General features: G+C 35.9%; 1 protein-coding gene across 1 annotated transcript; it reads left to right on the top strand.

The window, feature by feature from the left end:
* The first annotated feature begins 9,637 nt into the window (after positions 1-9,637).
* On the top strand, positions 9,638-32,528 carry PI15 (peptidase inhibitor 15). Its single transcript, XM_060128300.1, has 5 exons — positions 9,638-9,910; positions 27,818-27,936; positions 28,806-28,938; positions 29,060-29,175; positions 32,393-32,528. Exons 1-5 carry the CDS (start codon positions 9,638-9,640, stop codon positions 32,526-32,528), a joined length of 777 nt encoding a protein of 258 aa, XP_059984283.1.
* Positions 32,529-72,089: the final 39,561 nt, after the last annotated feature.

The raw sequence follows: 72,089 nt of genomic DNA on the forward strand, positions 1-72,089 counted from the left end.
TGGCAATGGATTTAGTAGTGGTCAGAGACTTTTTAAGATCATTGTATAAACCCTATTTGTTATTTAATACATATTAATTTATCACAAGGTGGTTAAGATATGTGACTGTTATTTTTTGTTTTATTTTTAAATTTTAATTTAATTTAATTTTTTATACAGCAGGTTCTTATTAGTCATCAATTTTATACACATCAGTGTATACATATCAACCCCAATCGCCCAATTCAGCACAGCAACCCCACTACTCCCCCCATGGCTTTCCCCCCATACATTTGTTCTCTACATCTGTGTCTCAATTTCTGCCCAGCAAACCACTTCATTTGTACCATTTTTCTAGGTTCCACATATATGCGTTAATATACGATATTTCTTTTTCTCTTTCTGACTTACTTCACTCTGGAAGACAGTCTCTAGATCCATCCACATCTCAACAAATGACCCAATTTCGTTCCTTTCTATGGCTGAGTAATATTCCATTGTATATATGTACCACATCTTTTTTATCCATTTGTCTGTCGATGGGCATTTAGGTTGCTTCCATGACCTGGCTATTGTAAACACTGCTGCAATGAACATTGGGATTCATGTGTCGTTTTGAATAATGGTTTTCCCAGGGTATATGCCCAGTAGTGGGATTGCTGGATTATATCGTAAATCTATTTTTAGTTTTTTAAGGAATGTCCATACTGTTCTCCATAGTGGCTGTATCAATTTACATTCTCACCAACAGTGCAAGAGGGTTCCCTTTTCTCCACACCCTCTCCAGCATTTCTTGTTTGTAGATTTTCTGATGATGCCTATTCTAACTGGTGTGAGGTGATACCTCATTATCATTTTGATTTGCATTTCTCTAATAATTAGTGATGTTGAGCAGCTTTTCATGTGCTTCTTGGCCATCTGTATGTCTTCTTTGGAGAAGTTTCTATTTAGGTCTTCTGCGCAATTTTGGATTGGGTTGTTTGTTTTTTTAATATTGAGCTGCATGAGCTGTTTATATATATTGGAGATTAATCATTTCTCCATTGATACATTTGCAAATACTTTCTCCCATTTTTAGGGTTGTCTTTTCTTCTTGTTTATGGTTTCCTTTGCTGTGCAAAAGCTTTGAAGTTTCATTAAGTCCCATTTGTTTATTTTTGTTTTTATTTCCATTACTCTAGGAGGTGGATAAAGAAAGATCTTGCTGTGATTTATGTCAAAGAGTGTTCTTCCTGTGTTTTCCTCTAAGAGTTTTATAGTGTCCAGTCTTACATTTAGGTCTCTAATCATTTTGAGATTGTTTTTGTGTATGGTGTTAGGGAGTGTTCTAATTTCATTCTTTTACATGTAGCTGTCCAGTTTTCCCAGCACCACTTATTGAAGAGACTGTCTTTTTTCCATTGTATACCCTTGGCTCCTTTGTCATAGATTAGTTGACCATAGGTGCGTGGGTTTATCTCTGGGCTTTCTATCTTGTTCCATTGATCTATGGTTCTGTTTTTGTGCCAGTACCATATTGTTTTGATTACTGTAGCTTTGTAGTATACTCTGAAATCAGGGAGTCTGATTCCTCCAGCTCCATTTTTTTCCCTCAAGACTGCTTTGGCTATTTGGGGTCTTTTTTGTCTCCGTACAAATTTTAAGATGATTTGTCCTAGTTCTGTAAAAAATGCCATTGGTAATTTGATAGGGATTGCACTGAATCTGTAGATTGCTTTGGGTAGTATAGTCATTTTCACAATGTTGATTCTTCCAATGCAAGAACATGCTATATCTTTCCATCTGTTTATAACATCTTTAATTTTTTTCATCAGTGTCTTGCAGTTTTTTGCATACAGGTCTTTTGTCTCCTTAGGTAGGTTTATTCCTACGTATTGTATTCTTTTTTTGTTGCAATGGTAAACAAGAGTGTTTCCTTAATTTCTCTATCAGATTTTTCATCATTAGTGTATAGGAATGCAAGAGATTTCTGTGCATTAATTTTGTATCCTGCAACTTTACCAAATTCATTGATTATCTCTATTAGTTTTCTGGTGGCATCTTTAGGATTCTCTATGTAAAGTATCATGTCATCTGCAAACCGTGACAGTATTACTTCTTCTTTACTAATTTGTATTCCTTTTATTTCTTTTTCTTCTCTGATTGCCATGACTAGGACTTCCAAAACTATGTTGAATAATAGTGGTGAGCATGGATATCCTTGTCTTGTTCCTGATCTTAGAGGAAATGCTTTCAGTTTTTCACCACTGAGAATGATGTTTGCTGTGGGTTTTTCGTATATGGCCTTTATTATGTTGAGGTAGGATTCCTCTATGCCCACTTTCTGGAGAGTTTTTATAATAAATGGGTGTTGAATTTTGTCAAAAGCTTTTTCTGCATCGATTGAGATGATCATATGGTTTTTCTTCTTCAATTTGTTAATATGGTGTATCACACAGATTGATTTGGGTATATTGGACAATCCTTGCATCCCTGGGATAAGTCCCACTTGATCGTGGTGTATGATCCTTTTAATGTGTTGTTGGATTCTGTTTGCTAGTATTTTGTTGAGGATTTCTGCATCTATATTCATCAGTGATATTGGTCTGTAATCTGTTTTTGTAGAATCTTTGTCTGGTTTTGGTATCAGGGTGATGGTGGCCTCATAGAATGAGTTTGGGAGTTTTCCTTCCTCTGCAGATTTCTGGAAGAATTTGAGAAGATTGGCTCTCCTCTAAATGTTTGATAGAATTCACCTGTGAAGCCACCTGGTCCTGTAATTTTGTTTGTTGGAAGATTTTTAATCACACTTTCAATTTCATTACTTGTGATTGGTCTGTTCATATTTTCTATTTCTTCCTGGTGCAGTCTTCAAAGGTTATCCCTTTCTAAAAATTTGTCTGTTTCTTCCAGGTTGTCCATTTCATTGGCATAGAGTTGCTTGTAGTAGTCTCATAGGATGCTTTGTATTTCTGGGGTTTCTGTTCTAACTTCTCCTTTTTCATTTCTAATTTTATTGATTTGAGTCCTCTCCCCATTTTTCTTGATGAATCTGGCTAATGGTTTATCAATTTTGTTTATCTTCTCAAAGAACCAGCTTTTATTTTTATTGATCTTTGCTAGTGTTTTCTTTGTTTCTATTTCATTTATTTCTGCTCTGATCTTTATGATTTCTTTCCTTCTGCTAACTTTGGGGGTTTTTTGTTCTTCTTTCTCTAGTTCCTTTAGGTGTAAGGTTAGATGGTTTATTTGAGATTTTTCTCGTTTCTTGAGGTAGGCTTGTATAGCTATAAACTTCCCTCTTAGAACTGCTTTTGCTGCATCCCATAGGTTTTGGATCATCGTGTTTTCATTGTCATTTGTCTCTAGGTATTTTTTGATTTCCTCTTTGATGTCTTCAGTGATCTCTTGGATATTTAGTAACGTATATTTTAGCCTTCATGTGTTTTCGTTTTTTACATTTTTTTCCCTGTAATTCATTTCTAATCTCATAGTGTTGTGGTCAAAAAAGATGCTTGGTATGATTTCAATTTTCTTAAATTTACTGAGGCTTGACTTGTGACCCAAAATGTGATCTATCCTGGAGAATGTTCCGTGCGCACTTGAGAAGAAAGTGTAATCTGCTGTTTTTGGATGGAATGTAGTAAAAATACCAATTAAATCTATCTGGTCTATTGTGTCATTCAAAGCTTCTGTTTCCCTATTTATTTTCATTTTGGATGATCTGTCCATTGGTGTAAGTGAGGTGTTAATGTCCCCCACTATTGTTGTGTTACTATCAATTTCCTCTTTTACAGCTACTAGCAGTTGCCTTATGTATTGAGGTGCTCTATGTTGGGTGCATATATATTTATAATTGTTTTATCTTCTTCTTGGATTATCCCTTGATCATTATGTAGTGTTCTTCTTTGTCTCTTGTAACATTCTTTATTTTAAAGTCTATTTTATCTGATATGAGTATTGCTACTCCAGGTTTCTTTTGATTTCCATTTGCATGGAATATCTTTTTCCATCCCCTCACTTTCAGTCTGCATGTGTCCCTAGGTCTGAAGTGGGTCTCTTGTAGACAGCATATATATAGGTCTCGTTTTTGTATCCATTCAGCAAGCCTGCGTCTTTTGGTTGGAGCATTTAATCCATTCACGTTTAAGGTAATTATCAATATGTATGTTCCTATGACCATTTCCTTAATTGTTTTGGGTTTGTTTCTGTACGTCCTTTTCTTCTCTTGTGTATACCACTTAGAGAAGTTCCTTTAGCATTTGTTGTAGAGCTGGTTTGGCGGTGCTGAATTCTCTTAGCTTTTGCTTGTCTGTAAAGCTTTTGATTTCTCCATCGAATCTGAAGGAGATCTTTGCCGGGTAGAGTAATCTTGGTTGTAGATTCTTCCTTTTCATCACTTTAAGTATATCATGCCACTCCCTTCTGGCTTGTAGAGTTTCTGCTGAGAAATCAGCTGTTAACCTTGTGGGAGTTCCCTTGTATGTTATTTGTTGTTTTTCCCTTGCTGCTTTCAATAATTTTTCTATGTCTTTAATTTTTGCCTATTTGATTACTATGTGTCTCAGCATGTTTCTCCTTTGGTTTATCCTGTATGGGACTCTCTGAGCTTCCTGGACTTCGGTGGCTATTTTCTTTCCCATGATAGGGAAGTTTTCGACTATAATCTCTTCAAATATTTTCTCAGGTCCTTTCTCTCTTCTCTTTCTGGGACCCCTATAACGTGAATGTTGTTGCGTTTAATGTTGTCCCAGAGGTCTCTTAGGCTGTCTTCATTTCTTTTCATTCTTTTTTCTTTATTCTGTTCCACAGCAGTGAATTCCACCACTCTGTCTTCCAGGTCACTTATCTGTTCTTCTGCCTCGGTTCTTCTGCTATTGATTTCTTCTAGTGTAGTTTTCATTTCAGTTATTGTATTGTTCATCTCTGTTTGTTCTTGAATTCTTCTAGGTCTTTGTTAAACATTTCTTGCATCTTCTCGATGTTTGCCTCCATTCTTTTTCTGAGGTCCTGGATCATCTTCACTATCATTATTCTGAATTCTTTTTTCTGGAGGATTGCCTATCTCCACTTCATTTAGTTGTTTTTTCTGGGGTTTTATCTTGTTCCTTCATCTGGTACATAGCCCTCTGCCTTTTCATCTTGTCTATCTTTCTGTGAATGTGGTTTTTGCTGAGCTCTTTGTTGGGACCAATGGCAGACTCTGGGAGGGCTCACGCCAAGGAGTACTTCCCAGAACTTCTGCCACCTGTGTCCTTGTCCTTACGGTGAGACACAGCCACCCCCGGCTTCTGCAGTAGACTCTCCAACACTAGCAGGTAGGTCTGGTTCAGTCTCCCATGGGGTCACTGTTCCTTCCTCTGGGTCCCAATGCGCACACTAGTTTGTGTGTGCCCTCCAAGAGTGGAGTCTCTTTTTCCCCCAATCCTGTAGAAGTTCTGCAATCAAATCCCACTAGGCTTCAAAGTCTGATTCTCTAGCTATTCCTCCTCCCGTTTCCAGACCCACAGGTTGGGAAGCCTGACGTGGGCTCAGAAACTTCACTCCAGTGGGTGGACTTCTGTGGTATAAGTGTTCTCCAGTTTGTGAGTCACCCACCCAGCAGTTATGGGATTTGATTTTAGTGTGATTGTGCCCATCCTACCATCTCATTGTGGCTTCTCCTTTGTCTTTGGAGGTTGGGCATCTTTTTTGGTGAGTTCCAGTGTCTTCCTGTCAATGATTGTCCAGCAGATAGTTGTGATTCTGGTGTTCTCACAAAAGGGAGTGAGAGCACACCCTTCTACTCCACCATCTTGGTTCAGGTGGCTGAGTGTGTGTGACAGTGTTTTCTGTTGTGCCATATAAATAGAAATTATAACTTTCTTCTGTCATTTCCAGGACAGAAACCCAAATTATCCATTGCTTATTGTTTCTCACCTTGCTTCGTACATCCACAGCTTGGCCAAACCTGTGGATTTTTATGCCTGAAATGTCTTGCCAATTTCTCCCCTCTTTTAAACATTTTTATGACTGCTTAAAGTTAATTCCACAATCTTTTCCTAGTATTACTCTAGTGCCTCTCCTGTCATTCATTATCAACATTGCCTTTTGTTACCTTCCTAAAAAGTGAACTGAATCATTTCACTCATTTTCGTGTAACTCTTTCTTTGTTCTCCATTGATTAGAAATGTTTTAGACTAAAACCATATGTGTATCTGTATCCACACACAAACACTCACAGTACCTTTGCTTAAGCAGTTGTGCCATTCTGGGATACATAATATATCTGATTTCAATTTTAAAATTGCAACCATTTTCTCACAGGTTTCAAGGTATACAATAGTTGCTGCCAATTGTTTATATATTTCTTCTCAGTAATATAACTGCATTTCCTTTCTGTCCATGTTGGCAAGCATTCCCCTAAATGTTTCTATACACATCAATGTTCTTTTTCAAGAAGAGATCTCATAAAGAACCACCTCATTGTTAGTTGTTCATTAGTAGTTCTTTTACTGACAACTTGGATGTATGCCTCTTAATTTTGTAAGTATTTTAAAATTAAAATGACTTCCAAAGCATTTAAAATACTTCTTCTGGCAATAATGTCTGCTTGGAAGCAGAATTCTTAACTCTCCTCCCACAGGTCTTTTCTTTTATGATTCCATACCCTTGGGGGTTTTCCTAATAGTCTGAAATTCCACACTATAATTCATGTTTGTTGAAAGACATCTGAAATCATTGACATGCCTCAGGGTCTCAGGATTAAGTAACTATCATCTCTGTCCTCATGTAATTGGGCATGCTTAGGTCCATCTCAGAAATTCCTTCTTTCTCTTTTTCCTCCTCCATCCCTCCACTTTCTCGTAGAGGAAATCCATTTATGGTTCAGACAAGTTTCTCGAGGGACACATTTTCATCCCTGTGGAAGTACCTCAAGTCAAACTTCAATAGATGAACAATATCTCTTTGTATACACGACAAAGAGGTAACCGTGAAAGCAATGGTTGATTTTTATGAGATTCTAAGCAAGAACTCAGCCACCCTGGAGAAAGAAAGATTCATGTCTGCTGCTTAGGCATTAAAAGTCCTTTAGTCTCCTGTATGCTAGACAGCTATAAGAGATATGTTGAAAAGTATAGGCTAATCAGTGCTGGCACTATTTCTCAAAAGGTCTTGGATCTTTGAGTTGGATGGCCCACAGAGAATATGTCATCTAATCTTCTATTCGATTCAGGAATCTCTGACACAGCATCCTTCAGATCCATTCAATGTGCCATGAGTCCTTTCTGAAGGGGTGAGACCCTAGCTGGACAGCTCCAGTTGTTAAACATAGGCAGCTGTGAGCAGCCACGTGCATTCCCTGAAGCTGCTCTGATGTTTCATAATACTCATGCTCACCTTCTGTGCTCCTATTAGATGTTCTTGCCTTTTCAATTTAACAGTGTTCATTAATTCCTATTTACAGCTTTCAGTATTGCACCTTGAGCCCTTCTCAAATTACTCGAAATTAGTTAGGAACTTAAGGCTCATGAAAGTATAGCAAAACCTGAACTTTGGCACGTTATCAACATCAAAGAATGCATCTCCACACTGAACTTTGAAATTCAGTGGCACTTTCAGTTTCAAACACTGTCCTGCTCTCATAAGGAATTTGATGAAGAATAGAATACACACCTTTTCCCTCCCATTTTTAGATGCACCAGTGAAGAGCTAAACTATGTGCATCAGGCCACACATACTGCTAGAGACACGACTGGGAATATAGCCCAGGAAACTTGGCTCCCAGCCTGGTGTGCTTCTTACCACATGATCATCCTTTCTGACAAATATAAATCCACATAGTACTCCTCCTGCTGAAACATGCAGGAGGCAACACACAATGACCAACTAGACTAGTCAGTGTACGTTACGCAAGTTTAACTGAATAATGTGTAGTTTCTAAGATTCCTGTTGCCACAGACTGGGAATATCCCACATTTTGTTAAAGTTCTCATGACACAGGGTATTTGTGAGGGTCCTTTTGTTACAAATTGCCCTAATAGTCACATTCTTGGCTCTTGTCTTGCCAGACACAGGTTTTGCTCCAATGGCATCTTTCTAGGAAGGCACTTCTGACGGTTGACAGCTGCAGCTGCTGCTGTGACATTCTTCATCGCCTCGGAGCTGTGCCCTCCAATATGCTTCCTGAGAGGCTGGGCTACTCTTTGCTTAAAATTTCAACTCTATGCTTCTAAACCTGAAACAGATGTTATCTTGGCTGCTGTCATTTGTCATAAGCTTCTCTATTTGCATTCTATACAAGGCAGGTAAAAGGCAGGTAATTTGCTGCCTCTCTGTAGAGAAAGGAAAAAAAGGAGAGAGAGTGAAACAAGAGAAAGAGATAAAGAGAGACTAAATATGAAAATTAGAGGAATAAAGCCACATGGAGACAGAAAGTGCAACCACTTGAGCATCTATTATCCCAATATCATATGCTATAGTTTGACTACTACTGATTTGCTTGGCATCTCTTTTGAATCATATTTGTGGCCACCCAGATTAACTATGTGAGCTGATCTTTTGAGTTAATATCAGCTTGCTCTTTTCAGCTCCCATGTCATTTACTGTCTTAAAAAAAAAAATGTACTGCTTGTTACTCAACCTTCTGTGTTTTCAAAAACTCACAGTCCCTTTTTTTTTCTCCTTTTTTTGTATGGGAACCAGGAACTAGAAGGCATTAAATGAGGAAAATTAACCAGTCACAGAAAAGGTGGAAGCTCAGAGCAAAAAGGGTTTGTCTTTTATGGTTTGTACTTTGTAAGCTGTGGGTGTGACTCAATTTCCTCACCACCCACATAAAAAGGTTGCCACCCAATCACTGTTTTTTCTATCCAAAACCCCTCCCCTTTGATTTTGGCTAAGAGAGACCCTAAGAAAGACTGCCCTTTCTGGACGTTGCAGACTGTGACATATAAAAGCTGTTAGCTGCTCCTGTAGCCAGCAGCACTCAAACCTTGCAGAGTTTTGCTCTGAGAGTTTGTAATAAGACACACTCCTCTTACAAGAGTTCATGCTACAACCTAGCAAAGAACTTTAAATTTTTGGAAGAATACTATATTCATTTTGGCATTGTGCAGAGGTAAGCTATTTAGCTCAACAAGTTTATTTTGCATGCATTGCTTTTAAAGTAGCTCACATTTTTATTTTTTTAGAAATGAGATTGGATTATTATAACTTTTTTTTTTCTATCTGTTCTATTACTTGGTGTCCATATATGTCTGGGGGACATTATCTGCACATTCTCTGTTATTACCTGTGATGCATTTTTCCTTTTCACTCTCAAGATGAATTTCAATTCCTAAAGATTTCCCTCTGAAAATAAATATGCAGTAATGCATTCTGTGGCTCAGGCGTTTGGGGTAAATGGCTCACATTCATTTTAGGGTTAGTAGCCATGCTGTTTATTTTTCTCTAGCTATAGGAAGTTCCTCTTAGGGGACTGCTTCATAACACCAAGTAAAATGTATAGAGACCACTACAGGTTGTCTTCTAGGCTTGAGTTCAGCATTTGCTTGGATTTTTTGAAGAAAGTCAAGTCAAGCAATGATTTTGTAAATTCATACCCTCTGGCCCTATTTTTTTTTTCCTTTCATAGACCCTAACTCTACCTTTCTGCTTTAAGGCAAACTCTGTGGCCTCTCCCTCTCCACCTCTCAAAATGATAGCAATCTCTGCCATCAGCAGTGCACTCCTGCTCTCCCTTCTCTGTGAAGCAAGTGCCGTCATCTTACTCAATTCCACTGACTCATCCCCGCCAACCAATAATTTCACTGATATTGAAGCAGCTCTAAAAGCACAACTAGATTCTGCGGACATCCCCAAAGCCAGGCGGAAGCGCTACATTTCGCAGAATGACATGATCGCCATTCTTGATTATCATAACCAAGTTCGGGGCAAAGTGTTCCCACCAGCAGCAAACATGGAATATATGGTAAGAGAACCTTGTTTTCTTTGAATTCTGAGTGAGGACGCTTTACTTAAATTGTACATTAGGAGAATCTAAAGAATTCATATGTTAAGGGATATGGGGTTTTTTACACCTTTTAACTTAAGGAATGTTCTTAAGTGCCTGGTAAACTTAAGTACTGTTCCATCATATAATTAAAAGGGAGGAAAGGGATCTAATATTTTTGTGTGAGTTCCATAACCATTAATGAATCAGGTCTTATATAAGAAAGAGGTAAAGAGTGGGGTGTGATGACTGATCACATTTGGAAGGTCCACTTAAAAAAAAATTCACATGGAACTTTTTCTGTGCTTTGTTTATCTAATAGTCATATTTATCAGCTAAAATATTTTTTGAAAATGATTTTTTTAAATTATACGTTTCATGTGCATGAATTATTCTCTGGATAGGTATCTCTTCCCTTTCTTGGACAAAGCTCTTCCTGACACTAATCTATTTGTATTCTCAGAGAACATGCTGACTTTTTCCTTCTTGTGATTTAATGCTTTGTCGTTCAGATAACAGTGAAGTCAGCACATTTGCACACTGTTCCAACTTGCCATGAACACATTCTTTGCTCTCTCTTAAAAATAAAAAATAGGCTCTCTGTGTTTAAATCATTTTACTTGGAAAGTTTTTTTAAAAAGTTGGTATTAAAAGGATAGATGTCTTTTTAAAGTTTCTTTGTTTTTGGTTTTGAATTTATACAAGGTTATGGTTTAACTTCCAGCACCTTCCAAGAGCACAGCTTGGAGCCTGTTTAAGGCAATGAAGACCACCAGTATGGTATTTCTAAGTTGGGGTGGGTATGGCAGTACCACTAACAACACTCTGTAAGTGCTGACCTAAAATTTGGGGGTTTCTGTCAGATTCTAAATGTATCTATTTTATTTAAATAAGCTTTTAAAGTTTGACTAATTGTAGAAATTAGTGTCACAGAAAAATACAGACTTGCCAAATGTAAGAGAGTCATGGTTCATAGAAGTACAATTTAGACTCTATGAAAATGCATTTTTCTAGGATTTTTAAATGAAAGTGGAAAAGAAGATGTCATCAGTCCTGGTGTATGAGGGGCAATATAGTCTCATGATTAAGAATATGTAGTCTGGAATCTAAATGTTTGGGTTCAAACCCCAGTCCTGGAATATAAGCTGAGTGAATTCATTAACCTAATTGTGTTTTATTTTCATCATCTCTAATATGAGGATAAAGGTAGTATCTGCCATATGGGGTTGTTATGAGGAATGTATGGAGTTGAGAACTAGAACAATTAGACCAGAGCCTACAGAAAAATAATGTTCAATAAACATTAGTTTTTATGGGTTTCTGTGAGCTTACTGTGAAAGTGCCCAGTGAAAACCTGTTCAAGATCTAAAAATAGGAACAATTACTCACATTGAACAGGTGTTTCTAGAAGGTGATGCCCAGGTATAGAAAGGAGAGGAACAAACATGTTTTCAAACATCATGCATTATGAGAGAAATATGCATAAGATTCTATGTGAGCTCAAAAAGGTATGCTATCCAGACTGCAGGTTTAGGGAATACTTTCTGGCGGCAATCACATAGCTATGCAGACTAAGGCAAGGATCAAGACAAATGAACCGGCTTTGGAGAGGACTTCATGTGGGGTGAAATCCTAACTCTGCTGTGTACTTTGTGGCCTTGTGCAAGTTACTTAATATGCATAAGACTCTACTTCCTTCTCTGTGAAATGGGAACAATAATTTATATGATAACCAATCAATATATAATGCAATTTATTATTTCAATAATATTGAGGGAAGAGGGATCATCATGAATAATATGTGGGGTACAACACAGTAGAAATATATTTTAAAAAGCCACATTTTTCTAGTTATACTTTTCCCCACTGATCAAGAATTAATTCATTCCACATGCATTTATTAAATTGTTTCTATGTGCCAAGGACTTGGCTAATTGTTTCCACAGATGATCTCATTTGATAGCTCAGTCTCCCTGTGAGGTTAAGATTTCGATCCTCATTTTACCAATGAAATCACTTAGACACAAAGAAGTTAATGACTAAGTGAAGGTGGTTTGGATAATGAATGGTATCATTGGAATTAGAGTTAAGGTCTGTGTAATTTCAAAGCCTATGCTTGTATTGGGGAGCATCTTTTCATTCTCTAGACCGAGCAAATACTACATTGGGGGAAACTGCTGGAGATGTCAGGATATCACTGTTTCCTTCTTTGCAATGCCAGCTGAAATCATATAGTTTTCATATTCTATTTGTCATTCCTTTCTTATTATTTGCTTTTCAAATATGGGAGCTACTACATAATAATTTATTTTGTAAGAACCAGATACAGTGCTTGTTATATAGTAAATGCTTTATAAATCCTTCTTCACTTAGTAAAGTTAACGAGAAACAGCAGTCAGAATATTAAGCTCTATAAAGTAACACTGTCTCAAATTATCATGTAAATACTGCATACACTTCATCACACATGTATCTATTCACTTAATATTTATGGAGCATTTACTATATGTTAGGTACTATTCTAAGCACCTAGGATAAATTCATGAATAAAATAGACAGTCCTTGGCCTCCTGGGTGGGCAATCAGGCAATAAACAAGATAAATAAATTACATAGTATGTTAGAAGGTGATAAGGTTATGAAGAAAAATAAAGCAGGTTGAGGCTGGGACATTTAATAGTGTGGTCAGAGAAGGGCTCCCTGAGATGTCCTGGAGGAAGGTGAGGCAGTAAGCCACACTGACAGATGAGGGAAGACCATTCCAGACAGAGGGAAGAGAGTGGGCAAACTCCCTGAGGTGGGGGGAGAGGAACAGATTACTTCAGTTAGAAAAATGTGCTCAATTTAGTGAAATCCTGTCTCTGTGAGTAAATTGACTAACTGAAATAATTGGATCCCTCATGCAGACTCAGAGAAACTTTGAGAGAAATAAAATCTAACAGGTCAGAGCAGGAATGTCAGTGACTTTAACCTCCAGGCCAGGTGAAAAATACAGATCTCAGTTGAACACTGTTACTTTTATTTTAATTTGTTTAACATTGCTTTGGACTGTGAACAATTCGAAAGTGAGTTCAATTCCTAACTTCAAATATGGACCTCAAAAGCTTAGGACACTTACCTCAGTATGGCTACCAGCCCTGTGTTCAAACTGTCCCCATCAGTGGGTGATATCACTATGGGAGCCTCATAGAAAATGGTCTTCAGCTCAGGGCTCTTTCTATTTTTTTTTAATTAATTCTTATTGGAGTACGGTTGCTTTACAATGTTGTGTTAGCCTCCACTGCACAACAAAATGAAGCAGCCATGCACATACAGATATCCCCTCCCTTTTGGACTTCCCTCCCATTTAGGTCACCACAGTGCATTAGGTAGAGTTCCCTGTGCTATATGGTATGTTCCCATCAGTTGTCTATTTTATACATAGTATCAATAATATATATGTATCAATCCCAGTCTCCCAATTCCTCCCACCCCACCCCTTTCCCCCTTGGTATCAGGGCTGTTTCTAATTGCATCAGCCTGATTTGCAATCCCCTTCATTCACAACTTTACTCTCTGAGCCTCTTCCCATGCCATTTCCTCACCTTCTCATGTCTCCTCCTTAACTTATTCCAATATTTATAATCCTACCCTTCAAGTTTTATGTAAGAATGTTGTGTCCTTCACTGATGTTTCTTACATTCACAGTCATATTTGATTTCTCCTTCTTTTGAACCACTGTAGCCTATTATGTTTATCACACTGCTCTTATTAAAATCAGACTCAATTTACAGTTATTTGTATATTTCTTGCAATCTTCCTAATTTTAAGCTTTCAGGGTGCTCAGTCTATGTTTATTCACCTTTGTATAACTATTTTCTTGGGAAATTTCTTGTGTATAGACAGTAATCAACCATTATTTGGTGAATTTGAAATCCCTATGAATTGTTACATGTTTATAACTTGAATCAATTTTGATATTATTATTTATATTTAAAGTTCGCTTATCATTTATAATAACATTTTATCCTGTGCACCTAAAATATGAAAGAAGTTTTTCAAAGTTCTAAAAAGCAAAAAGCCCCTTAAAATTAAATGATTTTATCCTCTTTAAGTACTTGGTTATGCTAGTGTATGCTTGAGTAAATTAAGTGGACACAATTTGAACACTAGAGTGTTGACATTCATATTTTAGTGTATAATATCTTCTTTGGGTATACTGGCCATGATTTTCCAAACACTGTATCCTTTCAAAAAATAATAATATAGATAGAGCTTAAGATATGCAAGTCAAACTCTTGGCTTCTGTTCTACGATTAGTTTTTTGACAAATTTCCATAGCTCCTTGGACACCAGCTGTTTTTCATTCTTCCTAAGGGCAACTTAAACCGTGACTCTAAACCACAGACCACACTAGTTTCTTAGAATAAGAATCATTCCCTAAAAGAATGAAATTACAAGACTCATACATGGAGTAAAATTTGTAAGATATTTCTTGAATTTAAGGCAATTGAATAAATTAATTTAAAAAATTTGAAGTCCTTCTGTAAGAGGATGAGATCCAAAGATAACAGAAATCTTTGTATTTAAACTGTAAACAAAACAGGAAAAACAAGCAGGAAAAAAAAAACCTTAGGCACATAATTCAGTATAAGACGCTGCTGTGTAAGACTGATGTAATAAAAGAGTACAGACCAAAATACCATGGAGAAATAAAAGAAAGAAGAGGTAATCTCTAGTTGGCAAAATCATGGAAGGCTGCTTAGAGGAAGGGTATATGAGATAGATGCTCAGGAAAGGGTAGGATTGGATGTTATAGTAGGTAAAGCAATGAATGAACAAAATCGCCAGGAGAGAAAAAGCATAACACATTCGCCATGTTTTCAAGGATTTTGAGAAAAGATTGAGGATCACTTAATACAAGAGCCATTAGGGAGGCCACAGAGGTTTTAGAGCAGGGTCAGAGGTGCATATGAGAAAGATGGCACTATCAATTGATGGAGTTTAGATTGGCTGTGAAGGTGACCCAAGAGGTGGCAACCACTGAATCAGCAGGGCCTTTTTTTTTTTTTTTTTTGCCATACGCGGGCCTCTCCCTGTTGTGGCCTCTCCTGTTGCGGAGCACAGGTTCAGCGGCCACGGCTCACGGGCCCAGCCGCTCCGCGGCATGTGGGATCTTCCCGGACCGGGGCATGAACCCGCGTCCCCTGCATCGGCAGGCAGACTCTCAACCACTGTGCCACCAGGGAAGCCCAACAGGGCCATTCTTTTAGTCAAAGGTGAGGAGGAACTGGACACCTATACCTACCACAGTGACAGGTATGAACAGTTAATGGAAGTAGTTCATGAGAACACATGGTAGCCATCTTCATAAATGGTAGAGAATGATGGAAAGACAGGTAGGGGACAGTGTGAAGATAATGATAGATATGAACTGAACAACTTAAAAGTGAAAAAAAAATGTGTAATGTAATTTCAAGAAGCCAAAATAGCTGTATTGATAATATGCCCTATTTCATTTGTTTGGTGCCTGCAAATATTATTTGCAGAGCTAAGGGAATCAGTCTCCTATACTCTTCTGGAAAAGAGAAAAATACTAGTTACCAAGTCACAGCAGGTAGTAAAGTTACAGAAAGCATGACTCAAATGAATGAATGGAGAATAGATTAATCCGTCCTCAGAAATAGCCAGTAAAGTATTTGCCTACAGTAATTTATGTCTTGAGAATAAGGAAAAATTTGGATTTTGTTTATTTGGGCTTTGTGTGTAAGAGAATGTAGATAGTGTAAAAGACGTTTTTTTTAAAATTATTCATAGTTGACAAAACACTTGTGATGTCTATCCTTATCGTTGTTTTAAATGAAACCATATACTGGACCAGATGGCACCTTTCCTCTCATTTGGGAAGGATAACTCAATTTTCTTCTTATGAGAAATTTGATGTGTCTAACTTAAATTTTTTCAATGAATGCTTTTATGACCACTAGAAAGCCTCCTGAGAACATTGCCAGCCAGCAGGGAACTGAGAAAGATTGCTGACAGGAAGGCATTTCTCCAGCTCATTTGGAACTCCACATTCCTGTTCTCCTACATGTAGAACCTTTTAAGTGTCTTGGCTTCAAATGGAGACTGGGCACATTTTGTATGAATTTTCTTCCAAGGTGCATGTTGCATAGTATTAGTTACTTAGTATTGCTTATATATGAATGTTTAGCTCTCCACTTATGGAGCCAGCTGAAAGTAAGGACATTTTGTTTATGATTGTTTTGAGTACAGGCTCTAAGATGTGCAAATGTAAAAACATTAACATGATATGATTCAGAACCTCACCATCAGTTGGTAGAAGGAAGAGCTTTGAATCACACATAGGCTACATATATATCGACCATATTTCCTAGTATTCAACACTGCTTTTTTGGTGGCAAATTATATTTGACCATATGCAATGGTACAGAAAATTTTATTATATTCCTGCTGACTATTTATAGAACCTAGCATCATATCTGTCCCACAGAGAACACTCAGTAACAATCTATGGAACAACTGAATGAAGTCTTTTAACCTTTGCTGGGCATTCCATGTAAAGAGCACATGGCTATGGTGCTCAGGTGGGCAGGGGTCACTCAGTATTCAATCACTCATTCCACAGTATTTATTCCTGTGCCTGGCATTGTGCTGAGGGGTTCAGCAGGGAGCAAAAAGACATTTCTTGATAGAAAGTACTGTGAATGGACGAGTAAGTGGGCAAAGCAGTGAGCTGTGTGCTAAAGTAGAATAAATACAGGTGCTGTGGGATCCCATGGGGCATATCTGGCCCAGACTTGGACTGGGGGTAGAGACGCAAGGAAGGCTTCCAAAAGGAAATGATTTCAGATATTAAATATGAAAAATAAATAAAAGTTATACAGGCAGGAGTTGGAAAGAGGGAATCTGTGGTAGGTGGGGAAGGGTGTTTTGGGAAGGTGCATGGTACCTTGAAGGCATAGATGAAATTCAGTGTGGCTTGGATGTAGAGGATAAAAGAAAAAGTGATGTTTGATGAGGCTGGGAAGGCAAGCAGAAACTTGTTTGAGTTTTATTCTAAGATTAAGGGAAGTGGTTGAAGGTTTTAAGTTGTGTAATTAATTTGCCTTCAGAAGGGTCATTCTGGCTACGGGTTGAGAAAGGGATTGGAGACAGGCAGAAGTAACGGCACAGTCAAGAGACGGTTATAATAGCCTGGGCGAGAGATAATTGAAGCCTCAATGACATTTAAGGACATAGGGATGTGACAAAATGAATTTGGGGATCAAATCAGTATGTGTAAGTGATTTATATGAAGAAGTGGCATAAGGATTTATATGATGGAGAAGCCAAGGAGGATGCCTCCATCTTTGACTAGGACAATTGGGCTTCCCTGAGTTGGAGAACACAAAATAAAGTGCAGGTTTCTGGTAGTCATTAAGTAGCTGAAGGTTTATCATCCAGGGTACACATCTACAGAGATTGAAAAAAGTAGCTAGTGTGTGGGAGGGAACATTCTTCCAATACAAAGAATTTTGGTTGGGAATATTTTGGTAATCAGAATGGACCACTTTACATAATGGGGGTAGGGTAGTGTCATGGAGACAGCATGGATGCATGATTTTATGTCTGGGAATCTACTCAAGAATTTTTGCAAGAAAGTTTCATGTATCTTTTAAGAATATATATATATATTTTTTAGAATCAGTGCTGAGACTTAAGTTAACATGACTCCAAATCTATTTCAGGGGGCTAGATAGCACCAGGTCCATCTAGTCTTCTGACACACTCAGGATAAGGTTTTTCTGGAAACTAATCAAAGGACTTCAGAAAAATCGAAGTTGACTAGTCTGGCTGGTGTCCTGAATTTAGTATATCTGAAAACCATTTAATAGTCAGTCAATGGCCATTAAATGGTTATGAACTTGAGATGTTTAATTGTCTATGAGAATTTCTGAAGAATGGCTTGGAAAGAAGGCAGGGAAGATAAAGACTAACAGCTTAAAATGGTCAAGAGAAATGTTTGGCATAAAATACATCATGGACTGAGGTTTGGAGGGGTATGATTTGAATGTTCCCAGTCTATGTTACCCATAGAGTCTAAAATCAGGTACCAAGCATTTTTTTGACACAAATATGGAAGAATGCTGCCAAAGTTGTGTGTTTAGACTAAACTTCATGACTCTTAAAATTTCACATCACATACTCCAAACTGAAAGAGTCCAGGAATGTTGCTTAAGGGCACAATATTTTTTTACCCTACAAAGTGCATCAAATTCACATTTCATAATTTCATTAAATATGAACATTCTACCAAATCTGTCTCTGCATTCCAGTGAGATCATGTTTTCAGCAAGCAGTAGGTAGGCGGAAAGGCATTTGAATTCTTCTAAGTGGGCAACAGCAAGGTACGGGGTTTGCATGTGTCTCACAAGATAGTTTAACAATCGAGAAGTCAGTTTTTAGCTGATTGTAACACTGAGTTGGTGAAAAAAATTAACCACACATGAAAATGTCTTCTTGGCATATAACTACAGTATTAAATGATAGCTGGTGGGTATTAATTTCCCGGGAAAGGAGAACTGTTGCTAGAATCTATCAACAAATGGTCTTTAAATTTAAAGATAAAACATATGTTAAAGAGGGATTTAAGGAGGGGAATTAATAGGTTTTAAAACTTCTGAAATGTTCTCTAATTTTTATCTTCCACTGTCTGATGTTATGTTGCCAAGAAGCAAGGTCCTTGTTATCTATACACAGTTCTGTTTCTGATTAGTTTGTTGCTTCAGGGTTTATGTTTTCACTTTCTCTGATTGCCTGCTAAGTTGAGATTAAAGCTTGATTGTGTCTCAAACTTCAGGCTGCCAGATAAGGTGATCAAAAGTGCACCTCTCATTACCTCTCACTTTAGGCATCTTTCTAGTTCACAGACACCACCACTCTTCCAGTGCCTGATCTTCCAATAATAATAGCGTTTACCATTCTGTACACCCTGCCGTGCTAGAGCTGTGCTAAATTCTCTTCAATCACTATCTTGCCTAACCTTCACAACAGTCTCGTGAGATGGGGACAGTTTTCCTCATTTAGAGACAGGAAATTTGAAGTTTGGAGAGCGTAAGTTGCTTCCCCCAGGTCCCAGAGTAAGTAAATCAAAATGATGAGAAAGCAGTTCTGTATGACAACAGAGCCCATGCTTTGAAAGACTACAATACACACTCCCCTCCATGAGTTCATCTCCTGCTCTTGAGCCCGCTCCACATGCATTTTTATCTGAGGACATCGCTGAATATTAGAAAGTGTTTCTTCATATGGAATCAAATCTTGCTTCCTGTACTCTTTCTAACCTTGGCAACCACATAGGAAAACTCTGTATTACGATAGTGTTTCAAGCCTTTGAAGCCTGTGAGCATCTATGCCTTAAACCTTTGTCCCCCAGTCTCCCAGCTCTTTCTAAGCCTCCAGCCCTTTTGTGTGAAATACCTGTACACACCACCTCTTGCAACCAGAGTATGGCCAGCGTAAGGAAGGTGGCATGAAGATATTTGCTTTCTGAAAATCTTGGAAAAGGTAAGAAGTTGTGCCATTAAGGGAATGGAAAATCAAGTCCCTCCCCACCCCCCATGCTACCTCTTACATTACACATACACACAGGAATAAATTCACTATTTATTTGGTAGTGCGTTAATTGCCTGTCTCTTTCCTAAACTGTAAAGCAGAGTCTATGTCAGTCTTGCTGACTGTTGAATTCCCAGTACCCAATACTGTGCAGCCCTCCCAATAAGTGGTCAATTACTAGCTGCCTAGATTAACGAATTATCTAGGATTCTATTGGTTGATCTGGAAATTTGCATTTCTTGCATTTTCCATTGTTGATAACAAAACAGCAGTCCCCAGCTGGTAAGTTTGGTGTAAGGAGATTTGGGGCCAAGACAGTTCCAGGGTCACTCTTTCTTGCCACCATCCTTGTGTATTAAGATCACACATCTACATAAGCGTAATGGTGACAATGATACCTCCCATCAGAGTTCATAAACTGTAGGCCCATTAACCATTCCAATTAGTAGTCATGTTTAATTTGCTCTGCAAGTGTTGAACTGTAGAGAATTTTACATTTAAAAGGCTATTTGGCAACATGTAGAAGTGGATACATTTCACATATACATCAGGATTTCTAGATTATCCTGAAAAGTTTTAAGGTTTAGAGACATTGTGCCCACTTCCTGCTTGTCAGCAATTGTTTAAAAAGGAAGAGCCTCTTTGGGTGGGGAAAAATTCACTCATTTCCAAGTCTCTCTCTCTCTCTCTCTCTCTCTCTCTTTCATATAACTGTCCGGATGTCATGCAGCAGTTGCATTTTGTCATCTTACACCCAATACTCATTTTCATTACTAGACCAACCCCCAACCCAATCAGTTGAGTTTGATTATATTTAAATAGCACTTTGGTATTTTCAAAGCACTTGACTGAGGTATAGATTGAGCCATGCATAGATTAAAGCACTGAAATTTTTTTTCCTTTATTTCCTAATCACCAATCCTGTTTAAATAATCTTACCTCAAATTCTGAATATTTTTCTTTTATCCATGCCTTCCTTAATTTATATATTAAGGCTTTATATGTAGGAAACACTCCCTCAGCTAGGAGTCTTTTTCAATAATCCAGATAACAAATGATGGTGGCTTCACTCAAGGTGGTGGTAATAATAGTGATGATCAGTGGGTATATTCTGGATAGACAGGATTTTGATGGCAGGATCGACAAGATTTGCTGATAGAGCATATAATGATTATTAAGCAAAGAAAGAGTAAAGATGGCTATGGACTCTCTGGCTTGAGCAACTACAAAAGCAATTGGTAAACTTTTTCTGTAAAGGACCAGATGGCAAATACGTTTAGCTTTGCAGACCTTGTGGTCCGTGCTGCCACTGTAACACAGAAACAGCTATAGATAACATATAAGTAGGCAATGGGATAGATCTGGTGACCCCTGAACCAGAAGAAAAAGGGTAATGTCATCCACTGATGGGAGGAAGACTGTAGGAGTAGCTGGTTAGAGGGTAGGGAGTGGCGGTAGGGTTGTGAATACTGGAACTCAATTTTGGACTTGTTAAGTAGAGGTTTAAAGTGGATAGGTGGATAAATCAGTCTGGAATTCAGTGGAGAGGTCTATAGATATAATTTGGAAGAGTACCACCAGCTTATAAATAGTATTTCAATGTGTGAGACTGGATGTGGTTACCTAGGCAGTGAATTGATGAAACAGAAGAGAGAGAGGGAGAGAGAGAGAGACAGACAGACAGACAGACAGAGACGTGGCTTCAGCCCTGGGAACCCTCCAGCATGCACAGGTTAGGGAGATGAGGAAGAATCAGCAAACATATGGAAGAAAACAAGGCAGCAGCCAGAGAAAAACAAGGCAAGGGTGAGGTCATGAAACCAGGGGGTGGAAGTGGGTCCAGGAGGAGCAAGTGGTCAGGCATTCTAAAAGCTGCTGATAGAACAAATAACATGGTGACCAGGAAATGACCATTTATGATATTGATGTGAGCAATTTGGGTAGAGTGGAGGTAGCGGGGGGAACCTGCCTGGGGTGGGCTCAAGAGTAGAAGAAAAACTGAAAATTCTCTGTTAAGACAACACTCAAATTTCATTTTAAAAGGAAGAAGAGGAATGGTGCATTGGAAGACGAAGATGAAAAGGGGTCAAGAGAAGTCCTTTTGTGTTTGTTTTTAAGAATTTTATGCTGCTGGCAATGATCCAGTTCAGAATACCTCTAAAAAAAAAGTATACTTTTACATCTTGTTTTCATAGAAATTTACCTTTCCCACCTACATAAAAGGTAGCACTCATCCTACCTGAGGAAAGTCTTCACTATTTTCATTTAAACATTTAAAAAATGCTTAGGACCCCACGTTGATACTTTGTGGTATAATGTGGTCCCATATTTATGGTCATTTTTGAGGCTTGAGGGAATTTTTTTTAAATCAAGTTCCTTAACTAGTTCTTTTTAAAAGTATAATTGGTTTAATATCATTTAATTAATCCAATTATCGCCCCCAATTTCCCATGGGAAATCCTTTTCTCTTCCTGTGCCGCACCCCCCCCCCCCAGTCTTACCAAAGCCCATTCTTCCCTCCTGTCTGGTTTAACACTGGGTCATATATTCAGCTCTCAGTTTCCTTTATTGGCACTTCACAAGCATTTCCACTGAAAGGGAATAAACCCCAATTTCAAAACAAAACCACAACCATGCCCATGAAGTGTTTTTTAAAAGCTTCTGGCAGCCCTCAGGGAAAATAATTTTGTCATCACTTAGTATCTTTTTAATGGCTCTTTCTCACTTCTATAAGTCAGCACTGCTTTCCCAATCTAACCCAGAAAAAGAACAAAGAGCCCCAGCTGAGTTATTTTTAAAAGCCAAAAACTTGTCTATCTAAACTGCCTTTACTTTTTATCTAAATATATGAGAAATGACCACATGTCAGTCCAAGAAAATAAGTGTCTATACGACGTGCCATACTGTTTCCAATGTCATTGCTATCAGAGTATCCATGACAATAACCAATTTAGAAATGTGTCTTCAAAAACTCAGTGTGATAACTTTATTTTTTAGTATTTTATGTCTTTGAAGATGGTTTCCACGTGCAGAACAGATTTTTTAAGAGGTCATTTTCAAATTTAATATTTCTTGTTCTCCTCTAATTTAGCTTCATTTACATATATTTTTGTTCTATTCAGAAATCTAGCAAGTTTGGCAATCACATTTGTTTAATGTTTGTTACTACTTACAAATCTAATTAATTTAAATTTTAAGCTGCATTTATAGATTTAACATATTTGACCTTTAGTACTTCAACTGGCTTATTGAAAATAATTTCCATATATTTAAATGTCTTAAAAGCCTAAGCAACACAGTGACTCTTAAGTTCTAAATTTTGCAATACTGTTTAAAAATTGTAACAAGATTTTCTTAAAATTTTTAACTTAAAACCACAAATATAAATAATTATTGATATATTTTATGTTGAAATTACAAGGCTAACGTATTGCTTTAATAACGTGTTGCCATATTCTCTGAACCACTATAAATATTAATAACATCAAATATGTACAGGTTCGTTACCTAGAAATATTTATCCTTTTTAACACCTTATATTTAATTCTTTCAAACACGTCTACCTTTAATTCTTATGTTTGGAATTAAAAGATGTTACCCACTTGAAACAAAACAGTATGTCATATCAAACAATGTTGGGGATATATTCTCAAGTAATTTTCAGGGTTGCCTTTCAGTTGGTCTACATTTCTTATTGTCCGGAGATAGTGACTGGGGTTTAAGAAGGCAGTTTCGGATGTCCCAGTGCCCACTGTGTTGTGGGTAACAAAACTTAAGGAAATGGCTGATAAAACCACCTCATCTTTGGGCTGGATCATATCACTCTCTAATTCTTCAATTTACGGAAGTCAGTGATTTTCTCCCATGCTGAGACATTCTTTGACTCAATTTTGTATTTCTTTGGCTTAACCTCTGAAGACCTCTGGACTTGAGGTCTTTTCATTCTTTTCATATGCCTCCTATCTCTTGGAGCCACACTCTTCTAGCTATTGAAATGACATCAGTTTGAATTCTGGATGCTTCTCATGGCTTAATCAGACTATGTGGTTTCCACAGACAAGGTGCTAAATTTGTTGATAAGCAGAGTAGTTCATGGTAAACATTTTAGTCCAGAGCTAAATCAATCAGTTTACAAGCTGACCAACTAAATGGCTCGTAACAGCAAAGAATGGAAGAAAATGCCATGGATATATAGGCTTCTGCGCGCTCTGACACCGTTTTAAGCCATCTTCACTTTGTGAGTTATCTAATCATAATATCTAACTTCTACTAGCTCCTGTAAATGTTTTTTTGTCTCCATGCATCATTTTCTTAATTTTTGCCTAATTTTTAGAAGGCATGATATTTTAAGTGTTCACAACTCAGTTATCTGTGAAAGTATTTTATCCATTTAGAGGGACAAGAACTAGAAATACAGAATTTGAGGCTAGCTGCATAAAAGCTGAATAAATATAAGGTGTTTAGCTTTTCTAACAAATGATCATAATATGTTGCATATTTGCTAGTCATTCCATAGAATGTTAAGTAAGTACACACCTGTGACCTTTTTTCTTTTGCTGTATTTGTAGGGTATGATACTAAACTTATTTCAAATAAATATCACGGGTGTTCAGCAAAATTCAGCAGATAGATTATCCACCAAGCATCCAGAAATGTATATATTAGTCAAATGCTTAGGTGATTACAACTTCATTCCCTAAATTTGTATAAGTTGTTAGAATTCTTTCACATGGTTAAACTGGCAACATTCATCACAATTTAGAGCTTCTGGATAAGAAAGAAGCTATCCTTATTTGCTGTTTTCAACCCTGAAAGACCTCTCATCATATTAATAGATTGAAATACCACTGTGGATTAAAGGGATACATCACTCACCCATATTCTCCTGGGAGTTGTAACCAGTGGAGAAAGACGGAGACAGCAAATACAGTAGATATGCAATTCGTAAATTTCAGAGCAGGATCTTCCCCTCTTTACAGGATGGGTGTGAGTCCTGCCTGGGGACAAACAGGCAAGAAAGAGCACAGGATTTTCTGACTTCTTCTGCAGTAGGCATCAGAGAGACAGTTGGTATGTCTCCCATGGGAAGGCAAAATGATCCCACTCTCTGTGTGGGACCCGGCCAGTGCTGCCAGGGTCTCCAGCATCTTCCTTCAGGGACAGGCAGAAATCCCTCCCATCAGTTTCCTAAAAGCAAACATGAAGAGATGAAAAAAAGTGGTCATCTCTCCTCCCTCACAACTATCATCTCAAAAATTTTAATTATGATATCTGTACATAGAAACACCTAAAAATGTAGGCAACGGTAATGCTAAATACATGGTCTTCCTATCAAAATCCTTTATAATAATTTAAAAATGGTGCTCATGTAAGATATTTTTCAGGCATGAACTCTTTGGTTTATCTCTTTGACATACACAATACGTTTTAAGTATATGAGTAAGCATATAGAATTATATATGCTAAGTTACCTTAAATTTGTTAACTGCCTTAAATATTTTAAATTATTTTGTGAAGAATCTAGGTTTCCTCTTTCTGTGGTATGGAAAAGGCTAGAACTGAACAAGTCACAGGTCAATATAACAGATCTTCCTGATTCTGATGCTGGAGTTACTCAGGGATACTAAATCATGAAATGCTGAAGAGGAAAGGGACCCTAGAGATGAGTTAACTGGGAGACAGAATAATTAACATGTCCTCAGTCACAGATGATCTTAGCAGTAGGCTTAGGGTTAGAATACAGGATATTTTATTTTCTTTTTCAGTATTATTTGTGCCATGCAGTGCTGATATTTCAGAACAAGACTATAAGAAAGACTGTTTTTAGAAAGATTATATAAAAACACAGAAAAGCCGTGTTTTTAGCAGTTACTGTTCTGAGTGCACACCACTTCAATACGTTAATAATATTTAGATGTATTTTTTTCCCCAAGTGACTACAGTTAGCTCAGAGACATAATTTGTTGATGCTATTCCGTCTAAAATTCATTTGTGATCTAATGGTAATATTTTGCATTTTGGTGAACTGAAATCCATATTTTATAAATCCATATTTCATTAAAAATATCAGAAGAATAAATACCAGATGAATCCATTATTAGCCAAACAAAATGCTTTTAAAAGTTAATTTCCATTCTAGAATACCATGATTTTCATTGCAAATTTATTTTGGTTCACTGATATTTCTGCACAGAATTTTTACAAACAAAAGGAGAGGTTTGAAGTAATAATTCATAAAACATATCAAATGATTATTTTACAGAGCTAAGTGTGAAAGAATAATACAAAGTATTTTTTATAACTGTAAAAAAGCATGATATCAATTCAAAGGAGAAGACAAATACATAAAGAGACACTAACTTTTAAAATATTATAGAATATTTTCCATTTATATACTGTATTTAACACTGATTACTTAATTATTAAAAGGGTATTATGTAATGTTTTGCCACATTTAATTAATCCACAAAATGGGCAGATTATATTCTGGATAATTAAGGAAAGTGTATTTTATTATAGCTTTTTGAATGATCTTTCTTTTTACACAGACAGTGGAGATATGGCCACTGTCACCATAGAATTACTCCAGATCCTTTCTTGATAATTCTGATTTCATGTAATTTTGTGAGTGAATTTATTTTAATGTAATTCTAGATAGATTTATGTAAGATGACTTTGTTTTTCTAATTTAAGACAACTTCTAAGTGGCTAACAAATCTTTTTTCAGGGTGGGTGCCATGGCCTTCTAGGGTAAAAATGTCTCTGAAGGGTTCATCAATTTTTTTTCCTATTTTATTTCAAAGTTACTAAATTAATTTCCTTTCACTTAAATACACTGTTACATTAAGTAAATCTATGTTTCTAGCTCATAACAATTAAAAGTTCTAATATTATTATTACTATCAAATATTCAAATGATATAAAGTATCATTTATATCATATTATAATTTAATATAGTTTGACACTTAAAAGTTGGAATAAATGCAAATCAAAATCACAATGAGACATCATCTCACACCTGTTAGAATGACTATTGTCAAAAAGTCAAGAAATAACAAGTGTTGGTGAGGATGTGGGGAAAAGGGAACCTTGGGCACTGTTGGTGGGAATGTAAATTGGTGCAGCCACTATGGAAAACAGTATAGAGTATCCTCAAAAAATTAAAACAGAACTACCATATGATATAGCAATTCCACTTCTGGGTATTAGTCTGGAAATTAAAATACTAACTCAAAAAGATACCTTCACCCCAATGTTCATAACAGCACTATTTACAATAGCCAAGATATGGAAGCAGCCTAATTGTCCATCAACAAATAAGTAGATAAATGGAATATTATTCAGCCATAATAAACAAGGAAATCTTGCCATTTGTGACAACATGCATGGAACTTAAGGGCATTATGGTAAGTGAAATAAGTCAGAAAGAGACAAATAACTTATGATCTCATATATACGTGGAATCTAAAAACAACAACAAAAACAATACTGAACTCAGAGATCTAGAGAGCAGATAGGTGGCTGCCAGAGGTTGGGGGGTGGGGTGTGTGAAATATGTGAAGGTGGTTAAAAGGTACAGACTTTCAGTTATAAAATAAATCCTGAGGATGTAATATACAGCATGGTGACTGTAGTTAATAATACTGTATTGTACATTTGAGTGCTGCTAAGAGAATACATCTTAAAAGTTCTCTTCACAAGAAAGGAAATTTGTAACTGTGTGTGGTGACGGATGTTAACTAGACTTATTGTGGTGATCATTTCACAATATATATGTTCATAAAAATCATTAAGTTGTACACCTGAAACTAATATTGTTATATATCAATTATATCTCAATTAAAAAGTTGGATTATGAGACATTGTTAATTTTGGTACATTGATTTGAATAAATTTGATCTCATTAATTTTTAAGATATATCAATAGCATGGCTGCTTTTTGCTGTGAATAAACTCCAGGGAAATCAATTGACTTTGGTGGATTCAAACTTCAGTGGTCAATATGAGGTATCTCCAAGTTACATCTGGATACGATATTTTTGTTAACCTATCCTTTACCAAAATTTATGTCTGGACTTTGGGTCTAGATGGCCCTGTAAAAACAATAAAGATTTCTGAGGAATAACAATATTGCACTGTAGAACTTTGAATAACAATGGTCTAAATTTGCTTTCTTCTAGTCAGGAAGCAGAATTGAAAGAACTTAGGAAATAGTACTGCCATTTCTTTTCTCTTTTTGTTTGTTACTAGCAAACCCAGTAAAGCTGAAGGTTTTTTTTCACTTTCACAGGTCTGGGATGAAAATCTTGCAAAATCTGCAGAGGCTTGGGCAGCTACTTGCATTTGGGACCATGGGCCTTCTTACTTATTGAGATTTTTGGGTCAAAATCTATCTGTACGAACGGGAAGGTAGGAAGTAGTTTCACTGATACTGTTTATCCATGCAACTTTATTGCTTATGGACTCCAAGGGTTAGTGACACCAATTTCAAGTAATATCTGCAAGAGGGCTCACTATGTGTCAGGCACTGATGCTTGGCCTATGACTGTTTTAGATGTCTTCAAGGATTATTTAATTTTTTAAAAGGGCCTAGAAAAACCAGTTTTCCCTTTCACCCTTGGAACGCCCTCCCTTAGCCTGTATTCTACCCTTATCTCACAGAATCTTTGAAAGGATCAGGCTGTATCCTGTATCCTATCTCTTCTACTTCAGAAAAATCCCTTCATGGTGGCAGAAGCCATTATTGTGTATGCAACCTTCCCATGTTTGCATATACCTGTACCTGTGTGTGTTGTACAAATTCAATATATTTACACATATATGTATATATAAATAGGCACACGTATGTATATGCAAGTATATGCAACAATGGATAAAGCTGTTCCCAGTAATAGGATAATTTTTCTACCACTGTGGAATGTCATCATCCAATATTCCAAAGACTCATTCTCTTCCACATAGGGGAGGAAAATCAGGTGGTAAAACAAGATAAAGATGATAATTCCTGAAAGATTTGCATTTCTCTTTTTGAAACAACCAGACACATACTTAGACAAATACAGGATCACTTGCTCCAGTCCTGGGCATTTTCATGTTTGGCTCTACTTGGAGGAATAGAGGATTCTACTAGGTGATGATGGTAATTGTGAGGGGTGGGTATGTTCTTGATTTATCATGAATAATCTGCAAAAGGACCAATTAACTTATAATTTAATGTGAGTCCACTATATATTGCCACTACTGTACTCTAAGTTCTCATTGTGTTTCTTGATATCTAGATATCGCTCTATTCTCCAGTTGGTCAAGCCATGGTATGATGAAGTGAAAGATTATGCTTTTCCGTATCCCCAGGATTGCAATCCCAGATGTCCTATGAGATGTTTTGGCCCCATGTGCACACATTATACACAGGTTATTTTAATTGTTTTGTTCATTTTTGATTCATACTTTTAAAAAATGCTCTTACTATTTTGGTGAACATGAATTTTCTTAGCTCCAACTTCAATAACAGTATATCGATTTACTTTCTCAGATGGTTTGGGCCACTTCCAATCGAATAGGATGTGCAATTCATACTTGTCAAAACATGAATGTTTGGGGAGCTGTATGGCGCCGTGCAGTTTATTTGGTATGCAACTATGCCCCAAAGTAAGTATCCAGTTGGATTCTACTTCTTGGAATCTTTAATGATGGTAAATATCTTCAGTCTGATAGATATTTTTAACAGGTAAATAATATGAGTAAGACTTAACTAACAAGCACTAATCCTCAAATCTTCCATCTTCTTGTATACCTGAAAAGTTATAAGCTGAAAGGTTTCTTTTCACAAGGATTCTAGATTAAAATTGCAGGCAAGACTATTTGTGATTTGGAGAGTCACTAAATTCTCCTTACCATCTTTCTTTAGGCATGGTAATTATAAAATAAACATACGCTTTTAGGCTTTTGATAGCTATATAAAAGGCATCAGGAAAGGATCTTCTAGGGAATTTATCAACACCACAGTATTCTCATCAATCAGTACTAGAATGTTGGCTTAGCTTTTTCACTAGGAAAGCAAAACAAGCCCTTCTTCTTTCTTTTAAGAGTAAAATTACAATCACAGTTTACTTTTTCCATAGATGGTTAAGGAGGCATTCAGAATCAGAAGGGAAAATTTAAATGCCATGACTTCTTTTTAATGAAAGCTTTGCCGTGATTTCAATTTCAGTACAAAAAATATTCAGTAATTTCTTCTTATGGCGTACATAAAAAGGTATTGTGAAAATTGATCAAAGATTATAAAATAGGCTCACATTTATGAACATTCTTTATAATATGAGGATAAATAAGCATTTGTTAACATCTGATAAAATGCCTTTTTGATAACAATGACTCTTCGGATAAAATGTTCCAGTATTTATACATGAGTCTGTTCTCATTTGGAATAAATACTAAAATGTACAAAGGATTTATGACACTCCTGGTGTCTTCCAAAGTAAGTCCCAAACAAAGATTTTCTCCAGCTTTGCCAGTATGGGGAGGGAATGAGAAAATGTTTCACAAATAACTGCATTACTCATTTATATGGTAGTATGCCAGTGGCAGTGTTTTTGCAAAGTTAGAAAAATAGCAATTTTCCCGATGGTCCCCTCTCCACAGTTATTAGAATAGTAAGATTTGGAAAGTAAAATGTGGCTGCATTATGATAAGCATTAAAACTGCATTTGTTTGATATTTTCAGTTTTATACTGTATATTTTCCCATTAAGACTTTAACCCTTCTTTCTGACATAAATAGGCCAAGTAGTACTCAAATAGTGAAAGAGGTTTTTTTATAACATTCATTTAACTATTCTGTTTTTGGCCAATGATTGGAATTTTGTAATACTATTGATGAGATGTCTGATTGTTTTATAAGTCTGAGAGTTTAAGCTATTGTGTTAGTATGCTATATTTGCTGTGATAGAGAACCATTCTTCTGAAACCTAGGCAATGAAGAAAGTTTTAAAATCCTGACTGATAGTTGACTATGTTTCTTCCAATCCCAGTATGAATTTATCTCAAGTATAACTGTTTTTCAGGGGCAAAATAAAACAGAGAAGGAAAGGGGTTGGGGAGGGGGGAGACAGAGACAGAGACAGAGATAGAGAGAGAGAGAGAGAGAGAAATGAGAGCATGAGAATGAATTGAATTAGATGAAATAGAATAAAAATTAGAAGGAAAAATAGTATGTTTATCAACTGACTGATCTACTACTGAATACAATTATCTTCCATTCGTATAAAAGTTTGTAATATAATATATAATAATTTTTATATAATAAAATTGTATTTCTAAGTTAACATTACCAAAAATATGTGCTGTGTAATTTCTAAAAGCTACGTAGAATAAGTTGAAAAATATGAAATTAAAATACCACAGGCTGGGATCATATATTTTTATAGGTTTGGGTAAAGATATAGAGGGAAATAAGATTATGACTATAGAATGGGAGAGATTAGGATAAAGGAGTGAGCTGCACTCTTGAGGGATGGACCTCCTTGAATGTTCATAAGCAAACATGTAACATTACCAAAATTATGCTTGAGGAAGCTTCTCTGGAAGGCAGGGTGTAGAATAAGCTAGATAGAGGTGGGCAGCCTTGTAATCTCATCTCATTTTGTAATATGAATAATCAGCATATTTTTCATTTTACAGACAACTTTTCCTTTACAGATATTTTATAGATAAAAACGTGACTTTTCAACTGACTGAATAAGGATATGTTCATGTCTGGTAGATGCACTGTATGAGTCACCTGCTTGGTCTTATTTAGGTCTCAAAGATGAGACCCACTTGTTTCATATTTTAGCCTTTACACTGTTGTCTTATCTTCAACCTTGACTTTTTACTATCTACAACCAAATTTTCTCCTGACCATTCAATTTCCTTCACATCACTGGCTGTATAGTACTGTAGTCACTAATCACCATGCTACTGAGAATACATTCATTGCCTCCTTCCTCACAGCTAAAAGAGCTTAATAACATAAGGCATTGTGGCTGTTTTTAACTATCCTAAATGGTGAATTTGGTGTACCACTATAATCATGGCCATAATTACAGATGAAGAAAAATATTGATAACACATAATAATTCAGTTAAATAGGTTCAGCATTATCAAAAAACTAATAGTATTACTAAAAATTATAACTATGAGTTTACATATGGGAAAATATTTTGGAATCACCTTTAATGGCTGCTTCTGTGAGCCATTATTCTCTTACTGAGTTTTCCGTTATCTCATCTTATGAATACTGAGAATCTAAACTATTTTTTCAACTTGAGGAAGAAATCCTTTGAACACTTAAAACCTATTTTTTATGCTTGTAACAACTTCTTGCTCATTTCACCGTTTCTAAGCATCCCAGAATTACATGTATATATCTTTATATATATAATGGACATGTATATATCTATATCTGTATATACTTTACTATCTTTATAATAATATTAGCATGAGTTTTTTAAGAAGTAAGTTTAAGTGGACACAGCCCATGTGCTCTAGAAGGCTGCTGCAGGAACGAGGCAGCTGTGGTGAGTGGATAGAGCATCAAGCCTGGTGTCGGATGACTAATAATGTCACCATGCATTGTAGTGCCTCACTTCTTATCTGTAAATTAACATAATATTAATTTACTCAGAAAGAAAACATTTTAAAAGTAAGATATACAGAACAAGTTACTGTAGAAATAAGAAATGGTTATAACTTTTAGTGCTTTTCTAAAACGACAGACTTCTAAAAATATCATCACATGTCAACACGTGATCTTGTGCTTAAGGACAATCAGATTTTAAAGAATGGGCAAGTAGCACTAATGCTCTCTTTTTCTTTTTTTTTTCAAGGGGCAACTGGATTGGAGAAGCACCATATAAAGTAGGGGTACCATGTTCAGCTTGCCCTCCCAGTTACGGGGGGTCTTGTACTGACAATCTTTGTTTTGCAGGAGTAACGTCAAACTACCTATACTGGTTTAAATAAGCTTGTCTTTTCCTCCAGGAAATATAATGGTTTCTGGGAATCATAGGCATATATATATATTGAGTTTTGCACATATTATACATATTTTACCATAATCTTGTTTTCCTTTTATTATTCATTGTATAAATTAGTGTTTGTCTATTATGTTTGTTTAATCCTTGGAGGTAAACAAAGCATCCATTTCTGTTTTCTGACCTCTAAGCCTAAATTAAAATATTGTGTATGTAGTATTGACATAGTTGATGCATCCAATTCCAAAACTTGTTTTCCAAAGGAATTATGTTCTTAAGGAATAGAATATATATTTGGCCTATAATGTATGTGTGTGTATATACACACACACAGCTGATATAACACATAGATAATAATATGATTTTGTAGTTAACTAGAGGGAAATTTTAAAAAATCCTATTCTAAAATGTATGTGAGGTGGTGGGCCATCTTCAGCACCCACTTCTATAGTGCCCCAAAAGTGATAATTTGCAAAATAACACTCAGTAATATCTGGATATAATAATTTAATTAAGCAACCACAGATTTCATTCTGGAGATATTTTATCTTACTTGGGTTCACCAAAAGATACTCTTGACTTATGTAAGGTTCAAATCATGCCTTTTGCTTAATCTCTTTTATTGAATCTTGTGTTCAGTGGTTACGATGGGCAAGGCACTCTGATAGTTATGTTCTGATCATGCAAAGATAATATGATTCCTGACTTCAAGAAGCTCACAAAAATATTCAGGAAATAATGCCACCTAATTATATTGCTGTAAAATTATTATTTTTTAACAGATTTATTTTCCATGTAATTTTGAGGAAGTGAGTGCAACAATGTTCACATGTAGGTGGAATAGGTGATAGGCCACACTGTGTAATATGTAAGGCTTCTGATTAGCATGAAAATGTAGCTATAGCGTCTGGAACTAAATGAGGCAGGGAAAAATTAACAACTGCCTAGGGATTACTGGGTGAGAGTAAATAGTTGTGATTTTGGAAGGCAGAAAGCAAGACCTAAGTAAACTGAGAAGGTCCAAGAGAAATGAGCTTCAGGTATGAAGCTTCAGGTATGAGCTTCAGGTATGAGCTTCAGGTATGAAAAGTCACAGGTAACCACCTTTTAACCACCTTCACATATTTCACATATTTCGCAGAAATAGGGTTACTGCACACACACACACACACACACACACAGACAGGTGGAGAGCTTCTGAAGGGCATATACTGAAGGTCTAGTGTAACTTGAAGCCTTTCAGCAGGAGGTGAGGGATGTCAGAAAGAAACATTGTAGGTGTCAAGGATACCTCCAGCTCTCCATTGCTTTGCCCATCCTTACTTGGTGAGAATCAATCTAATCACCATGGTCCTTGAGCATCATGTGCAAGTTCCCATGTGCACACCACAGACAGTTATGATTTTGTTAAAGGGGCCTCTTCAGATGATTTTCTAAGGACTAATTTCTAAATTTTATTCCCATATCTAAGTAGAAGAATAATTTTCAGTTCTCCATTAAGTTTGGTGGAAATCAAATCAAAGTCACTATGAAAATTTCACTCATGTGACTTTGAAAATGCTTATTTCCAAATCAGGGAATCACTTTCCGAGAGGAGAATTCAACACATGGGTCAAGACACTTAACACATTACATTTCAAGTGTGCATGCATTTGTGTGTGTGTGTGTGTGCGTGTGTGTGTGTATATTTCAGGTTATGCAATGCTTCAACAGGGTCACAGAATAAGTAAACACGGTTAGTTCCAGAGTACAAATAACAGAAGAAAACTACTTGTTTAAAACTCCCTACACGTTTGCAATTTCTTAGGGTAGACGCGCTGAAAGGTGACAGGTAGTTAATTAAATCCAATGGTGGAAACATCCACCATCTGAAGTTCAGGTTTACATGATGACAAACAATTGGCCTGATTCCTTTTACGAACTGAATCTGACCAAATGTTTTCATATCATACTACTTTGCTTTTGTGGGGACATATACTTTATTAAAACTAAAAATTTTGGAGACTAAAATGAAAAATAGAAATAACAGTAAGAATCAGGCCCCAATTCAACTTTTAGCTAACATATATATCGGCAGTTGAAGAGAAAGCTCATTAGCGCTATATTCATTTGATTTATCTAGAAAATATTTCCTTCCTTGAGTTTGCTAAACTAGTCCTACTGAAGTAGGAAAAGTACTATTAAACCAGAAAAGGTTACTATCAGTTCCAGTTCTGTTGCTGGTTTACTTGTGTAGCTTCGTTTCTCAAGTCTCAAAAAGTATAATGATATTTTGTCACGTGAAGGTAAGGTTACCATAGTAACAGAAATGTATGAATATTAAAATTAGCATTCATGTTGTGAGACTTTTATTTGAGATAAAATTATTTGAGCTCCCCTTTGGCAGAAATTCTGTCTTATCTTTGTATTTATACCAGCTTCTTATATAGTGGCTGTAATGTAATAAATGTTTACATGAATGGGTTTTTAGAATTAACTAAAAAGTCCAGAATTGCAAGGATTTAGAGGAACCCCACCTTCCCACATTTCATTAAGTCAAAAATGTCTTAAATACAAAGCTTTGAGTGCATCAACAATCCAGATAAATCATCAAACATATCAGATTATGACTGTGGTTCACACACTCATAACTTGTACACAACAGTCCTTTCCAAATCACAACTAGAACTGTAAGTTTATTTATAACTTAACAACTCAGCTGAAAATATAACGGGTATATTTGTTATTCTATCTGTACTTTTTAAAGTTAGTAATATGAAGTGGCCATGTGAAATGTTTTATTTTCCAGGCTAAAGCAAATGAAAGTTTGCTAGTATCAACACAGAGTGTCATATTTTTTCACAGCATGCAACAATGGTGCTAGGATAGCTATTTCTCACTGTAATTCCCAGAGCACAAAGGGTGTGGGTATAAGCTATTTCATAAGAGCAGCTTTAAATAGTCATTACTGAGGTTTTCATTTTAATAGGTTTCATTCAAAAGAAATAGTAATTGGCATGCATATCCTACAGCATTGGTTTTATCTTTGGTATAGATTTTTCATGTCATCCTTTATTCAGTAGAAAAGTAAAAAATTTCTGTCTCGATATAGATTTTTTTGGCTTCCGTGTCATCAAAAGACTGGAAAAATTACAATTTTCGCTGTTAAACTGAGGGCTTTCTTTACAGAATTGTATTTGAGTTGTGTAGGCACACTCTTCATGTTGCTGGTTATGATGGATAAGCATGCTTTTAAGATGTGGCAGAAACAGTTTTTATTGTTATCATGCTTTTGTCTGTTCAGTAGTCTAAGCAGCATCACTTCTGTGGTCCATTAGGGCTTCCCTACCAAATTCAATTGGCAGTGCTGTGGTGTTCATTTGAAACCTTCATGGAAATATTCATTTGAAAGCTCCATGCAGCTTTAGCGAAGAGTTGACCAAACACTAGGGAAAGTTCAACTGATACAATTTACTCAGAATATTTGAACTGAAACAATATATCTTTTTCTCATTAATACATGCTTGTGTTAGATCAACTTATAACATCTACATAAGCAAATCTAAAACACACTTAGGCCAGTTATGTGTTTTGTGTTCATATCCTGCTTAAACAGATAATTTGAATGTGTCCAGGAAGGAAAAGTCATGGTTAACCCGGGGTCTGTGTTCTCCCCCGTGTATAACAGCATTCCCTATGTTCTGCAGTAGCATAGGACACGAATCTTGACATGGATGTAAGGAAGCCTTTTCCTGAAGAAGTGTTTAGGTAGAGTGAAATTAGATTTCTATCAATGTCTAATATTATCTTTGTTTCATATATATTTTTTGTATTGTTGTATGTGTGAGGGAAGACATATTTAAACGCATGCAGAATGATTTTTAAAAATTATATCATGGTCTGACTTTGACTTATGAGAGGTCAATCAAAAACTTAGAAAGTTACACAGTTCACTGATTAATGGTGCTGAAAATGCATAACAACCACCGTATGCTTGCTACAATTTTAAAGTTTCTTTGGAATTAAAGTTTCTATTAAGTGTGAACTATCAATATCTATTCTGGTGCTAAATATGTGGTGCTAAATGAATTGTTACTGTTAGGAGCTTAGGGACTCTTTATTCAGAGTTAAAAGTGTTATCCATTCAATTCCTGATTTAGAAACATTAATAAAGTCCTATTAAATTAGTCTTAACCAAAATAAGCCAGTACACTCAATTTTTTAATCTAATAGCCCAACATTCTTTAGGTGTTACAGAATGTAAATATAGTTCTTAGAAGTTTTCAATTTTTTTAAAAGGCATTTTTTAGCACGGCGATGTAAAATTCAAGTAAAGGTTAGATTACACCTACACCAACCATGCTGCAGGCACCGGCGCCCTCTGGTGGTGAAAAGAACAAATTCTTGATGGCTACTTGGCCTGCAACAAAACCATTTCTTCCGTTCAATAAAAATTTAAGCTGAACAGTTTTAAATTCTTGGATACTCTCTAAATCCGAGAGCATTAAAAAGTGCTTGACTCTATTGACATAATTTTCTAGGAAGATAATAGAGATAATATATCTTGACATCCATTTTCCTAAATAATAATATTTTTTAAATGATATTCCAGATCTGAGGTGCTTATTAAAGTGTTCTTTTTGTGAAGTAGGTATTAATAAAATACATTTTTAATTTTGTTTACATCATAAATACAATAAGAGTTAAAATTATCAAACAGAATTATAGTGCATCTCACTTTCAGAAGTGATCATTTATTTTTATATATTAAAACAATTCCATATATCAAAGGATTATCTCTCCACTTTTATGTGTTGATCTATAATTTGACAATGTTCTTTGGTCATACTATTGAGCTAATGATAACATTTTATTATTCCATTCAAAGTCTTTCTAGACTTAAAAATGTACAGAAAAACTTAGAATTATATACCCTGTAACCAATGAAGCCAACATTTTTAGATAAACTTTCACTTGAGTTGTGCAACTGACTAAGTGTGATAATCTGTTTTGACAAAGATATTTCTTAAACTGCGTTAGCATAACCAAATGAAATATGCTTTGAAGCAGTTTTCCAAATTAGTATTTTCAAACATTTTAAAGCAATAGAACTCTTTGTATGATCTCAATCCTGCACAAAGCTCTAACATATAATATACATATAATGGACCTACTTATTTCCCAAACCCTCTTCTGTGCCTTGGAAGTTTCTTCTGAGAGCCCTAGGATTCCATTGAACCATTAGAAAAACATTGATCTAAATCATCCAGTTCTCCCCATTGTCTCTAAAATAATCAGCTAATTAAAGACACAAAAAATTGAGACTCAATGTTTTGCAATGGTTATCTTAAATACCCACTTCACTTTGCACATGTTAGAAGCCAAACTGATGGAGCTTCAAATACTGACTTTAACTGGTGCTTGGTTATAGATTACAGCATCTTGTGTTTTGTTATTTGACAAACAGAATTTTGGTACCATAATATTTTGAGAATTAGAGATAATTCTGATGCACGTATGAAAATAAAGTGTTTAAAAATAGCTAAATGTTTCAAATATGTACATAATCCTAAAATATATTGTATCATTTTAGATTTTTTTAAGATTAATTTGATATTTTTTATTCATTACCTAATACTGTGGCAGTAAAAGGTGCCTTTGATATTGTGACATAATGTCATGAATGTGTGCATTTATAAAACCTGTGTAAACATCTACCTTTATAAAGCATAACAAGTGTAGCTTTTTGAGCTCTGCTGTATTTTTTCTTTCAATAAAATATTATAATTAATTGTTTTGTTTTTAGGGTTTTAATTAATAACAATTAATCTAATTATTTTCTTGCTTTCAGTAGTTTTACAATAGAATTAGAAGTAGATGCCATGATAGTTTTGACAAGGAATGGACTACTCTTCTAAAGCAGAAATGATTATATCTTTGAGCATCACTGAAATACATCAGATCTTCTGTTTTTCTTTTTTTCCATTTCTTTTTTTCCTTCCCTGCCTCTTTCCTTCCTTCTTCCATTTTTTTTTCTATTTAATTCAAAAAATATTTTGAGGTACCAATATAAAACACGGTTCCATGGAAAAAGAGGAAAAGAACATTATATCAAGAAGTTCTGGCTGAGGAAAACTGCAGCAGTTGAACATAAAAATGTTCATGCTTCCCCATATTAAGGGCAAGAAGAGAAACCATAGGCATTCCTGGGGGAGAAGCACCACCTCTGGTCACTAGTTGGCCCAAGGCTGTTGGTTACAGGGTGGCTCTGCCTTGCAGAGTGTTATTCCCAGGCTAGTTTGCTGAGAAGGACCCAAATCTAGGACTTAATTTAAAATTTAAATTTCTCCTTATTTCACATAAGATAAGAAAGCCTCACTAACTTAAGCCTTTTCAGAATGTCTCCCACCCCCTAGAACTCTGTGGCTCCCTTGCAGCTTCTCTTTCTCTTGCTAGTCTTCCCTTTTCACTTTGTTTCCTCCTCTTTTATGCCTCCAGTTTCTCATCCACATGTTTGGAAAGTTCTTTCCATCTCTACAGGAGGTGGGGCTTCATTCATTGATGTGTGTGTGTGTGTGTGTGTGTGTGTTGCAGTTTATAGCCCCTCAGACTAGGCCGGATGGATGCAAAAGAAGTCTTGTCCCTGAGTCTTGCACACCTCTGACAGTGAAGAAATGCGGGGCTGGTGGGTGCCGGATGCCATTCAGTCTTCCCCAACAGTGAGAGCAATCACTGACCACCTCATGAGAAGCAGGCTCACCCTGATAAGGCAAACATCAGCTTTCCCAGAAAGAGCTGAGTATGCTCTTGGGAGCAAAGCCTATTCCCACTGCCAGTGACTCTGACCCAGTTCCTTCTGAGACAGTCACCTTGGCATTGCAGTACCAGGGGCGCCAACTTCTTCCTGACCTGTGCTTGCACTGTTAAGCCAACACTGCAGGAGTGACTGGCTTTGTCTTAGCAAACTGGAGAGGTTGGTACCAACCTTACTTGAATCTCTCTGGCCCCAAATGTCTCCCTTGATGAAAGAGGAGTGAGGTCTTGACATGTTTCCTTTATTGATAGCCTATTGATTGAAGTTAATGTGACCACTTATCCAGGGGCACTTTCATTTTACCAAACGTGAGTGTAGACAGGGATTTGTTCTGTGAGTTTTCACATAATAAATTGAGCAATGTCCTTAATTATCTCTTCAGAAATGATTTTTTTCTAACATAAAAAGTGAATTCTACAAGCCTTACAATCTGCCATTTTCTCCAAAAATTGTGTATGCGTTTACCCTTTGACTCAGCAATTCTTATTCTGCAAATCCATTCCAGAGATACACTGGCAATATAATGAAATGACATGTGTACAACATTAATCATTATCACATTATTCTAGTAAAAGGCCAGGCACAACTCAAAGGTCCATCATAAGGGGATTGGCATAAGAGAATACTATGCAAATGAACGTGGAATGAGAAAAATCTCTAAATTGATAGAGTGGTCTGCCAGGATGTGAGTACAAGTGAAAAGCAGGATATGTAAGAGTGTAACTAGCATGTTAACCTTGTAAGAAAGATAAGAGGGAGTGATACATATATACACACAGGAAATAATAGATATTTGTTTTTAATTGGTGAATTAAATTCACCAATTTCATATTCACCAGGAATATGAAAGAAACAGTATGGAGGGGACAAAAATTTTTCAAATGATTTTGAAAGACAGTGTTTTGAGGGTACAACCTCAGTGGAGTACATTGCAAATACAGAGCTACAAAGAAATACAAAACTTTATCTGTAGTCTGTCAGTAATAGTATTAGTGGGAGAAGGAAGAGCAAGAATAATGCAAGTATATACCTAGGTTACTCTTTTTAATTGTTTAATTAATTAATTATTGTTGTACAGTCACTTCCCTTTTTATTGCCTTATTTTGTTAGAGAGCCATAAACTCTAAATAATCTTGTAATTTATTACAAAAGTTGGCCATCTGCAAATGTTGAGATTAATAATCGACTCCATAATTAACCCATAAAATTAAACAGATTTAGATTTGGATGAGGTTTTAGAAATTTATCTATGACATTTTCTCAGATTTATTGCAGCCAATATAGTTACTTTAGTGACATGTTTTACCTTTGTGAAAATTTCTATATATTATTTATATGAATATTGTTGGCAGTTAAAAATCCAAGAGCCAAATTTATGACCTGTTCCTTCCCAAGTGAATAATAATAGTTAATAAAAAATAATAAGGATGGCTCTTTCTGAAGCCATGGATGGCTCCGGGGTGGACACCACTGTCTCCTTCCATGGCTCAGATGCCGACCTCTGATCCACCTTGCAATTCCCTCTTCTCTCAGAACCTCAGAATAGCCCAGGGATGTGGATGAAGGGTCTTGGTGCTCTGGCCAGGTGTCAGGCCTGAGCCTCTGAGGTGGGAGAGCTGAGTTCAGGACAGTGGTCCACCAGAGACCTCCTGGCCCCATATAATACCAAACGGAGAAAGCTCTCCCACAGATCTCCATCTCAACGCTAAGACCCAGCTCCACTCAATGACCAACAAGCTACAGTGCTGGACACCCCATGACAAAAAACTAGCAAGACAGGAACACACCCCCACCCATTAGCAGAGAGGCTGCCTAAAATCATAATAAGTTCACAGACACCCAAAAACACACTACTGGACGTGGTCCTGCCCATGAGAAAGGCAAGATCCAGCCTCATCCACCAGAACACAGGCACCAGTCCCCTCCACCAGGAAGCCTACACAACCCACTGAACCAACCTTACCCACTGATAAGGTTTACCAAAAACAATGGGAATTACCAACCTGCAGCCTGTGAAAAGGAGACCCCAAACACAGTAAGTTAAGCAAAATAAGAAGACAGAGAAACACACAGCAGATGAAGGAGCAAAGTAAAAACCCACTAACCGAAACAAATGAAGAGGAAATAGGCTGTCTACCTAAAAAAGAATTCAGACTAATGACAGTAAAAACCATTCAAAATCTTGGGAACAGAATGAAGAAAATACAAGAAACATTTAACAAGGACCTACAAAAACTAAAGAGCAAACAAACAATGAAGAACAACACAATAAATGAAATTAAAATGCTCTAAAAGGAATCAATAGCAGAATAACTGAGGCAGAAGAACAGATAAGTGACTTGGAAGATAAAATAGCGGAAATAACTACTGCAGAGCAGAATAAAGAAAAAAGAATTGAGGACAATCTCAGAGACCTCTGGGACAACATTAAACACACCAACATTTGAATCATAAGGGTCCCAGAAGAAGACGAGGAAAAGAAAGGAACTGAGAAAATATTTGAGGAGATTATAGTTGAAAACTTCCCTAATATGTGAAAGGAAATAGTCAGTCAAGCCCAGGAAGCACAGAGAGTCCCATAAGGATAAATCCAAGGAGAAACAAGACAAGACACATATTAATCAAACTATCAAAAATTAAATACAAAGAAAAATATTAAAAGCAGTAAGGAAAAAACAACAAATAACATACAAGGGAATCCCCATAAGGTTAACAGCTGATCTTTCAGCAGAAACTCGGCAAGCCAGAAGGGAGTGGCGGGACATATTTAAAGTGATGAAAGGCAAAAACCTACAACCAAGATTACTCTACCCAGCAAGGATCTCATTCAGATTTGACAGAGAAATTAAAACCTTTACAGACAAGCAAAAGTTCAGAGAATTCAGCACCACCAAACCAGCAAATGATAAAGGAACAAATGATAAAGGAACAACAAATGATAAACGAACTTCTCTAGGCAGGAAACACAAGAGAAGGAAAAGACTTTCAAAAACCAATCCCAAACAATTAAGAAAATGTTAATAGGAACATACATATTGATAATTACCTTAAAAGTAAATGTAAATGGATTAAATACTCCAACCAAAATACATAGACTGGTTGAATGGATACAAAAACAAGACCTGTATATATGCTGTCTACAGGAGACCCACTTCAGACCTAAGGACACATACAAACTAAAAGTGAGGGGATGGAAAAAGATATTCCATGCAAATGTAAATCTAAAGAAAGCTGTAGTAGCAATTCTCATATCAGAAAAAATAGACTTTAAAATACAGGCTATTACAGAGAAATAGGACACTACATAACGATCAAGGGATAGATCCAAGAAGAATATATAACAATTGTAAATATTTATACACCCAACATAGGAGGACCTCAATACATAAGGCAAATGCTAACAGCCATAAAAGGGGCAATTGACAGTAACAAGATCAGAGTCAGGGACTTTAACACCCCACTTTCACCAATGGACAGATCACCCAAAATGAAAATAAATAAGGAAATACAAGCTTTAAATGACACATTAAACAAGATGGACTTAATTGATATTTATAGGACATTCCATCCAAAAACAACAGAATACACTTTCTTCTCAAGTGTTCATGGAACATTCTCCAGAACAGATCATATCTTGGGTCACAAATCAAGGCTTGGGAAATTTAAGAAAATTGAACTTGTATCAAGAATCATTTCCGACCACAACAGTACAACACTAGATATCAGTTACAGGAAAAAAAACTGTAAAAAATCAAAACATATGGAGGCTAAACAATACAGTACTAAATAAACAAGACGTCACTGAAGAAATCAAAGAGGAAATAAAAAAATACCTAGAAACAAATGACAATGAAAACATGATGACCCAAACCCTATGGGATGCAGCAAAAGCAGTTCTAAGAGGAAGTTTATAGCAATACAATCCTACGTCAAGAAACAAGAAACATCTCAAATAAACAACCTAACCTTACACCTAAAGCAATTAGAGAAAGAAGAACAAGAAACAAACAAACAAAAAAACCCAAAGTTAGCAGAAGGAAAGAAATCATAAAGATCAGATTAGAAATAAATGAAAAAGAAATGAAGGAAACAATAGCAAAGATCAATAAAACTAAAAGCTGGGTCTTTGAGAAGGTAAATAAAATTGATCAACCATTAGCCAGACTCATCAAAAATAAGAGGGAAAAGACTCATCAATAGAATTAGAAGTGGAAAAGGAGAAGTAACAACTGACACTGCAGAAATACAAAGGATATGAGAGATTACTACAAGCAACTATACGCCAGTAAAATGGACAACCTGGAAAAAATGGACACATTCCTAGAAGAGCACAACCTTCCAAGACTGAACCAGGAAGAAATAGAAAATATAAACAGACCAATCACAAGCACTGAAATTGAGACTGTGATTTAAAATCTTCCAAAAAACAAGCCCAGGACCAGATGGCTTCACAGGCGAATTCTATCAAACATTTAGAGAAGAGCTAACACCTATCCTTCTCAAACTCTTCCAAAATATAGCAGAGGGAGGAAGACTGCTAACCTCATTCTACAAGGCCACCATCACCCTGATACCAAAACCAGATAAAGATGCCACAAAAAAGAAAACTGTAGGTCAATATCATTGATTAACATAGATGCAAAAATCCTCAACAAAATACTAGCAAACAGAATCCAGCAGCACATTAAAAGGATCACACACCATGATCATGTGGGGTTTATCCCAGGAATGCAAGTATTCTTCAATATGCAAATCAATCAATGTGATACACCATACTAAAAAATTGAAGGAGAAAAACCATATGATAATCTCAGTAGCTGCAGAAAAAGTTTTCAAGAAAATTCAACACCAATTTATGATTTTAAAAAACCCTTCAGAAAGTAGGAATAGAGGGAACTTACCTCCACATAATAAAGGCCATATATGACAAACCCAGATCCAACATCATTCTCAATGGTGAAAAACTGAAACAATTTCCACTAAGATCAGGAACAAGACAAGGTTGCCCACTCTCACTACTATTATTCAACATAGTCTTGGAAGTTTTAGCCACAGCAATCAGAGAAGAAAAAGGAATCCAAATTGGAAAAGAAGTACTGTCACTGTTTGCAGATGACATGATACTATACATAGAGAATCCTAAAGATGCTAACAGAAAACTACTAGAGCTAATCAATGAATTTGGTAAAGTAGCAGAATACAAAATTAGTGCACAGAAATCTCTTGCATTCCTATACGCTAATGATGAAAAATCTGAAAGAGAAATTAAGGAAACACTCTCATTTACCACTGCAACAAAAAGAATAAAATACCTAGGACATAAATCCATGACATAAATCACAGCAAGACCCTTTTTGACCCACCTCCTAGAAAAATGGAAATAAAAACAAAAATTAACAGATGGGACCTAATGAAACTTTAAAGCTTTTGCACAGCAAAGGAACCACAGACAAGACGAAAAGACAACCCTCAGAATGGGAGAAAATATTTGCTAATGAATCAAGTGACAAAGGATTAATCTCCATATTAACATGCAGCTCATGCAGCTCAATATCAGAAAAACAAGCAACCCAATCCAAAAATGGGCAGACCTAAACAGACATTTCTCCAAAGAAGATACACAGATTGCCAACAAATACATGAAAGGATGTTCAACATCACTAATCATTAGAGAAATGCAAATCAAAACTACAATGAGGTATAACCTCACACCAGTCAGAACGGCCATCATCAAAAAATCTACACACAATAAATGCTGGAGAGGGCATGGAGTAAAGGGAACCCTCTTGCACTGTTGGCTGGAATGTTAATTGATTCAGCCACTATGGAGAGCAGTATGGAGGTTCCTTAAAAAACTACAAATAGAACTACCATACAACCCAGCAATCCCACTACTGGGCATATACCCTGAGAAAACCATAATTCAGAAATAGTCATGTACCACAATGGTCATGGTGGCTCTATTTACAATAGCCAGGACATGGAAGCAACCCAAGTGTCCATCATCGGATGAATGGATAAAGAAGATATGGCACATATATACAATGGAATATTACTCAGCCATAAAAAGAAACAAAATTGAGTTATTTGTAGAGAGCTGGATGGACACAGAGTCTGTGATACAGAGTGAAGTCAGAAAGAGAAAAACAAATACTTCTTGCTAATGCATATATATGGAATCTAAAAAAAAAATGTTTCTGAAGAACCTAGGGGTAGCACAGGAATAAAGATGAAGACGTAGAGAATGGACTTGAGGATATGGGGAGTGGGAAGGGTAAGGTGGGATGAAGAGAGTGTCATAGACATATATACATTACCAAATGTAAAACAGATAGCTAGTGGGAAGCAGCCGCAGAGCACAGGGAGATCAGCTCAGTGCTTTGTGACCAGCTAGAGGGGTGGGATAGGGAGGATGAGAGGGAGATGCAAGAGGGAGGAGATATGGGGATATATGTATATGTATAGCTGATTCACTTTGTTATAAAGCAGAAACTAACACACCATTGTAAAGCAATTACACTCCAATAAAGATGTTAAAAAAAAAAGAAGTTGAGAAACTGGCATAGAATTGTAAATATTAAAAGATGATTCAATGCTGTACTTTATATTTACTGAAAAGTATTTTCAAAGCTGAATTAACTATAGGTAATTTGTATGTAGTAAACATTTAGAAACAGATTACAATGTAAGGGTTGATCCTCTTAAGTAACTTTAATGAGTTTTGGCCAAATATAACTTTATTATATAAATAATTAGTTTACATTCAACTCTACTATTTAAATACTATTCAGGGCATTTTAAATCACCTATTCTATTTTCTAGGTTTTTAAAATTTTTAAACAAGCAAAATACACGAAAAATGATCTAACAAAAACTTAATGCCATAATAAAATCATTTTATTAACATTTTTATATGCTTCACATACGTACACATTTGTAAATATTGAAAAAAAGTGTCCATATTATTTGCATTCTGCTCATTTCAGTAGTGAAAAAGATAGCTACAATGTAGTATGAAATGTGCTCTAATGCTATATCCCAAGAGAGAGCACCTAAGGGAGACCTGGGGGTTGTGAGTGGGTGTGGTCGCTTAAGAGGTTTTCTGAAGGAGATAACTGAACTAACTCCCCTCTCCCCATAACCCTTTTAATCTATAGTCATAACCCAACTTATACATGCCTCTGAGTTACTGAGATTTTTCCCAAAGTGATTTGCCAAACAGATTTTAAAAGCTCTACACTCCCAATCATGACATATAAAAAGAAAATCACACTTAAGCCCATCATAGTCAAATTGCTAAAAGTCAAAGCCAATGAAAGATCTTAAAGGTAACTAGAAATAGAGGTCCCTTGTCATTAAGCTAGCAATAATAAGACTGATGGATGACTTTTCAATGGAAACTCTATTAGATGGAATGCAAGGGAATAATGTCCTTAAAGTATTAGAAGGAGAAAACCTTCAGGACAGAATTCAACACCCATAGAAACCATCCTTCAAAAATGAAGAAGAAATAAACATACTTGCGGATTACAAGAAAATAAATTTAAGAGAATTGTTGCCCAAATATCTGTATTGTGAGAGGTACTGTCAGGAGTTCTTCAGCTATACTGAAGGGGATCCTAGCTGGAAAAATGAAGTTACAGGAGGCAATGAAGAACACCAGAAAGGTGAATATGAGAGTAAGTATAAATAAATATTAACTGCTTAAAATGACGATAATCATGGTGCTGTGTGGATTTTAAAATGTATATACAATAGTATATGTGATAACAATGATACAAAGGAGGATAAATGGAATTAAACTGTTATAAGATTCTTGCATTGATTAAGAAATGGTAGCAGTATTAATTTAAGTATTAATTTAAGAAATCATATTGTAATTTCTAGAGCAGATAAATAATGTAAAAATAAAAACCTAATACATCAGGAAAATTGAAAGGAATTGATTAATTGAAAGAAGTCAAGAAAGGAGGAACTTAGAAACAAAGAACAGATGAGACAAAGGGAAGATAAATGGCTGGATGTTAGTTTAAAATCCAACTAAATCAACTATACATTAAAGACTCATATTTATCTTGATCCACAGGAAGATATAAGAGGTATCAAGTCCATTCTCTAGTAAGTCTGTGTCTTTATTCCTGTTTCACCCCTAGGTTTTTCAATGGACTTGAGGCTATGGGGAGGGGGAAGGGTAAACGGTGACAAAGCGATAAAGAGGCATGGACATATATACACTACCAAACGTAAGGTAGATAGCTAGTGGGAAGCAGCCGCATAGCACAGGGAGATCAGCTCGGTGCTTTGTGACCGCCTGGAGGGGTGGGATAGGGAGGGTGGGAGGGAGGGAGACGCAAGTGGGAAGAGATATGGGAATATATGTATATATATAACTGATTCATTTTGTTGTGAAGCTGAAACTAACATACCATTGTAAAGCAATTATACTCCAATAAAGATGTTAAAAAAAAAAAAAGTATCAATATTATGCACAAAATAACATAGCTTCAATATCAAGAAATGACAACTAAAAGAAAAAATAGGCCATTCAACAATTTAGAGCGTGGGTGGGTTTAACACGTCTTAGTAAGTTATAGAATTATCAGACAAAAATATCAGGAAGGACATAGAAGATCTGATCAACCAATATAAATTATTTGATACATATAGAGACATATCAAAGAGTTCATCCAACAACAGAATAATGTTCTATATGTGTGTTAATGGACCATTTATCAAATTGGACCATATGCTGAGCCAGAAAGCAGCAAATTTCAAGACTGAAATCACACAGTGTACGTTCTTTGATCATAATGAAATTAAACTAGAAAAAAAAGATAAATATAAATAAAACAATCCCAACTGTTTGAAAATTAAGTAATTTATCCATTGGTCAAAGATGAAATCACAAGGATTTTATAAATATCTCTAACTGAATGATAATGAAAAAGTTACCAAAACATTTGGGTAATACAACTAAAGCACTGTTCAATATAGAGTTATAGCTTTAAATGCATACAGTAGAAAGGAAAAAAGTTAAAAATTAATGATTTAAACTTCTATCACAAGAATCTCACAAACAAATAACGAAATAAATTCAAAGATTATAGAAGAAAAAAGAATAATAAGAGAAAAAATAGATGAAAGAAATCAGGTAATGATAGAGAACGCAGACAAATCAAAAAGGTTCTTATGTGAAAAGATTAATAGAAGTGATACCCCCTTAACAAGATATATCAAGAATGAAAAACTGGAACCCACTATGATCTTGCAAATATTAAAATATAATAAATATATTATAAATAACTTTATGCCAATGCATTTGAAAATTCTGATAAAATATGCAAAACAGTTGAGAAAACTTAACAAAACTTCCACAGGAAAAAATGAAAAAGTTTAATAAAACATATCTACTAAATGAATTGAATAGGTAATTTAAAACATTCCTTCACTACTGTGTAGCACAGGGAACTATATTCAATATCCTTTTATAAACCATAATGGAAAAGAATCTCTATCTATCTATCTATCTGAATCACTTTGCTGTACACCAGAAACTAACACAACATTGTAAATCAACTATACTTCAATTAAAAAACAAAAACTTAGAAGAAAAAATTCCTTCAAAGAACACTTCAGGACCAGATGATTTCCCAAGTGAATTATCCAAGAATTTGAGAAAATGTAATAGTAAAATTCCATAGACTCTTCCAAAAAGTAGTAAAATGAAGGATACTTTCCAATTTGTTTTATGTGGCCAGCATAACATTGATATATCAACCTGTCAAAGACATTACAAGAAAAAAATAATTACAGGCCAATACCTCTCAAAAAATACATGTTAGAAAAAAAGGTTAAAGAAAAACGTTTAGGTGATACAAACAAAATTTATTTAACATTTCATGAAGTGGACCATCTCCTTTCAGAGAACTACCAAATGGGGCAGAAGGCAAGAAGCTTTTATAGGATAAAGAATAAAGAACAAGGAAGAGACAAATAGAAAATGCCTGATTGCTGGGGCCACATAGTTAACCTTGTTTTGGGTAAGAAGCCCCAGGTTGGCTTGGTGTTTGGGGATTGGCTGACTGAATATACTGTGTTTCTGGTCAAGGGGAGCATTTACAGGAAAACACTAAATGCAAATGTTATCTAAGTTTCTTTTCAGCTTGCTGATTTGTTGCCCCCATCAGTACTTGCTCCATCTTGGGCCTAGAAAGTTATTTCAACCCAAGACACTAAAATACTAAATAAAATATTCAAATAGAACCCAGTAAAAGAAAAAAAAAATATATATATATATATATGATAGCATACTATGTTTATTATGATGAATATTTATTCTACTAGTTTAAAGTTTATTTACCATTCAGAAATCAATGTAATTATCATTATTAGAATAAAGAAGAAAATTCATATATCATCTGAATAAAATCAGAAAGATCATTTGATAAAAATTAGCACACTAACAAAAAAAAAAGTTATTTCTCATTGGTTTGGAAAAGAAGGGAACTTCCTTAACCTGATAAAAGCTATTGACAACTGTCTTACTGCTGCCATCCTACTTAATCTGGTTAAACACCAAGCACAATGTTCTACTGAGGTAAGAATAAAACAATGATGTACACTATCATCACTTCTATTCAATATTTCTACTTCAGCCTTAGTCACTGTAATATGAAAAGGGGAAAAATATATAAAATATAGAAAAGACAAATTTAAAACTGTCATTATTAGTGCAAGGCATGATGGCATACATAGAAAATCCAAAAGAATTTACAAATAATTAGAACTAATAAGTAAATGAACAAGGTCACTGCTCATTATAGATATCATATATAAATGCCAGTTTGAATTTCTTCTTACTAGCAACTAAAACTAAATGAACATTTAAAAATTCACTTATAATTGTACCAAAGTACTACATAGTTATATATTTAATGAATTATATGTACAACCTTTACCTTAAAAAACCCCAAAAAAACAAATGCTGAGAGAAGTTTGATTCAATTGTTGATTGAAATGTACATATCTTTTTCATGCATTGGAAAACTCAATATTTTAAAGACGCCAATACCCTCCAAATTGATCTACAAATTCAATACAATCCCTATTAAAGTTCCAGTCTGTTTTTGTGTGTATGTGAAAATCAGTCAGGTGAACTGAAAATTTATATGAAAAAGCAGAAAACCTAGAATACCCAAGAAAATCTTGAATTTCAGGAGCAAAGAAATGGAGGAAGTACATTACCAGATCTCAGAACTAATTTTACAACTACTGTAAAGTCAGGGTAGTATTGGCACAAAGATAGACAAATCAAAATGAGTAGACCCCTACATATACGGTTCCTGATTTATGACACAGGCACCAGTGCAGTTCATTAGGAAAGGTTGATATTTTCTATAAATGGTTCCTTATCAATCTGATATCCATTTGAAAAAAATACTAAGCACTACCTCACACAATACACAAAATTTAATTTGAGATAGACTCATAGATATACAAGTGAAAAGTATAAAAATCAAGTTTCTAGAAGGAAACCTAAGAGAAGAACTTCATAACTTTGGGGTAGACAAACATTCTCAAACAAGACACAATAAACTTTAAACCTAAAAGGATAGATTAATAAACTGAACTTCATTAAAATTAAGACCTTCTGCTTATCAAAAAATGGCATCAAGAGAATGAAAAGGTAAAACATGAAGACAGTCTCTTTAATAAGTTGTGCTGGGAAAACTGGACAGTTACACGTAAAAGAATGAAATTAGAACATTTCCTCACACCATATTAAAAAAAACCTCAAAATTGATTAAAGACCTAAATCTAAGAACTGAAACCATAAAGAATCACTATTGAATCACTATTGAATCACTATTGAATTCTCCCTCCTAGAAGAGAACATAGGCAGAACACTCTTTGACATAAATCACAGCAATATTTTTTCAGATCTGTCTCCTAAGGCAAAAGAAATAAAAGTAAAACTAAACAAGCGGGACCTAGTTAAACTCAAAAGCTTTTGCACAGAAATGGAAACCACTGACAGAATGAAAAGACAACTTACCAAAATGGGAGAAAATATTTGTAAATGATATGACTGATAAGGGGTTGATATCTAAAATATACAAACAGCTCATACAACTCCATATCAAAAAACAAACAACCCAATTAAAAAATGGGCAAAACACCTGAATAGACATTTTTTTCCAAAGAATACATACAGATTGCTAAAAGGCACATGAAAAGGTGTTCAACATGGCTAATGATTAGAGAAATGCAAGTCAAAACCACAAGATATCACTTCACAGCTCTCAGAATGACTATCATCAAAGTCTACAAATAACAAATATTGGCAAGGATGTGGAGAAAAGGGAACACTTGCAGACTATTGGTGAGAATGTAACTTGGTGCAGCCTCTATGGAAAACAGTGTGGAGGTTCCTCAGAAAGCTAAAAATAGAACTACCGTATGATCCAGCAATTTCACTCCTGGGTATATATCTGAAAAAAACAAAAACACTAATTTGAAAAGATACATGCACCCCAACGTTCATAGTAGCATTATTTGCAATAGCCAAGATATGGAAACAACCCAAGGGTCCATCAATAAATGAATGGATAAAGAAATTATTATATGTGTGTGTATATATATACACACACACACACACACACACACACATACACACACACACACACACACACACACACACACACACACACACACACACACACATGCACACAATGGAATACTACTTGCCCATAAAGAAGAATGAAATTTTGCCATTTGCAACAACATGGAAGGCCCTGGAGGGTATTATGCTTAGTGAAGTAAGTCAGATAGAGGAAGACAAATACTGTATGTTATCATTTATATGTGGAATCTGAAAAATAAAACAAACATATATATAACAAAACAGAAACAGACTCATTGATATAGAGAACAACTAGTGGTTACCAGTGGGGAGAGGTAAGTGGGGAGGGGCAAGAGAGTGGTAGGTGAGTAAGGGGTACAAACTACTAGATATAAAATATATAACCTACAGGATATATTGTATAGCACAGGGAAATAGAGCTATTATATTGCAAAAAGTTTAACTGGAGTATAATCTATAAAATATTGAATCACTATGCTTTACACCTGAAACTAATATACTGCTATAAATCAACTTCAATTATAAAAAAAAAGCAAAGCATGAACTGGCAGAAACACTTTATAATGCACTTTTGGAAGTTTTTATATCCAGAATTATTGAATAAATCAATTAGAAAAAGACAGACATAATTCTAAAAAATGACAACACATTTGAGTTTTTATTTTCAAAGATCTAACTGGCTTTTATTCAAAATTGCTTGGTCATTATTTATACCATCTTATTCCCTTTATATATTTATAGGCTTCTTTTATTGCTGAAGAAATTAAATATAGTTATTTTATACTGTGTATCTGCTAATTCAAATATCTGAATTTCTTGCTGGTTTGTTTTTGTTGTGATTTTGACAATGCCCCGTTTCCCTTCCCGCCACCTCACAAAACCAGGAAGGTTATCTGTAGATTATCTAAGGCCTGCGTTGAAGCCCCATCGCTCTAAGATGAGCTTCCTTTGCTGCAGTTAGTCCCAAAGGGACGCTACCAATCTGGAACTACTTTAAATTAAGTTCCTTGATTCAGATTTTTAAGACCGCAAAAAGGGTGGATTTAGACTGGAAACATCTGTCGTGTAAGGGCTAGGTTGTGGTTACAAATTCTCAAGGACGATTTTATTTTCTTACCACCTAGTGCCAAGATCAAGTCAGGCAAGTTTTCCAGCTGTCCCCTCCTGTGTAGTGGGTTTATTTCTCACCCTCTCTTACACTGACTGAAGGGGTCCAGCGTTATGTGAAGTCCCCTATGAGGCTACCCACCTGCTTCCTCTTTTATTATAACGTTCCTCAGATTCCATCCTTCTGTGTCAGCTAAGAAATGAATTAAAGCAAATAAATATTCTATGCAGAATTTTAATAATTTCAAGTGTGAGGGGTTTTCAAAGTATTTCTTTTACCACACTACTAAAAACAGAGTTGTATTTTACATAATCTGAATAGGGTTTGAACCATAAGCAAGGGTATCTTCAGCTAGTTAAGTGGCAGAGCCAGGATTTGAACACAGACAAATTAACTCCAGACTGTGTTCTTAACCACTACTCAATTTTGTATGTAGATTTCTTGACATGGTTACTAGAGAATTAATGGAAATTTGATAAATATTGAATAATGGCATTGTTCCTAATTAAAGACCAAATAACTGGTTATAAATAATAACAATAACTATTGTTATCATAAGTAATAACACTCAAGTGATTATAGAAGTGAAAGTAGTTGAGTAAAGAAAATCAAGGGACCATGTCTTAGATGGAGTCTCCATATGTTGCTATGTTCACCCAAAATTGCAACAGGAGAAATGATCTTGGATTTGGATCCACCATCTGACAGTAAATCATCAAACACGCATTAATATCTTTTTGATCCTTCCCTGAAGTTAGGCACTTTGTTGTGTATAATTTAACTTCTTATAAACTCATATTATTTGTAGAATAAAATATTTTTCACATTTTGACTTTCCTCCTCCTAAATCAAAATAAATCTTTCATTTTTGCAATTTGAATTTTGTAAAACATTTATGAAACTACCATAATTTGATTACATTCTCCATTGAAATTTTGGTATGTAATTCTGCTGTTTAAACTTTTCCCTTTCAGAGATCTCATCAAGTTTCTTGTCAAGCAGAGATTTTTCCCCATAAGTTTAAAAGAGTACTATATGTTCCAGTAATTTGAGCTTTCATGGATAGATGGTTGAGAAAAAAATTCCAATATATAATATTTTAATATGATAATGAAAGTGCATTCACATTCATGTATAGTTTAAAAACCTTTAGCATGTAATTAAAACTTGGTTTTAGTTGTTTTGAATACATTTTTGATTCTAAAATTTTTAAAGAGTAGAAATAGTCGCCCAAACCACAACTCTAGATGCTGAAACTAACCAGACTCCAATATGAATATAGAAATGGAAATAATATGTAATTTAAGTACAATGACATAAAATTTAGGTGGCTTTAGATTTTTTTGGCTAAATGCTATATTGTTATTCCAAAAGACTAATCGGATGTCTGGCGTTGGGCAAAGAGTAGACTGAGAGTTGGGGAACATTAACTAGAAGTCACAAAATGTGCAAGGTAACATTTTTATAATAAAAAAATCTAATGTTAACTCTCTTCCACCAAAGAGGTTAACATTTTCTCTAGAATACTTTTTTGTTGTTGTTTCATCATAAAATATAATTTTTCTACTGGTTATCTCAGGCTCACAGTTACCTAAAGAAAGAGATGAAGTTGAGGCTTGCCTTAGAGACACTACATTTTATATCGATGAATAATTCAAATAAATGCTTTGGTAAAGCAAATAGTTTGAGAAACAATGAAAGGAAAGAATGCAAGTTACCTTATTGCTATCATTTCAAGTTATAAAACATTAATTCACTAAAAAAAAAAAAAAGTGGATATAATTTTCACTACACTTTCACTTACGGTTTTCACTGACAAAAAAGAAAGTCCAAGAGGTTTCCATAGAGGATCGAGAGGGCTTCAGATAAAAATTAAAATTCCTGCTTAAAACATATAAGCATATCTTGGTTAAAACATATAACCAAGAGATTGTACCCACTGGACGACAGAGGAGACTATTAAACTAGAAAAACAGGAAGCACCTTGCTCAATATGAGCAATAGGTTAGAAAGTCTGTCTTTCTAGTTCTAATACATAGTATCTCTTTTTTTCCCACCTGGATTTGCCAAATGGGGAAAAACATGGCATTTTTGGACATGGATTATGAATGGACACATATCTACACTGATATTTCCCCTACAACGTAAGCCAGCCTGTTCACTAGGAAGATCACATCAGTACCCGGAAGAGATGTTCTTGAGCAGAGTTTAGTCGCTGAAAGTAGCCATGCCTATGTAGAGTTCTCTCCCTTGTTTTATAATGGGATCGTTCTTCCACTGGAAGCCAAAGGAGCCCAGTATTAGCTGACGGGCTTTCATTTGAAACAGTTATCTTTGAAGTAATTTCCCCAACGAATTCTTTTGCTGCGATCAGTTAACCTGAGGTTAAGAGAAGAAATAACTCCAATAAACAACTGCCGATCGAGCACAATTATACACTGCGATGGCAGCAATTCTAGACCATAAAATAATTTCCAATGTTTGAAATCAAAATATGAGTATGAAGATTATTTTCCATTCAGTCATTATTATCTTCTTTGGATTAAAAGTTTCAGTTTCACCAGATTCCTCAGATCTGTTTCTTTTTAGTATTTTGTTTAAAAGTTGCCCTTTTTTCTCCCACTAGTTTTGCTTCCCAGAACAAATATGCATTTCCACTAACCACGGCCTGCAGTTTGGCTGGTTCCTGAGCAAAGGTCTTAGTGCCTGCTTGTACTCAATAACTTTTCAAAAGGTAGAAAACCAGCTTCTGGCTTAGAGGGAAAAAAGTTTACACTCTCTTTGACCTGTGTATAATGCATGTCTGCATTCAGGATATTAGTCCATCAATTATTTGAGAACTTAAAAAGCAAGGGCCTCTCCCTCAGCCTCCCATGGCAGCTATGTCTGTGAGCTCACCTGATTTTAATATATTAGGCCCCCTTTCCTCACTTTCTGCACCACATCATTGTGTAGTGTCCTTCTTTGTCTCTTGTAATAGGCTTTATTTTAAAGTCTATTTTGTCTGATAGGAGAACTGCTACTCCAGCTTTCTTTTGATTTCCATTTGCATGGAATATCTTTTTCCATCCCCTCACTTTCAGTCTGTATGTGTCCCTAGGTCTGAAGTGGGTCTCTTGTAGACAGCATAGGTATGGGTCTTGCTCTTGTATCCATTCAGCCAGTCTATGTCTTTTGGTTGGAGCATTTAATCCATTGATATTTAAGGTTACTATCGATATGTATGTTCCTATTTCCATTTATTTAAGTGTTTTGGGTTTGTTATTGTAAGTCTTTTCCTTTTCTTGTGTTTCCTGCCTAGAGAAGTTCCTTTAGCATTTGTTGTTCAGCTCGTTTGGTGGTGCCGAATTCTCTTAGCTTTTGCTTGTCTGTAAAGGTTTTAAGTTCTCCGTCGAATCTGAATGAGATCCTTGCTGGGTACAGTAATCTTGGCTGTAGGTTTTTGCCTTTCATCATTTTAAATATGTCCTGCCACTCCCTTCTGGCTTGCAGTTTCTGCTGAAAGATCAGCTATTAACCTTAGGGGGATTCCCTTGTGTGTTATTTGTTACTTTTCCCTTCCTGATTTTAATATTTTTTCCTTGTATTTAATTTTTGATAGTTTGATTAATATTTGTCTTGGCATGGTTCTCCTTGGATTTATCCTGTATGGGATTCTCTGCACTTCCTGGAATTGATTGACTATTTCCTTACCTATATTAGGGAAGTCTTCAATGATAATATCTTCAAATATTTCCTCAGTCCCTTTTATTTCTCTTCTTCTTCTGGGACCCGTATAATTCGAATGTTGGTGCATTTAATGTGTCCCAGAAGCCTCTCAGATTGTCCTCAATTGTTTTCATTCCTTTTCCTTTATTCTGCTCTGTGGTAGTTATTTCCACTATTTTGTCTTCCAGGTCACTAATCCATTCTTCTGCATCAGTTATTCTGCTATTGCTTCCTCCTAGAGAATTTTTAATTTCTTTTATTGTGTTGGTCATCACTGTTTGTTTGCTCTTTAGTTCTTCTAGGTCCTTGTTAAATGTTTCTTGCATTTTGTCTATTCTATTTCCAAGATTTTGGCTCATCTTTACTCTCATTACTCTGAATTCTTTTTCAGGTAGACTGCCTATATCCTCTTCATTTGTTTGGTCTGTTGGGTTCTTACCTTGCTCCTTCATCTGCTATGTATTTCTCTGTCTTCTCATTTTGCTTAACTTATTGTGTTTGGGGTCTCCATTTAGCAGGCTGCTAGTTCATAGTTCCCGTTGTTTTTGGTGTCTGCCCCCAGTGCCTAAGGTTGGTTCAGTGGGTTGTGTAGGCTTCCTGGTGGAGGGGACTTGTGCCTGTGTTCTGGTGGATGAGGTTGGATCTTGTCTTTCTGGTGGGCAGGACCATGTCTGGTGGTGTGTTTTGGTATATCTGTTATCTTATTATGATTTTAGGCAGCCTCTCTGCTAATGGGTGGGACTGTGTTCCTGTCTTGCTAGTTGTTTGTCATGGGGTATCCAGCAGTGTAGCTTGCTGGTCGTTGAGTGGAGCTGGGTCTTAGCGTTGAGATGGAGATATGTGGGAGAACTTTCTCCATTTGATATTATGTGGGGCCAGGAGGTCTCTGTTGGACCAATGTCCTGAACTCGGCTCTCCCACCTCAGAGGCTCAGGCCTGACACCCGGCCAGAGCACCAAGACTCTGTCAGCCACACAGCTCAGAAGAAAAGGGATAGAAAGAAAGAAAAAAGAAAGAAAGAAAGAAAAGAAAGAAAGAAAGAAAGAAAGAAAGAAAGAAAGAAAGAAAGAAAGAAAGAAAGAAAGGAAGGAAGAAAGAAAGAGAGAGAGGAAGGAAGGAAGGAAAGAAGAAAGGGAGAATGAAAGAGAAAGAGAGAAAGAAAGAATAAAATTATTAAAATAGAAAAAAATTATTAAAAATAAAAAAATATAAAAGTAACTTAAAAAAGAATGAAAGAAAGAAGAGAGCAACCAAACCAGAAAACAAATCCACCAATGATAACAAGCACTAAAAGGTATACTTTTTTTTTCCTTTGTGTTAGTTTAGCTTCACTTGCTCACAGGGTACAGTGTTGAGAGATTCATTTTCATAGGCTTTAAGAATTGTGTTGGAAACCAGAATGAGTGAAAGGGCCAAGGATCATTTTTGCAAAATCTCTGTATTTGAGGTTCTGGAGGAAGGAGCAGGAGGGAGTCAGCATCCAGAATATATGTAGAATTAGGGACCTATGGTGTGTCAAGTGGGTCGTTTGGAGTTTGTTTGCAATGTTCATGTACCCTGGGTGAAAAATGTCAGGAGAGTTAAGGTCAGTGTTCAAACTCTCAGAGCACCAAAATTAAGACCCATGAACATTTAATTCCACTAGGAAGTTTATATATATGTGTGTTTGTGTGTGTGTGTGTGTGTGTGTGTGTGTATTCCCCATACGCAGACCATCCTAAAAAACATTAGGGTGCATTTTCTTACTGTGCTCTTTCCAGCTATGTGTTATTACTGTCCCATGTAAATTCCCTGACTTTATTCTCAGCTTGCATCTCCTGACTTTCAGAATGTCCTTGCCTCCTTCCTTAATCTATTTAATAACTGTCTGACTTCACGAGATCTAGTTTTCAAGTCCCACGTCTTCCAGGGCCTTCCTGGACCCCTGCGGCTTGCAGAGAGCTCTCAGCCTTCACTATCCTCTTCTCCAGCACCACTGTCTGTTCCCCTCAGTTCACCCTTTAAAGGTAGATTGCACTATAACATCATGATTTATGGATCCATCATCTCCTCAGCTAGATTGCACATTTTTGAGTGGCAATGATAAATTAACTTACCTGTCTTTCATAAAATGTGGTTTCTATAATAGATCAAATCATTTGTTATATCCTCAATACATATTTGATGAATAAATGCATGAATGATAAAAGATCAGCTTTGAGCACCATCTCAGGGAAAGGCTACCACCTCAAGATGAGATTTTGCTTTTCTTTCTGGTATTGACACTTCTACTGGTGAGGTCAAGGGTTGGAGTGGGGGAGGTGTTGTGATGGGACCCCTCCTCCCCAGAAAGAACATTAGAAGGAACCAGGAATGCAGCTACCGCAGTGTCGTAAACCACGGGATGGCAGGGGCAGAGGAATAGCGCCTGATCCCAAATGCCCAGACAGATGTAGACCACAACTCCTCCTCTGCAGATGGAACGTAAGAGCAGCCTCACAGGAAAAATATAGAGTGGAGATAAAGAACAGGAGAATTCAGAAATAAAACTGGGTGGGGGCTTGAAGCCATACACCATAACTAGAGTCTGGATGGTTAACTCCTACAATTTCAGTAGGAATTAAGAAAGAAAAGTTATTTAGAAGTGTCTTGTCTTTGATAATCAAAGCAGTTGTGCTATCCAATAGTTGTTAATATTTATTGAATACTTACTATGTCCCAAGGCTCTTAAGTGTATTGTATATGTAGGTAATATTATATAATTACATTCATTTTAAAGATAAGAAATCTGAGGCACAGAAATATTAAGTCACTTGCTCAAGGTCAAACAGCTGGTAACTGGAAGAAGCAGCAGGTGAACCCAGGTCAAAATAGAAAATCTGTTGCTGCGAATATAGATTTAAGTTTTGATACACAGCTAATTATAAAAAACACAGTTTTGCCGACTAAATGGCAATTAGTTTGTAGCCCACTTTCCCCCAAAATCTTCAATACTGTTCCACCAGATTCCATGATTAAATGTCAAACTATAAAAATTAAGGATAGGCAAAACTTGTGGCAGTTAGAATTCTGAGAATATCCAGACAATTTTTTTCAAATGTTTTGGGTTTGGCAAAGCCTCCTAACACATTTTGCCAAGTCCTTTTCTCCTTAATTTTTAAATCCCTGTATATTTCAAGTGAAATATAATACGTTTCTGATTCATTTACACTGAGCTCATCAAAACTTTGGTAAGAGTTATCTTATGGAAAAAGCCCTTTTCCCCCTTGAGGAAATCATGTTTTACTGATATCTAACTGCATCCAATGCATAAAGTTCAAGATGTCTTCTAACATTCACCAAAGCTAAAGTGGCTTACTGGAAAACCAATCAACTACTAGGTTAATTTACAGTGGCATTGTTAGGGGAATCTATCAATGGACGATGGCCTTGTTTGAACCTGTGACCTATGGTGTATTTTGGTAATGTAATAATGAAAACAGGGATAAAAAAGAAGTACATAAAAGCAGCATTTTCATACAAAACATTTGTGTACACATCTACCTGAATTGCATTCAGTTGTAAGGTATCCCAACTATCCAAAATCAAACTCTTTAAAAAACTGATAAATAAATAAATAAATCTTTAAATTGCCTAAAAATATGTAGAAAAGAAATGCATTTTTTTTTTCACACTTAGAGGCTCAACAATAATGTCAGGTTCTAAGTATTCAAAGTATTTTGATTTGATCGCTATCTTTCTTAGTAATCAAAGAGATACCTCTCAGGTCCTTGTTAAGGTTGTCTTAGTCACCTAGTGAAAGGTCTCTTGGTTGCTTCCAACTTTTGGCAACTTTGAACAGAGCTGCTATAAACCTTCATGTGGAGCTTCTTGTGAGGATAAGTTTTCAAATACCTAGGAGTGTGATTAGTAGGTTTTATGCTAAGCATATGTTTACTTTTGTAAGAAACTGCCAAAATGTCTTCCAAAGTGCGTCCTTTACTTTGTGATAGTGATTTATCATTTAAATGCCATCTTAAGTCAACTATAGTATAGCAATTAGAAAATGCTCATTTTTGTATTATTCGTTCTTTGTGAATTATACAATTATGTTTGCGTGTGTATGTCTGTGTGTGTGTGATAGCGTGTGTGTGTTAGTGTGTGTCACAATGGTAGTGATGTAAGAACAGCTCCTCTCCCCCTCCCATCCACCTTTTCTCCTTCCCTGCACCACAGCTGGGAAATTAACATGAGTCTTAAATTCATTGCTTATAATTAGGGATAAGAAAGGATATGAGCTCTCACTCATAGCTGATTAATTCTCAATTTCATGGCTGCTTGATTTAATTTATGGTTACAGAATATATTATAATTCTTAAACTATTAATATTTTGTATGTTGTGCTTATTTAACATTTATTCAACAGCTGCTTATTCGTTTTGTACAATATGTCAAACATTGTATATTTATTCACCCTTTCATTCATGAGATTAAATGCTAGGTTTTTGTAGGACCATGTTAGTCACCTACAAAGCAAAAATAATAATTATCATAAGTAGGGATACAGTCTACTTTACCAACTCAAAATGCAGTATTTTATATCTGCAGAGTGTAAGCATAGGTATACTGTAGTCTTATTTAACATAAAAACAAAAGAATTTCTGTTCCGGGCTTCATTCACTATTCATACAATATACCATGGGCTTTTTCAGTGGTGTTAAACACGTGGAAGGGTATGTGTTTTTTTTTCTTGAAACTTTCTCCCCTCTTGCTCTGTTGTTTCCCTTCCTCTGGCCACTCATCTGTGACATTTGTTGGCCCCTCTTCCTCTGCCTGCTTTTTAAATATTGTGTTTCCCATATTTCCTGTCTTAGTAATTCTCGTATATCTCTCAGGATGATCTCATCCACACCCCCAAAGTCTATTACACATTGAAGAATCACAAATTTATAAACTCTAGTTTCTCCTTCTTTGTCATCCTCTAGACTGGAATTCCATCTGCTTACTGAAAATTTGTCCCTGGAGGTCCTGAAAACAGCACAGATTTAACTGGTCTAAAACTGAACTCATTATCTTCCACCAATAGCTACATTTTTCCTCCCTCCCATCCTCCCTCCCTTTCTTCCCTTTTCTTTCCTTCTTTCTTTGTTGAAGTAGATACTTAATGCAACAAGTTAAAAACAAAGTACAATCAATACAAAGTAATTCCTCAAAGGCAACTGTTTTCAAGTTACTTGTATGTCCTCCTATAGACATTCAATGCAAATTATATATATATATATACACACACACACACACATATATGTCTGTTGTCAATTTTTAGCACAATTGATAGCATATGCACAATGTTCTGCATCTTGCTTTTCTCATTTAACATATTTTGGAAATCAGTCCATGTCAATAAACACAGATCTGACTCATTGCTTTGAATGAATACAGCATGTACACATTTATATGGGTAAACATAGCATAACCTATTGATGGACAATTTCATTTGTTTTTGATTTTTGTTACTGTAAAAATGCTAAAATTAATGATGAAATGCATGCTGTGCATGTATCTATAGGCTGAAATCATAGAAAGTAAAATTATTAGTCAAAGGGGAAGTGCATTAAAAATTTTAATGGATATGGATTAATTTATCCCTAGTCCACATCCACATCCATACCCTGGTCAAACTTTTTCTTTTTTTTTTTTTTTTTTTGCGGTACGCGGGCCTCTCACTGTTGTGGCCTCTCCCGTTGCAGAGCACAGGCTCCGGACGCACAGGCTCCGGACGCACAGGCTCAGCGGCCATGGCTCACGGGCCCAGCCGCTCTGCGGCATGTGGGATCTTCCCGGACCCGGGCACGAACGCGTGTCCCCTGCATTGGCAGGCGGACTCTCAACCACTGCGCCACCAGGAAAGCCCCTGGTCAAAATATTTTTATCAATATTTTTCAGTTTTTGCATATTTGGTTAGAGAAAAATGATACCTCAGCATAGATTAATTTTTATTTCTCATCTTGTGGGTGGTTTTTAACATTAATTTTAAATGGTTTCAAATGTCTACTTGTTTTCCTATTTGTTTATTCTTTTTTTCTTCTACATTTGAATAATCTCTTTATTAAATGTATTAGCTTCTTACCTGGAATACCTATTAAAAACACCTTTTTCACAGTTTTTCATTTATCTTTTCCAATTGATTTGGCTTTTTTTTTTTCTTGCAGGATTAGCTAAATTTTTATGAAATAAAATTAATTTTTCTATACTTTAACAGCTTTAGTGCAAATGTTATACTGGATTTATGAAAAAAATGAAAGTTTTCCCTTTTTTGTAATACTCTGATATGATGTAAATAATACTAAAGTTACATATTTTTAAAACTTTGGTAGGAGTTTTCTGCTTTTCTAGTTGGACCTGTTACTTTGTTGGGGGAGTGGGTCTTTAAATACTTTTCTATAATTGTTGGTACCTTTCAGTTCTCTAGTTCTTCTTGGGTAGTTTGGTAAAAACAAATTTTCACTTTAATTAGACTTTAAAATATAATTGCTTCACTTTGAGCAAGACGATATCTTATACTTCTTTTAATTCCCAAGTTTCTGTGATTACTCACTTGCATTTGTATTTTGTGTATCTGTGATATCTCTATTTAGATGATCTATATTTTTAACATTCTTTGGCATTTTCAAAAACTGCTCTTGGTATCATTTTTATTGCTTTTAAAATGCATTAATTCTATTTTTATCTTCACCTTTTTCTTCTGTGCTTTCGGTTGATTTTGTTGTTATTTTTCTCAATCCTTTAGTTGAATTTTTATTTATGTTTATCTTCTTTTATTAATGTGAATGATTAAAGCTATTAATTTTCTCTGATTTTGCTATATATGTTAGGTGTTGATATCTAGAGTTTTCATTACTGCCAAATTCTATACATTTTTTTATGTAGTTTATTTCCACTTTGACATATTATTTAAGAGAACATTTTCTTTTAGATTTCCAGGTGGAAGGCTATGTATTGTCTATTTTATTTCATTTTGCTATTAAAGTCTATTTATGTTTTCTTATGGTTAGCAGAATATGCATACTATTTCTACGTTTTGAAAAAATATTTTCTTTATGACCAGTTTTTAACAGTCTGTTTCATGTAACTGCTGAGTCAACTTTGAATTCTCCCCCTAAACCCCTTCTCTTTCCTTTAACCATGGGATACACAGGGGAATTTTAATGTGTCCTGAAATATCATAGGTGGAGTATCTGATGTGTGTGCCTTCATTAGTTCTTGCTGACCTTCAATACAGTGAAGATCTGCCATCTAAACCGGAACGATTTGCCTTAGACTTTAGTGTCCTTAGGGCATTTTTATTGATATAACCGTATTCTTGCCATGGCCTCCACTTGTCAGATTCACATATATCATGACCTTCCTCATCCCCACCAGAGGGTGTAACTGAAAATGATTGTTTTACCTGAAATAGCTACACACACACACACACACACACACACACACACACACACACACGTATGTACACATATATAACCGTATACATATACACACATATATACATATATCCGTGTATACATATATATCCGTATATATAGAGAAGTGTATATATATATATATATATATATATAAATGCATGGGTTTGGTGGTTTAGTAAAGAAAAATAAGGATCCATTAGACCTAAATAGAATAATTAACTGTTGATATCTTTGCCCTAAAAAAACACTAGTACTAGTAACCATGTATGATATTCACAGACAGCTCCATACTGAGAATAAATGTGAGCTCTTAAATCCTTAAGAAATTGTGTTCAATCAGAGAAAAATAAAGAAAACTTTCAGTAATTTACAAGAGAAACGTGTTTTTTTCCATGTGTATGTTGATTTTTAAGGAGAAACCTAGAGTTCAACATGACTTCTGAGTGCCAGAGCTGCTGTCTGTGGGAGGTGTCCAGAGTGTGGGCTTACAAGTTACAGCCTGTGTGAGCAAGTTGCAGGAAAAATGCTGGGGAATTGTACCCTTTGAACAAGAGGTGGAAATAATTTTGAGGTCCAGATGAGAAGAACTAAACTTTCATTGGGGAGATTAGAATGCATAACATATGAGAAGTAGGAACTGTGGCAAGATTATGGACATTGGCAGCAGATGTACTAGGGATGGAGGCAACTGTGCAAGAAAGAGGGGTGCCAGCCGAGGCCAGGAAGGATATGTGAAGACCATAGAATGGACACGCTTCCTTTGGTGCCAGGACAATTCACAAGCCACCCCACCTAACTCTCTGCTTCCTTCCTAGGTATCCTGAACCTAGATCACTCCCTTCTGGTCTTCAGGGAAGGAGAAAAGGAAGCTGGAGACATCCTTGTAGAGTGTAAGTAGCTACCCAAAGGTGACTGAGATCTAACAGGGTCTGATTGAGTTACATTAAAATAGCAAGGTTACATTTTCTATTACAACTGAAATTGACATTTTATGAACAAAAGTAACTTCATTTAAGGAGAAATAAAGAAAATTAATTTTAGCTCATTCGACTTTCTGACAGTGCAAAGTATATGCCCACACCAACTCTCCAGGTGTGCCACCTACTTTGGAGAAACACATTTTCTATTGATTTTCTCAGATATCTGCAACAGCAGAATTGTCTCTTCCACTTTTCCTAGGGTCAATTATATGGGTCACCAGTCTCTCAATTTCCCTTGTTAGAAAGCTTAGATTTATCCTAGAATATGTCCCTCATTCCCCACATCCAATTTTTCATGGAGTGTTACTGATTTTATCTCAGAAATATTTCCTGAATTGGATCTTTTTCTATTTCCACTGCCCCTGTGACCCTCATCATGTCTCAAAACTATTGCAACAGCTATTTATTATTCTACGTTCCAAAATTCCTTCTCTTTTCCAGTTTGGTGCCAGGTATCTTTCCAAAAAATGAATTTAATTTTCTTTCTCCTCTGTTTACAACTCAGGCTAGCTTCTTACTGACCACAGTATAAAGTTACAACAACTTACCGTGATACTCAAAGCCCATCACCACCTGCCCTATTGCTGGTCTCTCCCTTCAACACTCTTTGTGTGATCCAGCTGCAAGGAACTTCTCATTGTTAACTGTCTACAAAATCTATTTTCATGACACCAGGGCTGATTATCCTCTGACTTCTACATGGCTAATTGTCTGCACTGTCTGTTCCATTTATCTATTAGTTATAGTTATTTAGCTATAATGACTGTATGTGGAAGTTTTATAGACTTTTTAAAGTGAATTTTTATTTTTGTCAAATTTATTTTTATTAAAATCATTTTATATGTAGGCATGTGATTAAAAAGTCAATCATTACTGAAAGGCTTATATTAAAACAAAAAAAAAACCCAAATAGCATCCTCACAATCCTGCTCCCCAGAGGGACCCACTTTTAACTTTCTTTTATTACTGCTATTTACTTCCATTTTTATATAACACTGAATAGTGACTTTCTTTTATGGAGTCATTACCCTTTACTGCACCATTACAAAATAATTATATCACACTTTTTTGTTAAATAAAATTCCAATACATCATTATTATAATGTGACTATTAAAGTAAACAACAGAAAATATGTTATTATATTTTATTTCTTGCAAAATTACTCTGCTATTTTATTGTTTTAATTTTTGATGCACCTAAAATTAATTTTTTGAAATATTGTAAGAGGCTGTCAAATGCCCAGCAATTCAGTTTTCAAATAGTCACATCCATCTGATAATGTATTATTTCTTCTTCTTTTTCTTCTTTCTCCTCCTCTTCCTCCTCTTTTTTTGAGTCCTTCCTTCACTCAGACCTTCATATTTCTGCTCTTTGAACTGGCTCACAGTTCAATTCTACAATTCTTCACTGTTCTTTAACTCAACCCTCTATCTGTATTCCATGGATCCCTCATTCTTGTTTTAGTAGCCTGTTTTGTTGAAAAATTTATCCAAAAGCATCTTATGAGAGAACAAGAAATACATTTTTGATCTTCTGTATATTATTTTCTGCATTTAATTTTTAATTTTTTTTTTTTTTTTTTTTTTTTTTTGCGGTACGCGGGCCTCTCACTGTTGTGGCCTCTCCCGTTGCGGAGCACAGGCTCCGGACACACAGGCTCAGTGGCCATGACTCACGGGCCCCGCTGCTCCGTGGCATGTGGGATCCTCCCGGACCGGGGCACGAACCATGTGCCCTGCATCGGTAGGCGGACTCTCAACCACTGTGCCACCAGGGAAGCCCTTAATTTTTAAGTCTGATTTTTTTCAGCTTTATTGGGGTAATTTGCAGTACATTTAAAGTGTACAACTTGATGGTTTAATATACATATACTTTATGAAAGGATTCCCATTGTTAGTGAACACATTCATCACCTCATATACTTACCTGTTGTTTGTTTGTTTTTTTTTTGGTGAGAACACAAGTTCTGCTCTCAGCAAATTTCAACCTTACAACATTGTTACATTAGATCCTCAGACCTTATTCATCTCATAGCTCAGAGAGGTTGGTGAAAGTTTGTACCCTTTCACCAACCTCTCCCTATTTTTCTTGCTTCCCAGCCCCTGAAAACCACTGTTCTATTCTCTGTTTCTATGAATTTAACTTTTTGTTTGTTTGTTTAGATTCCATATATGTGATACCATGCAGCATTTATCCTTCTCTGGCTTATTTCACTTAGCATAACATGCTCGAGGTCATCCACGTTGTCACAAATGGCAGGATTTCCCTTTTTATGGCTGAATATTTCTCTCTCTCTTTCTATATATTTCTCTATATATGTACATATATATAACATATTTTTATCCATTCATTTGTAGACCATCACATAAATTGTTTCCATACTTCTTTGGCTGTTATGAATAATGCTGCAATGAACAAGAGAGTATAGATATTTCTTTGAGATAATGATTTCATTTCCTTGGATATATACCCAGAAATGGGATTCCTGGATCATATGGTAGTCCTATTTTTAATTCTTTAATTTGGTTCTATTTTTAATGGCTTCAATAGTAACTGTACCACCTTACATTCCCAATGATAGTGTAAAACTGTTTCTTTTTCTCTATGTCCTAGCCAGCATTGCTATCTCTTATCTTTTTGATAACAGGCATCCTACTGTATGTGAGCTGATTTTTCATTGTGGTTTTGATTTGCATTTTTCTGATGATTAAGATAAGTACCTCTTCATGTACCTGTTGGCTTATCTGTATGTCTTCTTTGGAAAAATGCCTACTCAGGTCCTCTGACCATTTTTTAAAAATCAGATTTTTATAAATTTTGTTTTGGTTTGTTTTTGCTATTGAGTTGTATGAGTTCCTTGTATATAGGGTATTTACTTCTTAACAGATATATGGTTTGCAAATATTTTCTCCCCTTCCATAGGTTGCCTTTTCATTTTATTGATGGTTTCTTTGCTGTGCAGAAGCTTTTTAGTTTGATGTAGTTCCACTTGTTTATTTTTGCTTTTGTTGCCTTTGCTTTGGGCATCAAGTCCAAAAAATTATTGCCAAGATTGATGCCAAGGAGCTCACTGTCCATGTATTCTTCTAGGAATTTTACCAGTTTCCAGTTCATGTTCAAGTCTTTAATCCGTTTTAAGTTGATTTTTGTGTATGGTGTGAGATAGGGACCCAGTTTCATTCTTTTGCATGTGAATATCCAATTTTCCCAACATTATTTATTGCAGAAACTATCCTTTCCCCATTGTATGTTCTCGGTACTTTGTCGAAGATTAAGTGACCGTATATGCATGGGTTTATTTCTGGGCTTGCTATTGTTTTCCTTTGATCCAGTGTCTGTTTTTATTCCAATACCATACTATTTTTATTTTGATTACTATAGCTAGCTGTTACCCAAATACACGGGCTGCTTTTCCATATTTTTATATTTACTTAAGCTCCTTTATGTTTGTTTTTCCACATCTGGAATGTCTTAATTCCTTGCTTCCATTTATTAAAATCTTATCCAGCCTTCAAGACAATTACACCTGCTACTTCAATTCAGATGTCTGTCTTCATCTCCACCAACACTATATAACATCTCTCTCCTTCAACTTACCATAGTTTTTTGGCATATCTCTCTTAGCTTACTCCAATTTATATTATAATCATTTTTATACTCACCCTTTTGCCTTCAATGAGTTTATAAGCTTCAGAAATTCAAAATGATGGCCCATTTGACATTCCATATATAGTGATTTGAACCCAATCTGCTCAAAATAGGAAAAACAGGAAAATGCAAAAAGGTTCTAAATTGCCACACTGCTCTTGGCTCACAAAGGACAGCTAAGCTAAAATAATGTAGTTGTTCCCTACCCTCACAATTCAAACAAAATGAACAAAATTACAGAATAGGTATTGAGATTGCCTAAATTCAGAGACATTCTCCAGGAAAGGGCCTTTGTAGGCTGAGACAGGTTAAGATTTTTATCTGACTTTCTTTAGAGGGAGTGACCACCTCTACTTACTATTTGGGACAATAAAGAAAATATGTTTAATTTACCTTGAGTGAAGGGTTTCTATTAGCCATGGCCAGAGAACATGGCTTTGGCTGATTAAAACAAGCTGGGTCATTAGGATTTGGCCATAGAAAAAAAAGAGTCCTTACCATTTATTAGTTGCTATGTAGCAGGTATCATGCTTCACACTTAATACACATTATTTAATTTAATTTTTAGAATTCTGGAAGGCAGTCCTTTAAAAAAAGAGCAATTTTACTCATAAGGCCTCTATGTTATTATTATTGCATGTTTAAATTATTTAGTTGTCCAGCTATAAAGACTGTAATTGTATTTAAATACAACACAGGACCAAATGGAGTATCTGGGAAGTAAAACCAGGAAGAGTTTGAACATTTATGGCAATCAAGGTCCATAGATCTTCTATTCACAAGATCTTCTATTCATAGATCTTCTACTCTTAAGAATATACCATTTCAAGCATTTGAGGGTCTAGGGAACATAGCAAAAATCCTAAGAAGCAAAAGTGGTCTTAGAAAAATACTGAGTGTTCTAATAGCCCTATAAAATGAGGAGCTAGGGCTTCCCTGGTGGCACAGTGGTTGAGAGTCCGCCTGCCGATGCAGGGGACATGGGTTCGTGCCCCGGTCCTGGAAGATCCCACATGCCGCGAAGCGGCTGGGCCCGTGGGCCATGGCCGCTGAGCCTGTGCGTCCGGAGCCTGTGCTCCGCAACGGGAGAGGCCACGGCAGTGGGAGGCCCGCGTACCGCAAAAAAAAAAAAAAATGTGGAGATAATGAGGCCAATTCAGGGCCCTTGAAAAACTGTGCCCAATCCCCACTTCCACAATCGCACCCCCAATCCTCTCACACCAATGGCATGGCTACAAGCAGGAGCTGGCAAATGAAGCCGAGATGCTAACTGTGAACATGGATTGCAAGGCTTTATTTTGCACGTGAGTAGAGTTATTATTATATAACATCCAACCAGAGCACCATACCTCAAGGTACTCTCCATTGAGAAAAAGTGTTACACTATTAAATGATTCTGGAAAATGCTCCACACTTTATCTCTAGCTTAGATATAAACACTGTACACTTAAAACCTAAGAAACTCTGCAATTTAACTTTGATTAACTCAGTTTCTCCAAACAGATTTCACCATGAAATCCTTCTTTCATGTAAACACTTTTTTTAATTATAGTATTTTTAATTGAAATATAGTTGATTTATAATATTGTATTAGTTTCAGGTGTACAACACAGTGATTCTATATTTTTATAGATTATACTCCATTTAAAATTATTATAAAATGTTGCTTAAGGTCCCTATGCTGTACAATATATCCTTGTAACTTATTTATTTTATTCATAGCAGATGGTACCTCTTAATCCCCTATCTTTATCTTGGCCCTACCCCCTCCCCTCTCTCCTCACCCCTCTCCCCACTGGTAACCACTAGTTTGTTCTCTTTATCTCTGTGTCTGTTTCTGTTTTGTTACATTTACTTGTTTGTGTTTTTTTAGATTCCACATATAAATGATAACATGCAACATTTGTCTTTGTGTGGCTTACTTCACTAAGCATAATACTCTCTAGGTCTACCCGCGTTGGTGCAAATGCAGGATCTCATTCTTTCTGAGGCTGAGTGATATTCTATTGCATATATATACCACATCCTCTTAATCCATTCACCTGCTGATGGACAATTAGGTTGTTTCCGTGTCTTGGCTATTGTAAATAATGCTGCTATGAACATTGGGGTGCATGTATCTTTTCAAATTAGCATTTTTGTTTTTTTTCACATATATCCCTAGGAGTGGAATTGCTGGATCCTATGATGGTTCTATTTTTAGTTTTTTAAGGAACCTCCATACTGTTCTCCATAGTGGCTGCACCAATTTACATTCCCACCAACAGTGCACTAGACTTCCCTCTTCTCAACATCCTTGCCAACATTTGTTATTTGTAAACAGTGGCTAAAGAAGTTTTAAACAAGCCAAACAACACATCAGGGCTTATAGCAGAAGTGACGGCCTAAGGAATAAGAGAGACTTGGTGAAAGCAAAGTTGCCTACAAGTTCAGTAAATAATGATTTGAAACTCGATGGAGGAAACTAGGGTCCAGGAATGGAAATATCTTCCATCTCCAAGGGTGCTAAGGACACTGAATGGAGAAATACACTCAACCCTGAAACCAGAGTGTCAAAGTGATGTGTTTATACCCATAATGTAATTCCAGAGGTAGCTTCTGAGAGGGCCTGTGATTCACACCAGCTCCTGAAGCTATTTCAGTTTGTAGTCTCATCATCTTTGAGTGTCAACCAAGTCAAGTCAGTCAGTGAGAGAACCGGAACTAGAGTGCTTGTCTAGTGTCACTCAGGAAGCCTGAGGCAACTTTTAAATTATTTTAGCACAGCAATTCTGTGCCCTGTAAGCCAGTGGATTTTTTTTTTTTTAGTATTTCCTGTATTTCAATTTTTTTTGCCTTTACTGATTTTCCTAGTAAACTCCTATGAAAACTGCCAGTTTACCTGAAAATGAAAAGGATTTTTTAAAAATAAACTAAGTCCCCCCCCCAAAAAAAAAAAAAACCGGTACTTTTGGGCTTCCCTGGTGGTGCAGTGGTTGAGAGTCCGCCTGCTGATGCAGGGGACACGTGTTCATGCCCCGGTCCGGGAAGATCCCACATGCCGCGGAGCCCCTGGGCCCGTGAGTCATGGCCGCTGAGCCTGCACGTCCGGAGCCTGTGCTCCGCAACGGGAGAGGCCACAACAGTGAGAGGCCCGCGTACCGCAAAAAAATAATAATAAAAATAAACTGACCCTAGAAATACTGACTTGGGTGTTGGACAGGGACTTACCACTTTGATTTCCCCCAAAGCTAGTAGAGCCCTGGGATATT

This window comes from Lagenorhynchus albirostris, chromosome 17 (genome assembly GCF_949774975.1).
Source record: "Lagenorhynchus albirostris chromosome 17, mLagAlb1.1, whole genome shotgun sequence".
Taxonomy (NCBI): Eukaryota; Metazoa; Chordata; class Mammalia; order Artiodactyla; family Delphinidae; genus Lagenorhynchus; species Lagenorhynchus albirostris.

Excerpts from the sequence above, each read along its gene's own strand:
- PI15 (XM_060128300.1), top strand. The coding sequence starts at position 9,638 with ATGATAGCAATCTCTGCCATCAGCAGTGCACTCCTGCTCTCCCTTCTC. Across the intron at positions 9,911-27,817 it reads CAGCAAACATGGAATATATG|GTCTGGGATGAAAATCTTGC; the intron begins GTAAGAGAACCT and ends TCACTTTCACAG. Across the intron at positions 27,937-28,805 it reads CTATCTGTACGAACGGGAAG|ATATCGCTCTATTCTCCAGT; the intron begins GTAGGAAGTAGT and ends CTTGATATCTAG.